At 36.6% G+C, this 72,089-nt stretch overlaps 1 protein-coding gene and 2 long non-coding RNA genes across 6 annotated transcripts; all 3 read right to left on the bottom strand.

The window, feature by feature from the left end:
- Positions 1–14,904: 14,904 nt before the first annotated feature.
- On the bottom strand, positions 14,905–21,630 carry LOC142528966 (ubiquitin-conjugating enzyme E2-17 kDa). Of its 3 annotated transcripts, none has more exons than XM_075634276.1 (5): positions 21,402–21,630; positions 21,065–21,174; positions 16,974–17,101; positions 16,315–16,419; positions 14,905–15,205 (listed from the first exon to the last, which is right to left on the bottom strand). In XM_075634276.1, exons 2-5 carry the CDS (start codon positions 21,132–21,134, stop codon positions 15,062–15,064), a joined length of 447 nt encoding a protein of 148 aa, XP_075490391.1. In that variant the 5' UTR covers positions 21,135–21,174; positions 21,402–21,630; the 3' UTR covers positions 14,905–15,061. The 3 variants fall into 3 exon arrangements, with proteins under 3 accessions (XP_075490391.1, XP_075490390.1, XP_075490392.1); XM_075634275.1 differs by having other exon boundaries at positions 21,065–21,187; positions 21,402–21,586; XM_075634277.1 differs by having other exon boundaries at positions 21,354–21,509.
- A 34,379-nt stretch (positions 21,631–56,009) lies between these two features.
- Positions 56,010–56,992, bottom strand: LOC142529766 (uncharacterized). The gene is made up of 3 exons (XR_012815957.1): positions 56,753–56,992; positions 56,390–56,602; positions 56,010–56,285 (listed from the first exon to the last, which is right to left on the bottom strand). It is a non-coding gene; the product is annotated as an uncharacterized LOC142529766 (long non-coding RNA).
- Positions 56,993–57,258: 266 nt separating this feature from the next.
- Positions 57,259–59,339, bottom strand: LOC142529516 (uncharacterized). 2 transcript variants are annotated; one of them, XR_012815911.1, is made up of 4 exons: positions 59,252–59,339; positions 58,440–59,169; positions 58,001–58,089; positions 57,259–57,874 (listed from the first exon to the last, which is right to left on the bottom strand). It is a non-coding gene; the product is annotated as an uncharacterized LOC142529516 (long non-coding RNA). The 2 variants fall into 2 exon arrangements; XR_012815912.1 differs by lacking the exons at positions 58,440–59,169; positions 59,252–59,339 and adding an exon at positions 58,198–58,331 and having other exon boundaries at positions 58,001–58,093.
- Between the last annotated feature and the right edge of the window lie 12,750 nt (positions 59,340–72,089).

The raw sequence follows: 72,089 nt of genomic DNA, 5'->3' as shown, positions 1-72,089 counted from the left end.
TAGTTGTTTAAAATTTGGGAGATGCTTTTTGAAAAAAATAAGGGGTTTTTGAGGTGATTTATACGCCGGGACGTAAAATTTATCGGTGCGGGTTTTTCAACTAAAATACGAGCTTTTTGGCCACCCGGCTAATAAATTCACAAACTTTTTAAAACAAAATTATTTTAATATTTTAATTAATATCTAATTAAGCACTAATGGGTCTAATTAATCTACCTAATGGGCCTAAGCTTAATTAGTAACTTAATTAAGTATTTAATATTCAAAACCCACCCAAACCCTTTTCATAACACACGCCCACTTCTTTAACACAATTAAAACTCTCCCCATCAGAAATACTACACGGCACACACAATAAATTGAAGGAAAAAGTTGAAAATTTGCAAGAGTTTCAAGCCGTCGTCTCCTCGACGCCGTTCTTCGCAATCGTCAACGTTTTTCCGTGCGTAAAATACGCAAAGGCACGCCATAATTCTCCTTTTACTCATCCATCATACCATAGTATTTATTTAATTGTGTTTTGCATGTAAAACAAGTTGCATCATGTATTATTTTCGGATTTGCATCATAAGTAATCTTTAAGGCTTGTGTTTTCACCCAAAAAACTTGTTTAATATGTGTTAAGGTACTGCCATGAGTTAGGGATTGAACCAGCATGTTTTTACATAAGTTAGAGTCCTAGAAACACAACCCACGGACCGCACAACAGGATAGAATAGAACTGGAACCGTAGGATTTGTACAGAACAAGGAACCGTGAGTTTGTTGTGTGCTTGTTGAGGTGCATGGCTCGTTTCTTTGCATGGGGGCTTGGGGTTGAACCAGGTCTCGAGGGGGGGGCTCGTGCTGGACGTGGGTAAGGGTCAGGAAGGGTCCTAGCATGGCTAGGACTCCTTGGTTGCAGCCTAGGAGGAGTCCTTTAAAGCAAGGACTCCTCGCGCGCTGGTGGAGTACAGCAGCGGCCAAGGGGCTCGCTGCTGGGGATGGGGGGCTCAGGGTAGGTTCAGAAGGATCCCAGGGTCATGGTCAAGGGTTGGGGCAGGGGCTGGAGTGGCTTGAGTCTCTGCTGGCTCAAGAAGAAACAGGAAAGCGGGAGAAGCAAGTTCACGCGAGGCTGTTATGCTGATTGTGGTGGCTCGCTGCGTGGGGTCCAGGGGTTGGGCTGGTCTGGGCTTGGTTTAGGCGTGGTCTAGGGAAGGTTAGGGACGTGTGGGCTCGGTGATGGCTCGGCTGGGAGAGTCCTAGTTGGGTTAGGAGTCCTAGACATACAAGGAAGCACACACACAACACAGCAGAATATTGGGTTGAGATTCAAGCAAGTTTTGGTCGGGCTAGGGCTTGTTTTACGGGCTGGGCTTGCACAGTAGGGTCCCTAGATGGGTTGGCTAGGTTTTGGTTCAAGGTGGCTCGGGCGTGGCTCGGGTAAATTAGGAGATGGCTCGGTGTGCCGTCGAAGGGTCAAAAACGAGATTTAAAAGACAAAAATTGAATCCATGGGTCCATGGGGGTGGCTCATGACTTGGAATGGTAGAATAAATCTTAAAAATGCTATGTAAAATTTGAGATCAAAATAATGAGTTTTGGATTTATTCGGGATTTAATCGCCACATGAAACGCTAATTAAATAACTAATTGAAACACCTAGTTTTATGCTTATAAAATTATGAAAAATTTGGGTTAAGCTTAAATAATTATTATGAGTCTAAGTTTTTAAATTTGGGAATTTTATATTAAGGTTTGGTTTAATTCGTGATTAAAATGCATTAATACGTTATATTTAAAGATTAATCTAAAAGTCATCGAATTAGGCTAAATAAAAATATGAAAAAATTCATATAAGCTAAATAATTATTTAGGACATGTTAGAGTCAATGAAATTAAAAAAATTTCAAAAACGGTAAATTTTATGTCCAGGGGTACAACGGTCATTTTACACCTAGAAATTAGTAAACGTCATGGCAGTGCCCTATTTGCTGTTGAATATGCTAATATGATTATTTCACATGTTTATGAATTTTTATACGTTGATATATGATTTTTAAAATGTTCATGGATGTTTATGATTTTTAATATGTTAAGTTATGATTTTTAAATGTCTATGATTTTTTTTATGATTTAAATTGGACATTTAAAAGATATGTTGCATGCTTGGTTTAAAAATAAAAATGATATTATATGCATATTTTTATAAGTGATGGAAATACGACATGTTGAAGGATGTGAAGGGATTGTGACTACTGAATATGTTGGAAATATCGTGAGGGTTATGGTCCCAGTGGGAGCCCGACGATCGTGTTTTCTTGGATACGGATACGAATACGAATATGATGAATATGATTGGAGATGTCGTGAGGGGAGAAGGCCCCAGAGGGAGCCCATTTATGGGAAAAGGCCCCAGAGGGAGCCCCGACGATTGTATTTTCAATGCCATGATATGTTAATACGTAGACCAGGGCTCAGTTGACCGGTGAGAGTGTTGCTGGTATCTCCCGCCGCCCAGTACTGTGGTTTCTTTATATGGATCCATCGCCCAATACTATCAAGAATACGAGTCACAATCACGATCTGAATTCAACAAACACGAACATGAACATGAATATGAATATGAATATGGACACGAATATGGATATGAATATGAATATGTTTATGTTTATATGAAAATATTTTTATGAAAATGTTTTTATGCATCATGAAAATGTTTACGAAAATGTTTAAGTTTATGCATCTTCATGAAAACGATATTTTAAGTACAAATATTTTTCACCGTTATATGTTGACTGTATTACGTATTACTCGTTATAAAGATTATGGTGTGTTGAGTCTTTAGACTTACTAGGTGTGTTGAGTCTTTAGACTTACTAGGTGTGATGGATGCAGGTGGTATTGAGGGAGGACTTGATGAGTGATTTGACTGGACTGAAGGCGCACACAACCCGAGGACCAGCGCTTCTACTTTTTCCGCATTATGACTTTTGACTCATGCTTTATGATTAAAGATTTTTAACTTTATTTATTTATGCATTTGAGAGATTTTTGAGAGGTTTAGTATGGGCTATTGTTGGTTAAAGTTTAATTTTAAAGGGTAAAATATTTTATATTTTCATGTGAGAAAGGTACATGGCCGAAAATTGAGTGTTAAAAAAAAAAAATTTCTAGTACTTTTAAAGCAATAAAAAGGGCAGGACGTTTCAGTTGGTATCAGAGCAAAGGTCCTATAAAGGGTTGTGCCACCATCAGCGCCAGAAAGATCAGTCGTCAATACTCAATTTGTAAGTTTACATGCTTTATATGATTTTATGATGTTACATGTATAAGTACATGGCTTATATGTTCACGTCACATGTTTAATAGCATTATAATGATAAATGTTTTATATGCTCTAGAATTTTTATACATGATATGATATGAAATAAAAATTATTTGATTTCAACGCATGTTGGCTTCGTGGTGGAATTGGACTATGTTGATTTTGGGTTTTAGTATTGACGTTCTACTTTTGGGGCCATAAGTCAATCTTGATTATTATGAATGCTTTTGGGACACGTAGATTTTCTAAGAAAATACTTATGATTCTTGGTTATTAGTTGAATTAATTTTTGGGAATTAGACGTAAGGAATAATGATTCGAAGACTGCAAGGATATTTGGGAGTATAGAAATATATAAATTGGGATCTTAAGTTTGATGAAAGGTAAGATTGGTTATAAGAATTGATTTTTATATAAATAAGGTTAAATTTATCGAAATTATGTCATGGGAAAACTGTAGAAGAAAATTAAGAATACCGAGAATTTATGGGTTAACTGTAGGATTTTTGAAACTAAGGACCAATTAAGATAATTTTTGAGGAAATTAAGAATTTATTTTGCAAATATTAAGGAATTTGGGGACTAGTGTAGCAATAAGCGATAATTAAATGGTTTAAATGATAAGAATTTTGAGGATATAGACTTTTAAGAATATTTGAAACTTTGGGATACCTTGGTTATAGTATTATAAGGAATGTTGATCATGGATTTTTAAGATTGAATCAATATTAGGCTTGAAAATCTAAGTGTTAGCGGATGCGTTTGGGATTTTAAGATTGAAATTTGATAAGTTGATGAATATTTTTGGTATAAAATAAGGAAAATAATATACGATAAGTATAATCATCCATCTTTTAATATTGGGAATCGTAAAGAAAAATTGAAATTCGAGGTTTTAATAAAATAGCACTAAGTTATTATGGGTTTCTTAAGTTGAGATTTGAAAATAATGATTTAGAAGGAAAATGTAATTGGGATCTAGGAGACGTAAGGACATTCTAGAATTTCAAGTTTTATCAGAGTAGCGCAGCGGAAAGCGTGGATTTTTGGGATACTAGAATCTAAGACTAAACTTTGGGTTATAAGGATAAGCGAATTTCGAGGACGAAATTCAATTTAAGGTGGGAAGATTGTAACGCCACGAAAATTCGAAGGTCCACGCAAACCACGTGCATGCAATTATTAAATTCTTTTGTATTTTAATTAAATATTTTAATTGCATTAATTATTTATGTGGTGCATATTGATATGTTTAAATTATATTTTTCTACATGATTCCATTAAAATGTATTTTTAAAGGTTATTCGAGTTGCGATCGAGGAACGGAGACCGAGGGCTGAAAAATAGAAAATGATTTTTATTAAATAGTTGTTTAAAATTTGGGAGATGCTTTTTGAAAAAAATAAGGGGTTTTTGAGGTGATTTATACGCCGGGACGTAAAATTTATCGGTGCGGGTTTTTCAACTAAAATACGAGCTTTTTGGCCACCCGGCTAATAAATTCACAAACTTTTTAAAACAAAATTATTTTAATATTTTAATTAATATCTAATTAAGCACTAATGGGTCTAATTAATCTACCTAATGGGCCTAAGCTTAATTAGTAACTTAATTAAGTATTTAATATTCAAAACCCACCCAAACCCTTTTCATAACACACGCCCACTTCTTTTACACAATTAAAACTCTCCCCATCAGAAATACTACACGGCACACACAATAAATTGAAGGAAAAAGTTGAAAATTTGCAAGAGTTTCAAGCCGTCGTCTCCTCGACGCCGTTCTTCGCAATCGTCAACGTTTTTCAGTGCGTAAAATACGCAAAGGCACGCCATAATTCTCCTTTTACTCATCCATCATACCATAGTATTTATTTAATTGTGTTTTGCATGTAAAACAAGTTGCATCATGTATTATTTTCGGATTTGCATCATAAGTAATCTTTAAGGCTTGTGTTTTCACCCAAAAAACTTGTTTAATATGTGTTAAGGTACTGCCATGAGTTAGGGATTGAACCAGCATGTTTTTACATAAGTTAGAGTCCTAGAAACACAACCCACGGACCGCACAACAGGATAGAATAGAACTGGAACCGTAGGATTTGTACAGAACAAGGAACCGTGAGTTTGTTGTGTGCTTGTTGAGGTGCATGGCTCGTTTCTTTGCATGGGGGCTTGGGGTTCGACCAGGTCTCGAGGGGGGGGCTCGTGCTGGACGTGGGTAAGGGTCAGGAAGGGTCCTAGCATGGCTAGGACTCCTTGGTTGCAGCCTAGGAGGAGTCCTTTAAAGCAAGGACTCCTCGCGCGCTGGTGGAGTACAGCAGCGGCCAAGGGGCTCGCTGCTGGGGATGGGGGGCTCAGGGTAGGTTCAGAAGGATCCCAGGGTCATGGTCAAGGGTTGGGGCAGGGGCTGGAGTGGCTTGAGTCTCTGCTGGCTCAAGAAGAAACAGGAAAGCGGGAGAAGCAAGTTCACGCGAGGCTGCTATGCTGATTGTGGTGGCTCGCTGCGTGGGGTCCATGGGTTGGGCTGGTCTGGGATTGGTTTAGGCGTGGTCTAGGGAAGGTTAGGGACGTGTGGGCTCGGTGGTGGCTCGGCTGGGAGAGTCCTAGTTGGGTTAGGAGTCCTAGACATACAAGGAAGCACACACACAACACAGCAGAATATTGGGTTGAGTTTCAAGCAAGTTTTGGTCGGGCTAGGGCTTGTTTTACGGGCTGGGCTTGCACAGTAGGGTCCCTAGATGGGTTGGCTAGGTTTTGGTTCAAGGTGGCTCGGGCGTGGCTCGGGTAAATTAGGAGATGGCTCGGTGTGCCGTCGAAGGGTCAAAAACGAGATTTTAAAGACAAAAATTGAATCCATGGGTCCATGGGGGTGGCTCATGACTTGGAAGGGTAGAATAAATCTTAAAAATGCTATGTTTAAAATTTGGGATCAAAATAATGAGTTTTGGATTTATTCGGGATTTAATCGCCACATGAAACGCTAATTAAATAACTAATTGAAACACCTAGTTTTATGCTTATAAAATTATGAAAAATTTGGGTTAAGCTTAAATAATTATTATGAGTCTAAGTTTTTAATTTGGGAATTTTATATTAAGGTTTGGTTTAATTCGGGATTAAAACGCATTAATACGTTATATTTAAAGATTAATCTAAAAGTCATCGAATTAGGCTAAATAAAAATATGAAAAAATTCATATAAGCTTAAATAATTATTTAGGACATGTTAGAGTCAATGAAATTAAGAAAATTTCAAAAACGGTAAATTTTATGTCCAGGGGTACAACGGTCATTTTACACCTAGAAATTAGTAAACGTCATGGCAGTGCCCTATTTGCTGTTGAATATGCTAATATGATTATTTCACATGTTTATGAATTTTTATACGTTGATATATGATTTTTAAAATGTTCATGGATGTTTATGATTTTTAATATGTTAAGTTATGATTTTTAAATGTCTATGATTTTTTTTATGATTTAAATTGGACATTTAAAAGATACGTTGCATGCTTGGTTTCAAAATAAAAATGATATTATATGCATATTTTTATAAGTGATGGAAATACGACATGTTGAAGGATGTGAAGGGATTGTGATTACTGAATATGTTGGAAATATCGTGAGGGTTATGGTCCCAGTGGGAGCCCGACTATCGTGTTTCCTTGGATACGGATACGAATACGAATATGATGAATATGATTGGAGATGTCGTGAGAGGAGAAGGCCCCGGAGGGAGCCCATTTATGGGAAAAGGCCCCAAAGGGAGCCCCGACGATCGTATTTCCAATGCCATGATGTGTTAATATGTAGGCCAGGGCCCAGTTGACCGGTGAGAGTGTTGCTGGTATTCCCCGCCGCCCAGTACTGTGGTTTCTTTAGATGGATCCATCGCCCAATACGATCAAGAATACGAGTCACAATCACGATCTGAATTCAACAAACACGAACATGAACATGAATATGAATATGAATATGGACACGAATATGGATATGAATATGAATATGTTTATGTTTATATGAAAATATTTTTATGAAAATGTTTTTATGCATCATGAAAATGTTTACGAAAATGTTTAAGTTTATGCATCTTCATGAAAACGATATTTTAAGTACAAATATTTTTCACGTTATATGTTGACTGTATTACGTATTACTCGTTATAAAGATTATGGTGTGTTGAGTCTTTAGACTCACTAGGTGTGATGGATGCAGGTGGTATTGAGGGAGGACTTGATGAGTGATTTGACTGGACTGAAGGCGCACACAACCCGAGGACCAGCGCTTCTACTTTTTCCGCATTATGACTTTTGACTCATGCTTTATGATTAAAGATTTTTAAGTTTATGCATTTGAGAGATTTTTGAGAGGTTTCGTATGGGCTATTCTTTTCAAATTATTGCTTTTTAAGTTTGATAAAATATGCGACGATTTCATTTGATCACTATTGCACTTGGTTTTTAAAATGCTAGTTGGTTAATGTTTAATTTTAAAGGGTAAAATATTTTATATTTTCATGTGAGAAAGGTACATGGCCGAAAATTGAGTGTTAAAAAAAAATTTCTAGTACTTTTAAAGCAATAAAAAGGGCAGGACGTTTCAGATATCAAAAGCACCGTACCGATTAGCACCGACGGAGATGGCAGAACTCAAGAAGCAGATTCAGGAACTTCTTGACAAGGAATTCATTCGCCCGAGTTTTTCACCATGGGGCGCGCCAGTCTTATTTGTGAAGAAGAAGGATGGTTCGATGAGGCTCTGCATTGATTACCGGGAATTGAACAGGGTTACAGTGAAAAACAAATACCCACTTCTGAGGATTGAGGATTTATTTGATCAGCTGCAGGGAGCATCAGTATTCTCAAATATTGATCTGCTTTCTGGTTATCACCAGTTGAGGGTGAAAGATGCCGATGTTCTCAAGACTGCTTTTAGGACTCGTTATGGCCACTTCGAGTTCCTTGTGATGCCGTTCGGTTTGACGAATGCGCCAGCGATCTTCATAGATCTCATGAATCGCGTATTTCAGCTGTACCTCGATCAGTTTGTGATAGTATTCATAGACTACATTCTCGTATACTCCAAGAATCAAGAGGATCACAGCAGGCATCTGACCGCAGTTTTGCAGACCTTGCAAAAGCACAAGTTATTCGCAAAGTTCAGTAAGTGCGAGTTCTGGTTAGAGAAGGTGGCATTCTTAGGCCATATCGTTTCTAGTAGCGGTATCGAGGTAGATCCAGCGAAAGTTGCAGCAGTCAGAGATTGGGTTGTACCGCAGAATGCATCAGAGATCCGTAGTTTCCTTGGACTAGCAGGATACTATCGGAAGTTTATTAAGGGATTCTCCTCCATCGCAGTTCAACTTACGTCATTGACAAAGAAGAATGCTAAATTTGTGTGGAGCGATGAGTGTCAGAAGAGCTTCGATACTTTGAAGCAAGCTCTTATCTCAGCACCAGTATTGGCCATGCCGTCAGGGCCCGGAGACTTTGTCTTGTACATCGATGCTTCGAAGCTCGGTCTAGGCGCAGTATTGATGCAGCATGGGAAGGTGATAGCATATGCTTCTCGTCAGTTGAAAATCCATGAGAAGAATTACCCTACCCACGATCTAGAGTTGGCAGCTGTAGTATTTTCCTTGAAGATTTGGAGGCATTATTTGTACGGAGAGAAGTGCCAGATCTTTACCGACTATAAGAGCCTCAAGTACTTCTTTACGCAGAAAGAGCTGAATATGCGTCAGAGGCGTTGGTTGGAGCTTGTGAAGGACTATGACTGTGACATTAGCTACCACCCGGGCAAAGCTAATGTAGTTGCGGATGCACTAAGCAGGAAGGTCGCAGTGATGGCTCATATGGCGATTCCGAGACCTCTTCAGTTTGAGATGCAGAGGTTTGATCTAGAGACATATCCTCGAGGTAGAGTTCCTCATCTATCTACTTTGACGATTCAGTCTTCTCTTCTAGACCGTATTCGCAGTGGACACTCAGCAGATGAGCAGTTGGCGAAGTGGAGACAGAGAGATGAGGCAAAGGGCAGTATCTTGTATACAGTTAGAGACGATATTGTGAGATATCGAGACAGAATGTGGGTTCCGAGCAGCGATTCTATTCGAGCAGATATTTTATCAGAGGCCCACATGTCGCCGTACTCTATTCATCCTGGGAGTAGGAAGATGTACAATGATCTACAGTTGTTGTATTGGTGGCCCGGGATGAAGAAGGATATCAGACGTTTTGTATCTGAGTGTCTGACGTGTCAGCTAGTGAAAACGGAGCATCAGAGACCAGCAGGTATGCTCAAGCCTCTTCCTATTCCCGAGTGGAAGTGGGAGAATGTTACCATGGACTTTGTTGTCGGTTTGCCGAAGTCAGTCAGAGGATCAAATGCTATCTGGGTGATTGTTGATCGTCTTACCAAATCAGCACACTTTCTGCCTATTAAGACGACTTTCGCCATGATTCAGTATGCAGAGTTGTATATCCGGGAGATAGTCCGACTTCATGGTATTCCCGTTTCTATAGTGTCTGACCGAGATCCTAGATTCACTTCCTCATTTTGAAGAGTTTGCATTCAGCTGTGGGTACGAAGTTTTTATTTAGCACAGCTTTCCACCCTCAGACAGATGGACAGTCAGAGAGAGTTATCCAGATTTTGGAGGATCTTCTCCGTGCATGTGTCATCGATTTCTCAGGGAGTTGGGAGTCGAAGTTGCCAGTGGTAGAGTTCACCTATAACAACAGTTTTCAGTCTTCTATAGGTATGGCTCCTTATGAAGCACTGTACGGTCGTAAGTGCAGATCGCCTATTCATTGGGATGAAGTAGGTGAGAGGTCAGAATTGGGTCCGGAGATTATTCAGCAGATTATCAATGTAGTAGTCAAGATCCGTGATAGGTTGAGGACTGCACAGAGTCGACAGAAGAGTTACGCGGATCAGAGGAGGAGAGATCTAGAGTTTGCCGTTGGCGACCATGTTTTCGTGAAGATAGCATCTATGAAGGGTGTCATGCGATTCGGGAAGAAAGGAAAGCTTAGTTCGAGATTCATCGGACCATTTGAGATTCTCGACAGGGTTGGGACGCTAGCTTATCGTGTTGCTCTTCCGCCGAATCTGGCCGGAGTACACAATGTGTTCCACGTCTCTATGCTGAGGAAGTATATGGCGAATCCTTCGCACGTCTTGAACTTCGAACCATTGCAGCTCACTCCGAACCTGTCTTATGAAGAAAGACCAGTGCAAATCTTAGACAGACAGGAGAAGAAGCTTCGGAACAAACTAGTGAAGCTAGTGAAGGTCAAATGGCTTAATCATTCGGAGGAGGAAGCTACATGGGAATCGGAGCCAGAGATGAAGAGTCGATATCCCGAGTTATTCGGTAAGTTTTAATTTCGAGGACGAAATTTCTTTTAAGGGGGGAGAGTTGTAGAACCCGTTAAATCAGACTACGTATAAGTCATGCATTACTATTATTTAAATTAAAATGATTTTTATGCATGAGAGTTTAAATTCATTCTTTTTAAATTTGTTATGATTATTTATTTTACTGCAGAGGTTTAGTTTTATCTTTTCAGTTAAATAAGCGAGGTCGGACTGGAGTTGGAGTATTGAGATAAAATTTAATAATAAGAAAATGTTCCTAGATTTAATTTAAGCCAAGGAATAGTTTATTTTAATGTAAAAGAATGTTTAAGGATTTATTAACTTAATTGGAGTTAAGTAGTAAATAAATTCTTTTATGTCCAATAATTAACTAAAAGCCTAAATTAAATGGTGTAACAAATTAGAATAAATTAATCTAGGCTTATTTTATTTAAGAAATTGTAACTTAGCATGTTAGTAAATTTATTGCAAGAATTAGCCATGCATGCAAGGGAATTACTATCCAAAATTTATTTAATTATTTCACTAAAATATATAATTAGTGTTTAAAACTTTAAGGAGATAAAATTCAATAATTAAGCAATATTTCCCATCCATTTTTATTCCAAGATTTCGGCCACCCCATGGTAGACTTAATTAAGTTGGCAACTCTCCATTTTGATACCCTTCCTTAATTCTTTTCTTGGTATGATATTTCCTTCATTTTAATCACTAATAATTAATGATTTAAGCAATATTCTCCCTTGCCTTTGATCACTAAAAATCGGCCACCTCACCTCCTAAATCAACCCTCAATCCCTTAATATCATATCATTTTTCTATCTAACAAACAACTAGGATAGAAGGATTTGATTTGCCATCTAAACTCTCCATTTAATTAGTAAACTTCCCCATTCTTTTCCCTAGCCATTTCCCCCTCCTCTCATTCGAAATTTCAGAGTAAAATCACTAGCAAAAATCGTGAGAAGCAAGGAAAAATAAGAGAGAAAACAAGTAAGAAAGAACTCCGCCTCCGCCGCGCCGCGTTCGTCGTAATTGTTTGTTTTTTTCGAAAACAAATTCCAGTCATGTATATACGTTTCTTTTCTCCTCAATCAATTCCTTATATATATTTTGAAACCATTATATGTCCTTGATTCATGAACAACCGTTAATGACAGCAACTTTTCAAAGAAAAATCGGTACAGAATTTTCGGCCCCTCCCTTCTGCCTTCACGGTTTTGGCTTGTTTTTGTGGTTTCAGGGTTTGGCTCGGTTCCAAGCGCTCAAGGCTGCATCCAGACATGATCTAGAACGTGTTAGGGTGTGGTTTGTTCATTGGCTTAAGGCCATACATCCCAGATAAGCGTTTGAAAGTAAGGAACCGCATGGCTGCGGTTTTTGACCCTCGGTTTTTAGTTGTTGATTGTCTAAGGTAAGTGATTTGATCATGATTGGCCCAAGGCCTGTAACCATGGTTCGAACCCTTCCTTAGCATGTCTAGGACATGACCAAGATGGCCTTTCATGGCTTGGTTCATGATCCCATCGAGAGTTTAAACAAACAAGACAAGTCCCTCGGTTTTCTCTTTTCTGATTTTGTGTGGGTGGGTTTTGAATTTTGGGTGGTTTTGTGGATCTTGGTTGGCTTCTAGCCCTTAGCCATGGTTCACACAATACCCGATGATGTCTAGATCAAGCCATGGTCGATCATATGGCCACTGGAATGATACATGACAGCAAGGTGAAGCAACACCCCACGCGTGCAGTATGCGTTCTCGGGTGAAGCGCGGGTTGCCCTGGCTGTTTGCTTGGATTGTGGTTGGCCTAGGGCCCTTAGCCATGGCTCAAGCCACACATAAGGTTGTTGGGAAGAGGCTCTGGTCGGTGGTTCAAGCCCCAATGGCCGATAGCCTCGTAAACGAAGCAAAGGAAGCACAGCAGATGCTGCTGCATTTTTTTGACAGCAGCTTGAGCTTCGGTTCAGGAGGCTTGTTTGAGTTCCTGGTTGGCTTTTAGCCTATGGCCTTGGACTGGACACTATCTCAATCAGTTAGGAAGGTCATGTTTTGGCCGTTCGTGATTTGGTTAAGTTTAGAGGTCGTACGAGAATTTACGGTGCAATATGCCAAAGTGACTCTCGAAAGAGCGTTTCACGATTTTGGCAACCATTCACATCTTTTCGTGTACTACAGCCTAGGGTCATGTTTTCCAGTATTTTTGGTATATTTTAATCATGGCTAAATGATGGTTCAATGTTGGTTCGGGTCGGTACGAAGTCATGGTTGAATATTAAGTTTGTTGGGCGTAATTGTCTCATTTTTAGTTCGATTATGAAGTGTTGGTCGAGTTAAGTTTATTTGCATGTTCTCACGTTAGAATTAGGTCGCAGCGAGCCTGAGAACGATCCAACCCATTCGGTAAAACAGGGTTATAATTATATTACGTGCATAAAATATAAAATGTTTATTTTTGAGATATATGCGATATGTCTTGTGGCCACCTCACGCTAATGGGATTGCTTCATCCGGTGACTTACGACCGGTTTATGTTTATGTATGGGTACGGACATCCAGTTCCAAGGGTTGTGGTGATCTCTACCGCCCAGTATACTGTTGTTTAGTCTGATCAGGCGGCTCACGTTATGTTTATGGGCCACTTGCATAGAACATTATCTCTACAGAAAATTACGATATGATATTTTATGAAAAGCTCTATCGAGCAACTCTTTTACGTACGATTTTCAGTTATGCACGTATTTATAATTATTCATGACATGATTTCCCCCTTACGCTTTACGAAACGATATTTTTACGTTACACGAAATTTTATGACGTATTTACTTGTTATTCACGATATATGCATGCTGAGTCTTTAGACTCACTAGACTTGATTGTTGTAGGTACTGATGAGGTCGGGACCGAGGGCGGGGACCAGTGAGCTAGCTTGGGTCGACAGTAGTAGGAACACGAGGACCTCATTTTTATCATTTACTATTTATGCTCAAACTCAGTTTTCACTTTGACGTATTATTTTTAAGTTGTGGTTTGAAAACAATATTTGCTTCCGCTGTTACATTAAACATTAAATTTTTTTATCAGTTTATTTTATGAATGAAGCATGTTATTCATTTTAAAAAGAAAAATTTTAAATAATTCCGTAAATTTTCAAATACGAAATACGGGCCTCTACACATTATATATTCAACAACTTTATTTATGCAGTTAGCATAAATATACATATAAATTAAATATCATAATTGGATAAAACCGTAAAATATTATTAAAATTAATATTGTTTTATCTAAAAGTTAATAAAATTCTAGCCACAAATTGACTCGATGGACATCTACTCAGCACACTCCCTGCAAATGCAAAAACAAAACAAACATATGACAAAAAGAAAACAAATAAAAAAATTCCCCCGTGATTTATGTATTTCATCGGTTCAATATTACTGCATATCTTACCGTCAAAGAATCGTAGCACTAAAGATTAGCTTATACGACTAGTTAAGATTGAACCTATGAAGCGGCTTGTAATGGCGGATGAGATGAAGACGCTGCGTTTAATCCGGGTAATTTGACCGGTTTTTTCTGGAACAATCATCCTGGAGAGGAGGTTCTTGACTCTGGCTTCAATGGGGGCATTGGGGTTATTGTAGATGCAATCCATACTCCGATATTCCTTCCACCACACCACCAAAATCGAATCCCAGGTGGACAACAAATAAGCGAACTCACATGAAATCGGAGTACTGACTTCATTTACACACGGTGGAAGAGTTTACCGAAGGACTATATTTTAGTTTTATCCTTTATAATTTTCAATGTCTAGCTGGAGATTACAGTCAACACATGTTTCAATATAATATTTTTTCATAATGTGAGATGACCGCTATTATTCTATGCAAGTGGATAAACTATGGATCTGCAAATTGGTTGTGAAGAAATTGTGAAATTTTAAAATCTTATAACATATGTGCATTCAAACTCTGATATAAATTTACTAGAAGCAATGTTGAGATAAATAATTATTCTACCAACTCAAACGTCGAACGATTATCTAACTCATAACTATTGATTAAAATTTCAACTATTCTATCAACTCGAAGGTTAACATTTCAATCCCTTTTTTAACATTGTTAATCTAGAAGACCATTCAAGATTTATTGCATCCATATCAAAATCGAAGGCATCGATTTTGACCGATTGTTAATTTAGAAGACCATTCAAGATTGAATTCAAAAATTTAGTACATTCACAGCCTCGATTCTGACATTAAAAATTAAGCAAAGTAGAACATCAAAGACAACATTTATTGTCATTTGTCGCCCCAAGCATAAACAAAAAACACATGATACGCAAAGTTACATGCCAGGCACCAATTCAGTATCATCCCATGGCATATTTCTGTGACCAGCTGCGAGCAGTGGCCTCATATTTTGCTCGGTCAGTTTTGTACATGTGAGCAATTTCCGGGACGAGAGGATCATCAGGATTCGGGTCCGTCAACAAGGAGCAAATAGACAGCAGGACCTGAAATTATATTTTTTCCAAATATATCACACTTACTGCAAGTACAGATGCAGTAGATCATGAAAATTGAGCGGGAGCGGGAGCAAAGTCAGCAAACCATAGTTAGAAATATAAAAAAATACAAAGCCGTATACCATCAAACCCTGCGTTTCCCCAATAAAACTTCAGTATAATGGCTCCAAAAAATGTGGACATATTACATAATGCATGCATCAAGTCTCACTTGTATCAGTGAAAGCATAGAATCCAGAGACACCGTGGCGGTACTAAAACCTAAACATTGCATAAACAGCCAACTTATGCAAGTATTCCGATGACATGAACGATAAGGAATCTAGAAAAAAAAGTCACCTCCAAGGCCAAACACTGTTGCAACTAAAATTCAAACACTACTAAAATTAAGCAGATGTCAACAAAATTTAACACTCTTAAAATTAAGCAGATGTTATTAAATGGGAAGTGATAACTCAACAAAGAATTTGTTCAACCTCCAGAGAGGGGAATACCCCCACTGTAGGGTCAAACTAAATATCAGTAAAACCATATAAATGCCATATTTGGAGCCAATCTCACCACCACCCTTGGAAAAAGTGAAGAAAAATGATTTATATGTCAATGAGAGAAAAGACCAGTAATGACACCTACAAAACGTTGAATAAGGAAAGTTCCATCATCTACTATTTCTTTCAAAATAAATTGACAAAATTGTGCCACGGAATCCCCCAGCTAATTTTGAGGCAAGAATTACTAAAAAATAAAACATATAAACTAACATGAAATGCAATTCAACAACAGCCCCAAGTATCACATTAAAAATTGATATCAGTGTGAATAATTCTTATTGATGCCATACACTCAACTTGGTTGCGTAGGCACTTGACTTTGTGCAAATAAAGGAAGAACACTTTGAAACTACAAACCATTTTACAAATATTTAAAATGTTCAGCTTATTTGATAATTAGGAATTGCAACACAGCAATCCACCCTCTCTACGTACCTCATAGCAACAAAGAAATATTAACCAGAGTTCCTCACTCAAAAAAGTTACATCCAATTAATAAACAAACAATAATAAGATATAGATAAGCTAAATAAAGTGATACAGTACCTTTGATATGGTCAATGCTGGACTCCACTGTTCTTTCAGAATATCAAGGCAGATGCTTCCATTGCTATTAATATTGGGGTGAAATACCTTTGTTCTAAATGCAACCTGCAGCACAAAAAATATTTTCCATAAGTTCGTGATGTATAAAAGCCTACAAAGGGATTTGATCCTGCTCAGACTCCAAGTAGCACCTCAATGTTTCAAAAGTAACAACACGTGCGCGTGACAATTTATTTAATATAGGAAAATAATTCAGAAAAATTAACTTAATACAGACACACAATAGAATCAAAATTTGAAATTTTAAGGATGTAAAATGCTAAAATACTCTGCGGTCATTGCTTTTAAAGTACCACAAAAATGATATACTTTAACATTCTCCACGATTCTACCGTAAGAGAGACACTGGAAAGGACAACATCCAAACGACAGAAAATATTTTTCCAGAGTAACCATTTCACTTTCCAGAAAATCAATAGCCAACTAAAATACAAGAAAAAGAATTATGAAATGGTGTGTAATAGGAGAGGCTTAGAGCTACACGCCACAAAAAATATTTAGAATTAAGAGCATTATATGTTGCCTCAGCTAATCCCAATCCAAAGCTTGATCACGTTACAGGTAAAAAGAATAAGACTCATAAACACATTAAACCATACCTTTGGTGGCTTGAAAGGATAATCAGGAGGGAAATGAATTGAAACTAGAAAGACACCCCCAGCATAAGGGCTGTCAGAAGGTCCCATAATTGTAGCTTGCCAGTGGAACATATCTTCCGCCACAGGACCTGTAATAAGTTACTTACAAGAGATTAATTGCAAGTCAATAGAAATGATAAGTACTATAACCCAACATGTCCGAAAATTCCTTGCACAAAATAACAATAACTTCACAAATATGCCCTGGGAATCTGCCTGAATTCAAAAGATGCTCCAGTGGCAGCATGGAGCTTAGTAAAAAAACAAACATTACAGGAACCGCGTAAATCAGCAGCCATTAGTGCAGCAACCATTGAAACTTAAGCAAATTTGAAATCAATTTCCATCAGGTTATCCAGTAACAATTAGTTTTTAATCCATAAAAGATTTCAATTTCCAATTTTTTATCATCATTTTTGAAAGATACATCTTACCGACCTAGGCAAGGTAGAAAAACTACTCGAGCCATAAAAAACTCACATCACCTGAAGCATGAACTGAAAAGATGCATGCCTAAACAGTTCTACAAGACGACCAAGTCAGAAACAACAGCGTGGGAGCACAGTTGTAAAAAGAGCTCGCCTCGCTCGCTTAAGCGCGAGGCAAGGCTAGGCGACCTGGTTGCGCTTCAGGACAATCCGAAGCGCAGCAGGTGGATGCAGCGCACGCTTCAGTGCGCTTCGCCTGTGAATTTCCGAGTGATCGCTATGCGCTTCAGCCCAATTCTTTTTAAAATTCTGTCCAAGTCCAGATTTAGCCCAAGTCCAGATTTAGCCCAAATCCAGCCCCCAAATATAAGCCCAACCCCATGTACATAATTAAAATCCCTATATTTTAGTGCGTCTCTGCCTCTGCCCAAGTCCACTGTTTTGCATCTGTGCAGTGCGTCTCTTCTCTGCCTCTGCCTTGTCGCCGCCATGCCGCCGCCGCCTCCGCTCTGCCGCGCCGCCGTGTCCCCTTCTCATTTGCTACCCAATTGGTAAACCACTAAACCCTAATTTTAGGAATTTTTGTTTAAAATTATAAATGGTGTTTTTTTATGTTTAATGATATAATAGGTGATATGTATTTATATTTCAGTATTTAAACATGTCAAACACAACAATCCATTAAATCGAAAGGACATTGCTTGGAATTAGCCAACACTTCCGGATGCTAAAAATCCAAATATTGTATGTTGTTTTTGTGGTAAAATAACAAATGGTGAGATTTATCGGCACAAGCTACATTTTGTTGAGGGCAATAGAAATGTGAAAGCTTGTCCGAAGTGTCCAGAGCATGTTAAAGAAGAAATTAAAGAGTTCACGCAAAAAAAGAGTGTTTTGAAGAATCAAATGGATGATATTCCTGATTTAGATGATATTGTTGATTGGAAGAAGATGAAGATGAAGATGATATTCTAACTAAAAAGAAAGGGAAACAACCAATGTCCGGCCCTACGGTGCAGAGTAAAAGGTGTAAACAAGCAGGGCCTATTGATCTTTATTTTGTTAAAGACGCAGAAAAAACTGTCCGACAGAGACGTTCGAAAAATAAAAGCCAATATGATGAAAATAATAAGAAATTAAGAGAAGATGTGGTTCAGAAATTTGCTACGTGAATGTATGATGCCGGAATTCTTTTTAATGCTATTAAATATGATTCTTTGCAACCATGTATTGGTGCTATTGGGACTTTTGGAGTGAGAATGAAACCTCCATCATATCATGAAGTAAGAGTTAAGTATTTGAAGGAGTTGAAAAATATAAACCTGCTTCTCAAATCCCACGAAGAAGTTCGTGTTAGACATGGTTGTACAATCATGGCAGATAGGTGGACAGATAAAAAAAAGTAGAACTCTTATAAATTTTTTGGTAAAGAGTTCTAAATGAAGCATATTTGTTGAATCGGTGGATGTTTCAAGTTATTCTCACACTGCTGATAAGATGTATGAGTTACTTTCTCAATTTGCAAATTGGATTGGAGAATAGAATGTGGTTCAGGTGGTAACAGATAATGGAAGTTGCAATGTTAGAGCAGGTAATATTTTAAATTATAAATTGAATTAAAAATCTGATTTTTTTAATTTTTAAAGTAAATTTACTTTATTTTTCAGGTCGTCTTTTGGAAAACAATTTTCCACACTTGATTTGACTCCATGTGCAGCTCATTGCTTAAATTTGATTCTTGAGGAAATATTCAAAATTTCTAACCTAAAAAAATTGCATGAACAAGCATTGATGGTGAATGGTTATATTTACAATAGACCACAATTGTTGAGCACTATGAGGGAGTTTACTGGACAGAGAGACGTGGTAATAACGGCAAAGACTCGTTTCGCACCGCTTTTTTGACTTTAAAGCAGTTTCAAGCTCAACAAGCAAATATGAGAAAGATGTTTACATCTGAAAAGTGGGCAAAAAGTCGATATTCTATAGAGGCGGCTGGAAAACGTGTTGCAGAAGTGATATTGATGCCTTCTTTTTGGAAAACTACAGTTTTTGCATTAAAAGTTGGTGGCCCATTGCTGAAAGTATTGAGGCCAGTAGACGGTGAAAAAAGGTCCCCAATGGTTTATATCTACGAGGCAATTGACAGAGTCAAGAAAACTATCGATGAATCATTTAATAATAATGAAGAGAAATATTGTGGTATTTTTGAAATCATCGACAAAAGATGCAACATTCAACTTCATCATCCTTTGCATGCGGCTGGATATTTCTTAAATCCTGAGTTTTTTTACTCAAATCGTGACATAGAAACTGATGAAGAAGTTTTGGAGGGTCTGTACAAATGCATAGCTAGATTGGTTCGAGGTGAAGATTTACAAGATAAGATCACAAATAAATTGGATAAATACAAAAAAGCAGGACTTTATGGTTTACCCATGGCTATCAGACAAAGAGCTTCAAAATCACCGGGTAATAATATTTAGTGCAAAAATAATTTATATCTTAAACATTACTTATAGTATAGAATCTATAGATACAAACTTTGAATGATAAAAAACTTAATCTTATATTTGTTTGTGTTTCAACTTTCAAGCCGATTGGTGGTCTTCTTATGGTGCATCAACACCTGAATTAAAAACATTTGCAATGAAGATTTTGTACCTCACATGCTCTTCTTCAGGTGGTTAACGTAATTGGAGTCTATTTTAACATGTAAGTTAAAATTTTTTATACATATTAGATTTCATATTATGGAGTATGAACCTAACTTTTTACTTTCTAATTTTTTGGCAGATACATTCTAAAAAAAGAAATAGGTTGTCTCAACAACAATTGAATGATTTGGTATATGTCAAATACAACAGAGCGTTGAGGCGAAGATATGTCGTGCGAGATAAGATTGATCCTATTTCTTTGTCAGAAATAGATGATAGTAACGAACGGTTGTTGGGAAAGTTGGATGACAGTGATAAAGAGAATGATGATATCGATTTTGTCTTTGAAGATGATGATTTGCGTTGGAGTGATGTAGCACAAGCGGTTGGGGTTGGTGAAAGTGCCTATGACTTTCAATCTCGAAATGCATCTAATTCAAAAGGAGCATTATCATCCACTTCAGAAAAAGAAAGCAATCTTCAACTCGAACCAGCCTTGTGGATGAAGAAGAGATCAGCATTGATGATGAAACTGGAGAAGAAGATAACAATGGATACAAATCAAGTGATGGGGCTGATGACGTAGATTAGGAAGATGACGATTATAATGACATTTGATATTTCATCAATCACATTTTGAAAAACCTTTTATTTTTTTTTATAATACTTTGTTTATTGCGCTTTTTTCCGTAAAACGTGCGCTTCGCTTTGCACTTGAAGTCCCAAAACACTTGAGCGCTTTTTTGCCCCTCGCGCTTTTGACAACTATGCGCGCTTTTGACAACTATGCGCGGAGGAACCATGTCAAAACATTTTATACAGACATAAGAAATTAAAAGTCACCAGCAAAAAAGCTACCAAAAAAACATCTAAAACATATTTCAATAATCCCCAATTCCACTGCTGCCAAACAGTAAGTATAAGGGTAGGAGAAAAAGCCAGAACCAGAAACTTAGGCGAAGTATACCCGCACTGCAGGACGTCGGAGGATCCTTTTGCAAATCCTTGAGCTCCTTCAGTATCCGTTTCGAAGCCATCAAAATCTTTTTCCTTTTACCTCCAAAACAAGACCCGAACCTATCAAATATCACTAAAAGTTTCAAGATCAAGACATCCTCGCATCAAAAAGTCATAATCAAAGAGATTAACAACAAAATCGAAGCACAATTCAAAACATCTAATCGCAAAACAGCAAACTAACTATTAAAAAGAAACCGAAGGAAAATCAAATCCGTAGAGAAGGAAAATTTACACACCCGTCGCAACGAAAATCGATACAACTTATGCAAAGCTAGAGAAAATACCTGATTGAAAAATTGATGAAGGTAGCAAAGCTAGGGTTGCGGACAGAAAATGGAACGGAGGATAACAGGAGAAATGACTAATTGAATGAATAACCATTCAATGTTATCGAGAATAAATATTAAATAGAGACGTGGGTTGGGAACGAATCCGTCTAGAAAATTCGTTGGCAGCGAAAAATAATGGGGAATTGGCGTGCAACCAACGCCATTTCACCTTTAATATGTTACCAATATCTTTAATAATATCCAATAATCGACAATCAAAACTGAAAAATCTTATATGAATTATTATTCTAAAATTCAAATACCTCTTTTTCTTACCTCCGTTTCTGAGAATGATATATCGGTCGGAAACTTTACGTAGATTATTGTCTTTAGACTATATGTTTTTAAAAACAAGCTCGATAGGTATAACAATGTCACGTATCAGATTCAATTTTATTCCAAGCAACAGATGGTATCAGAGCCATGGAATAATTTAGTATATGATTTAGCACTTTATTTAATGAATATTTTTGGAATGAAAGAAACTGTTCAAAACAATTTAAATAAAGAATATGATTTACCATAAAATTTAGATTTATTGAATAAATGGACCATTCATAATATAGAATCTAAAATGATTTACAAATTAGAAACTTTTGAAAGAATTTGTTTCAAACAGATAGTTAAAACTACAAAATCTTCGGTACCTCTTCATAATGAAGAAATGGTTATAAGATTATTAAATAATAAAGATATTTTACCATATAGGAAAAATTATAGATTAATTCATATAGGTTTAATTCAAATTGCCTTTAGACTTTTAACTTTAGAAGGTTACCATAAAGTTTTATAGCTGCTTTAAGATAGGTAGAAATTTAAATTGGAAACAATCTCTTACGGGAATAATTCAATCTAGTCTGGCATATGGTCCAATATATTTTGATGTTTATCCTAATTTATCTTTATCCATATCTGATATAAATATATTCCATTCTTTAACATTAAATGTTAAGAAAATATCACTCCCAAGAATTTTGGTTTATGACAAAGACAGGTCAGAACTACGGTTCGTATATGAAATATGCAGCAGTTCAACCGCTCTATTCATCCACTTATATATCTTTCTGACCGGCTAAAGCTCCTTACTTGAGACCGTTAGTCTTAAATGACTCTCAGAACCGGATCATTAAAAGAAAAATATTTATTGCTCAAAGACATTCTCTGACCGGCTCTATACATTCAAATTATTACATCATCTTAGAGTCAACGTATATACATCTGTTCCAAGATTGATCCGCATTAATGAGTCTATCCCAAAGAAAGGAGACCAAGTATAGACGTCATTTTCTGATGTTAAAGAGAGTTACTATAAAAGGAACTTCTCAAGAAAAGCACTTCAGAACGGTGCTGAGCAAAAGGAAGATTAAATGCGTTCATTAAAGAACATTTAATGCTCATACAGACTACAGCGACTCATCTGTTAAGAGAATCAGGTTAATGTTGTTATGTCCTTCCTGACCGTTAAGAAAATTGTGTATTTTAACGGAAGTGTGTGCTAAGCAGAAAGAAGTTCTTTTCAGCTCACAATTAAAACATAACAGCTTGCTTGCATACTTGAAAAGATCTCTGAGCACTCCTAAAAGTTTACATACTTCTTCGCTCAAATCAGCACGCTTTCAACAGAAAATCATTTGATCATTTTAGGATCATTTTCGTGCTACTCACACCAAACCGTTTATTCTCATCAGTAACATGTTGGTTATTAGATCAAGTCTTGTTATCTGGTGAACTGAATGTTCTTAATATCCAGAAGTGTAAAGTGATCACTAAGAGTTCCAATACAGGCAGTGTAATAAGTCCTGATTGGAGTGGACTGTTGCAAATACGTTGTAAAGCCAAAGTCTTTTAGTGGAATCCTTCCTGGCAAAGGAAAAAGGGGTGACGTAGGAGTATTCAATCTCCGAACATCCATAAAAATCTTGTATTATTTACTTATTACAAACTCTTACCTTTTTAACCGCAATTTCTTAAGTCTGCTAAAAGTGTTTGAACCGTCATTGGAAATTGTGAACCGTTTTCCCCACTCATCAGTGGTTCAACTTTCCAACCGTTTGAGAAAGAATTTTCAACCGCCTAAAAACGTTTGAAGAAAAACTTATTTTAAATAAGAAAATTTGAAAGAGTTCATTCACCCCCCCTCCCCCCTCTAAACTCTTTCCCGATCCCAACAAGTGGTATTAGAGCGGGGATTTTTCAAACACTGACATCTTTAAGGCTTCTTTCAATAAAATTCCAATGTTCTCTAAAGAAGATTATGACGATTGGAAAATTCGCATGCAGGCACATTTAGCAGCCCAAGATGACGATATGTGGTATGTCATAACTGACGGGCCAATGAGAATTCTGAAGGTGAATACAGCTGCAACAATAACTGAAGGTGCTCCTCAGATGGTTGAAAAGCACATATCTGAATGGACAGCTGAGGATAAAAAGAAGGAAAATTTGGATAACGTTGCGAAAAATATTCTCTATAAAACTCTGGACAAAAATATGTTCGCCAAGATCAAGACCTGCACTACTGCGAAGGAAATATGGAAAAAACTTAATCAACTATGCGAATGCAATGATCAGACTAAGGAAAACAAGTTGACTGTGGCTATCCAGAAGTTTGACAACGCAAAGATGAAGCCAGGAGAAACTCTTGCAGAATTTTACGAACGGTTTAGCAGTATCTCTTCGCCGACCTTAAAGCGTATGAGTTCGAGCTAGGAATACGAACTGAAGAGGATCCATCCACATCGCAACAAATAAAGGCACTACCAGCTACCATAGTGACTCTTCCGGTCGAAGAGTCCTCAAGTAAGAAATCGACCGAGCAATTAAGCAATGAAGCCATGTCTTTATTCGTTAAAAAATTCAGTAAATTTATGCGTAAGAAGAGAGGACACTTTACGCATAAATTTACTGAATGCTGCGAATAGTAAAAGAGATGACACTTTATTGCAGAATGCAACAGGCCAAGAAAAGATGAAAAGAAATCAGGTGACCGAAGACGAGTTAAAGACAACAAAAGATTCATCAAAAAGAAGAGTCAGCGAGTCCTAGTTGCAGAAGAAGACAAAGGCAAATGGGCTGAATCAGAATCTGAAAAATCTATTTCTGAAGAATCTTCAAGTGAAAGCGAAGATGAGAAAGTAGAGTGTCTCATGGCCAAAGAAGATCAAGAATCCACTGATGAAATGGTATTTGACTTTAAATCTGATGAATTCACACGAGTAGATCTTGTCAACGCACTTCACGACATGGTAGATGAGTTTAAGAGGCTATCACAACAGTTCAATGAAGCCAAAACAGAAAAACAAAACTTGAAAAACAAGTTAACTCTCTCTAGCTATTCGCAGCAAAAAGAGGTTAACAGTTTGAAAGTAAAGTTAAGTCTTCTAATGGCTGAGAATGATGATCTGCGAAGATTGTTCCATGATACTTTGAAAGAAAACAAACGGATGATAAATACAGTTAACACTTGGAACAAGTCATCTGTTTCTCTGAATAGGTTGCAGGAAATGCAGAAGCCAGCCAGAGACAGAACCGGGCTAGGTTATAGCATTAATGAATGCAGCACCTCAGAAGCACAAACTCAACCGCTACTAGAAAAAGACAATTTAAAACCAATTAAATTTGTCAGATCTAGTACGGTATATGAACATGATGAACCTGAAGATCAAGGCACTCAGAATGTAAATCTTGAAAATTACAGAAGGCGACGTGGTTTAGGATATGTCGAAATTGAGAATGCTAAAACCAACCGATCATGGCTCAGACGCAGGACTAATACAACCGTTCACAATGGTTCAGGTTGGACCAGCAGAAAGTCAGAATCAACCGGAAATCATTCAACAACTAGACCGAACCATTACCACAATAGCCGACCTGTTCAAAAGAGATACCGGTTGAGTGAGAATGGCAGATGGTCTAAACAACGTACTGGAAAGAAAAAGACACTGCATACACCACCTAATTATGCACATAACAGCTCTTTCCTTAGGACACATCATGAAAAATCCTTCAGGATAATTCAAGTGTGGATTCCTAAGGGTCTAATAAGCTCAGGACCCAAATAGGAAAGGGTACCAATCTCTCTTTTCAATAATGTTAGGTGTCAAAGAAAAGGAACTTGGAGGAATCAATCTGGTTCTTGGATAGTAGTTGTTCTAGACACATGACTGGAAGCAAAGATCTCCTGTCAGAATTAATCAACTACAAAGGTCCAACAATCACCTTCAGTGACAATTCCAAAGGTAAAGCTGTTGGTAAGGGTAAGATTATCCACGGCAAAATTATTATCAGAGATGTACTTCTTGTAGAGAATCTATGTTATAACCTGATAAGCATAAGCCAACTATGTGATAGTGGTTACACCGTAGAATTTCAAAAACTCATTTGTACTGTAAAAACCGCGGCATGTAATATCATAATAACTTGTCACAGAGAGCTAAATACATACAAAGTTAAATGGAATGATGACTGTCTTAGCGCACCTACCTGTTTTGTCGCCTTAAACTGGTAATAAAAATTGGCTTTGGCATAAACGACTCAACCATCTTAATTTCAAATCTATTGCCACTATCAGCAAACTTAAATTAGTATATGGATTGCCTAACATTGATTTTGTCAAAGATAGAATTTGCAATGCTTGTCAGTTAGGTAATCAAGTCTGGTCAACATTCAAGAGCAAATGAAGAAACTCATCAGCTAGATGCCTGGAACTTCTTCATATGGACTTGTTCGGACAAATACCCATAACAAGCTTAGGGGGAAAGAAATACACTCTCGTAGTAATCGATGATTTCTCAAGATTTACATGGGTAACATTTCTAAATTTCAAAGACCAAACTGATGATCAACTAATCAAGCTGTTCAAAAGACTTCAAAACGAGAAAAGTGAAGCAGTTGACAGAATCAGGAGTGACAGAGGAACTGAATTTCTAAACCGATTCCTGTCATCCTATCTTGAAGATCATGGCATAAAACATGAATTATAAGTAGCAAGATCACCGCAATAAAACGGAGTAGCTGAAAGAAGAAACCAAACATTGAAGGAAGCAGCTAGAACCATGCCAGCCGAATCTAGTATCTCACAAAGGTTTTGGGCTGAAGCCATCAACACAGCCTGTTATACTCAAAACCGGTCATGATCAATAAGAATCATGAGAAAACTCCATATGAAATTTGGACCGGCAAGCAGCCAGAAGTTGGATACTTTCGCATCTTTGGTTGTAATTGTTTCATTCACATTAATGGCAAAACACATCTCACCGCTTTTGATGTTGAAGCTGATAATGACACTTTTTTATTATATTCAGCAGTGAGTAAATCATACATAGTTTATAATCAAAGAACTCTCAATATTGAAGAATCTATACACATCGTATTTGATGAATCATCTATATGTCATGACAACAATAGTAATAGTATACATGATTTAATAAATAATCTTGATGCAACTAACATTGAAGCAAGCAGTGATGATGAGGTAGATCTGAGAAAAATAGGGAGAATCACATCAAAAGAAAAATCAACCGCTCAAGAACAAACTCAACAGGTGAACTAACCGGAGGACATCAAACAAACGCAGTTGGAAGTAGGACTGGAGCAAGAAGAAAAAATTATTCGACCTACCGAGCTAAATCCATATGGACCATGTCTCAAGTGGAAAAAGGACCATCCACTTGAGCTGGTCATCGGTAACCCTACTGCTCTTCTTAAAACTAGAAATCAAATGATAAATGAAGTTATGCATGCTGCATTTGTTTCTCAGATAGAACCTAAGAAAATTGATGATGCATTACTTGACTCAAATTGGATAGAGGCCATGCAAGAAGAACTTAATCAGTTTGAAAGAAGTAAAGTTTGGCATCTAGTCCCTCGGCCTAATAACACTCATCTGATTGGAACTAGATGAGTATTCAGAAACAAAATGGATGAAAATGGTTTGATTATAAAACAAGGCTAGATTTGTAGCTCAGAGCTATAGACAAGAAGAAGGTATAGACTTTGATGAATCCTTTGCCCATGTAGCCAGGTTAGAAGCTATAAGAATATTTCTGGCATTTGCAGCATTTAAGAATTTCAAAGTATATCAAATGGATGTTAAATCTGCATTTTTGAATGGATTATTAAATGAGGTAGTTCATGTAGAACAACCACCTGGTTTTATTAATCACACTTTTTCTGATTATGTTTATAAACTGGACAAAGCTCTGTATGGAATGAAGCAGGCACCAAGATCATGGTATGACACATTAACCAAATTCTTGCTTGAACATGGTTTCTCAATTGGAACGGTTGATAAAACATTGTTTACATTCTCAAAAAACTGATCATTCATTGTTTGTACAAATATATGTGGATGATATTATTTTTGGATCAACTAACCCTAAGCTATGTGAGAGATTCTCTAAGATGATGCAGGAGCAATTTGAGATGAGAATGATGGGCGAATTAAATTACTTTTTAGGACTGCAAGTCAAGAAGTCCGAAAATGGAATATTTATCAATCAAGCCAAATAAACTCGAGATATGCTAAAGAAATTTGGCATGGAAAATTGATCTCAAGCTTCCACCCCAATGAGCTCATCAATTAAACTAGATAAAGATGAAGGGGGAATCTCTGTGGACACAAAAATGTACAGAGGGTTAATAGGCTCTTTGCTATACTTAACTTCCAACCGACCGGACATTATGTTTGCGGTTTGTTTATGCGCACGGTTTCAAGATAAACCTATGCAATCTCATTTTATTGCCTCTAAACATTTAAATATCTTAAAGGAACTACAAATGTGGGTCTTTGGTATCCCAAAGATTCAAGTCTTAATCTTGTAGGGTATTCAGACGCAGATTATGCTGGGTGCAAGATCGACATAAAAAGTACGAGCGGTTCATGTCAGTTTTTAGGCAAACGGTTGATTTCGTAGCTCAGTAAGAAACAAACGTCAATAGCTACATCAACCGCTGAAGCAGAATATCTTGCGGCTGGAAGTTGTTGTGCTCAGATGCATTGGATACAACAACAATTAAAAGATTATGGCATCCAAGCTACTGAATCACCTATTTTTTGCGATAACACCAGCGCAATAGCAATCACATACAACCCAGTATTGCACTCACAGACAAAACATATTGATATCAAACATCACTTCATCCGAGAACACGTCATGAAGAATGAAATACGGCTTGAATATGTTCATACGGATCAACAAACTGCCGATATTTTCACAAAACCATTACTAGAGGGTAAGTTCTCTCATTTTCGCAATATGCTTGGATTAATTGATTTATCTTGACATATTTAGTTCTTGTGTGTGTTTAGTTTGTATTGCAGGAAATAAATGGAAGTATAAAGAGACAAGTCGGTAATACAAAATAAAATTTTTATTGAACAAATAGACGACATCGTACATCCCTAACTTCATCTTCTACCGCCCTCAACCAGTTGCGCAACCAAGCGGTTAGCTTACCGGTAGAGGTACGTGAAAAGTCATCTGAGGAAGCTGTCAAGGCCCGTATTTCGTATTCGTAATTTTGCGGAATTATTAAAAATTTTCTAAATAAATAATTATCTTGTCCCATTTAATTAAAGTAAACATGTAAATAGTTTTAATTTTAAAATAACAGCGGAAGCAAATATTGTTTTCAACCAACAATTTAAAAATAATTAAACGTAAACATCAAATTAAAAATAATCCAACATATTAAAACTGAGTTTGAATAATAAAAGGTGCATAAATTAAATCATGAGGTCCTCGGGATTACTACTGCTGTCCCAAGATCGCTCACTGGTCTCCGTCCGCGGTCCCGACCTCATCAATACCTACAACAATCAAGTCTAGTGAGTCTAAAGACTCAACATGTATATATCGTGAATAACAAGTAAATATATCATAAAATCGCATGCAACATAAAGATAATGTATCGTAAAGCGTACGGTGAAAAGCGTATCATGAATAATTATAACTACGTGTATATCTGAAAATTCATACGTAAAAGCTTAGCTCAATAGAGCTATGTCATAACATATCATAATTTTTCTGGTAGAGATAATGTTTCTAAGCAAGTGGCCCATAACATAGCGTAAGCGCCTGATCAGACTAAATCACAGTATACCGGGCGGAAGAGACCAATCACAACCCTTGGACTGGATGTCCGTACCCATACATAATCATAAACCGGTCGTAAGTCACCGGGCGGAGAGGTCCTCGGTTGTTCCTACCGACTTCCAAACCCATAAGCATAAGGTGGCCACAAGACATATCGCATATATCTCAAAAATAAACATTTTATATTTTTATGCACGTAATATAATTATAACCTTATTTTTTTATTTACCGGATGAGTTGGATCGTTCCCAGGCTTGTTGCGACTTACTACTAATATGTGACACATGCAATAAATCTTAACTTGACAAAATTTTAACAATAGAACCAAAAACGAGACGATTCGGACCAACAACTTGATTTTTAACCATGGCTTCGTACCAACCCAAACCAACATTAAACCGACGTTTAACCATGATTAAAAAGACCCCAAACATACTGAAAAATATGCATACTAACTGTAAAACACGAAAATGAGCGAAAGGAATCCAAAAACATAAAACGCTCTTTCGAGAGTCATTTTGGCACCTTTCACCGTAAATTCTCGTACGACCTCTAAACTCGACCGAATCACGAACGGCCAAAAACATGACTTTACTAACTCATTGAGGTACTGTCCAGTCCAAGGCCATGGGCTAAAAGCCAACCAAGGACTCAAACCACCTCCTGAAACCGAACTCATAGTTGCTGTCACCAACAGAATTTACAGCAGCTGCTATTGCGCGTGTGAGGGGAAAAATTCGAAATTTCATGACCATTGGCTTGAACCACCAACCAGAGACTCTTAACAACACTCTAAGGCATGGCTTGGACCATGGCTAAGGGCTAAAAGCCAACCACAACCCACGCCATTACCTAAGACAACCGAAGGTATCAACCGAGTGCACCAAATCTGTGCAATGAAATAAATTGAGTTGTTTTACTGTCGTGGGTCGTTCCAGTGGCCATTTCATCAACCATGGCTCGATCTAGACATGATGAAGTGTTGTATGAACCATGGCTACAGGCTAGGAGCCAACCATAATCCACACAACATCCAAAAACCGAAAGGGCATATACACAGAATTTGAAGAAACCGAAATGCATTTGTGTTGTTGTTGTGAAATTCTGAAGGATCCGTGTACCAGGCTTGGAAAGGATACCTTGGTCACGTTCTAGACATGTTAAGGGATGATTCTAACCATGGCTACAGTCCCTAAGAGAGCCAAGATTCGAACTCCCACTTTAAACACCCAATGACAGAAACTTTGACACAAAACTGTAACTCATGGAAATGTTGCTGTAAATTCTTTGTTATGCTTGTATGGACTTGAACCATTGACCCAAAAACATCCTAACACATTATAATTTATTCCTAAATGCAGCCTTGTGTGCCTGGAAAACGAGACAACCTCCTGAAGCATCAAACAATTCAAAACCGTGAGTCACAAAGAGTAAGCCGAAAAATCTGTGCAGAAACTTTTGTGTTGTTGCTGTCAAAATTTCGTTTTTACCTCATGAATCCTGAACATATAATGCTTAAAAATATTCATAGGACTTGATTGAAGAGCAAAGAAACAATATATACATGCCTGGAATTTGTTTTGAAGAAAAACAAATCAAAACGACAATACGACGCGACGGGATCGGAGTTGGCTTCCTTCTTGTTCAGCTGCTGTTATTCTCGATTATTTGCTGATGCTTTCTTCTGTAATTTCGAAGGTGGGGTTGTGGGGGATGTAGGCAAGGAAGGTGAATGATTTAATAGGTGTTAAAGGTGACAATATATGCCTTAAAATGAGAGTTACAAGTGAAGCTTTGAATGGAATTTGAAATGAATTTTGATTCCCTTTTTCTGCCGATTCTTTTCTCTTCTTCTTGCTGTTGTTTACGTTTTAGTTGTTAGCATGAAGGGATTGAGGAGCTTCAAAGAGAATTATGATTCATGTATTACCCCTAATTATGGAGTTTAAAAGTGGGAAATGAATGCACTATAAAAAAAAACATTTAGTGGTAAATTTGAATGAGTTTGAATTGCTTCTCCTTCACTCCTTATTGCCGTTGGTTTTTTCTCATTTCTTTGCTGCATGGTCTCATTCATTTTCTAGTAAATTAGTTGGGGAGAAATGAGGTGCTTTATTGCATTTAAATTTCCTACTAATTAGAGAATTAGAATAGGACATGAATACACCATGAAGTGTAATTAGAGATAGTTTGAATGGAGAGTTATCAACCTTTGAAATATTTTAAATGTTGGTCATTATTATTAATTTGCATTGTATATTTTTATTTAAACCTTGCATTTTAATTGTTTAAGATTTTAAACCTTCATTATATTTATTTTAATGCATTAACAAATGAATTTAGTTTAGCATCTTGCTTAGAACTTTTGCATGTCATACATGACCTCAATTTAAATGTTTAAATGCTATGTTTAATTTCTTGAATATATTTACGCTATATTAGTTCATCCCCAATTGTTTACCCATTTTACTTAAACTTTAATTAAATATTGAACCTAATACAATTTATTTACTAATTTGACTCCCATTAATTTAATAAATCCTAAAACATTCTTTTTCTTCAAATTAAATTATTTCTTGACTTAAATTAAATTTAGGAATAATTGTCTTATTATTAATCTTATCTCAAATCTCCAAACTCCGGTCCGGCCTCGCGTATTTATCTTGAAAAGATAATACTAAACATCTACCTTTAAAATAAATAATCATGATTTAAAACTTCATATTTAATTTAAATAATAGAAATTATGCATGGCTTATACGTAATCTGATTTTCGGGTCGTTACAATCTTCTCCCCTTAAATTGAATTTCGTCCCCGAAATTCGCTAATCCTCGATAATCCAAAAGTTTAAATTCTTAATTCTATTATCCCAACAACCATGCTACCGCTGCGCTACTCTGATAAAAATTAAGTCATAGGCTGTCCTTACGTTTCTTCAATCCTAATTAGATTGCCTACCAAAAATCTCATTTGCGAATCGCAACTTAAAACGACTTATGGTAACTTAGCTTTACTTTACTATGACCTCGAATTCTGACTTTTCTCATCGTTCCCAATATTAGAATTGGTGGTTCAAACTTATCATGTCTTACCTTCCTTATACTATACCCGTAATGTTCAACGACCTATTACATTAGCATTTACGCAGTTCAACTTAAAGACTCTTAGCACCAAAGGTTACTGATCAACTTCTATCCTCGATGATACACTTAAAAGTTAAATCTTATCCCAGCTCCATAACAAAATTAGTTTAAGATCCTTGAATCGAATCTTTATCTTACAGCCCAAACTTATATAACTTAACTATTTACGAGTATACCCCAAATATAAAATTGTTGCAAATCTTAAACCTCAAATAACGTTAATCCATAAAACCCAATTATACAACATCGACCTTCTACCAATATTTTAAAGCCCTTCAAGTCTCAATTTTATGCTTAAACCATTTTCTTTCCAAATACAATATAGTTGAGGCCTAAGACTCTGGACTTTCCTCATTGAAACAAATGTCGCATTCTTAAGTATCATCAATGCTTAATTAAATCTAATGTATAAAACTTAATAAGTTATCTCATGTTAGCGATAAACTTACTCTAATAATTCAACTTCGCTCATATCACCCATAGAGTTCTAAAATTCCCATATCAAGATTTCGGATTTCTTACTCAATTAAAATCTTAATGTTAGTTCATTGGTACTCTATGTTGAACGCCTCTAATTTTTTTTTTTATTTCACCCAAAACTTATGTATGAACACCTATCTTATAAATCTTGAAATTCAAGCTTATGCAACCCAAATAATATTAGATAGTATAACTCCAGCCCACATATCCGCTTAGTCCCAAATTTCTTAATGACTTTCAAAATTCCTCAAGATAAGGTGTCTAATTCAATTCTTACATGCGTATATCGAATAACCTAACCATCCATCATACTCAACTTTCTAGAAAAATCAAATTCCCCCAAAGGTATAATTCTAACTGTTAAGATCCTGGTTAAAACTTACGACACATCAAACTTAAATTCCCAAAAAAAATTTCTAACTCAATGTTTATCCTTATAACTTAACTAACCGATCAAGTTTTACCTTAAATCGGCATCACTTTAAATCCTTAATTTGCCACAACATGATTTCACTAACGCTTAAATTTTCATGCCTAAGATTGATTCATCCTACAATGTCCTTGGTTACCATTCATTATAACATTATAATCCAAATATCTAAATATTTTATATTTCCTTCGAGCCTAAATAACCGAAAATTCCTACCATTTAAACCGTTCAATTCTCACTTACTACTAGATAAGTTCTCAAATTTCTTAAAATTGTAAAAATAATTCTTACTTTCCTCGAATATCGTCCAATTTTTTTTTTTCTAAATCTCGAAATTTTCACAATTACCCATGAGTACTCAGTATTTCCAATTTCATTTTATAGATTTCCCGTATCATAAGATTCAATAGTCTTAAGTTTATTAAACCCAAAATTAATTCTCATAACACGTCTTACATTTCTATAAATACTTAAAATTCCAAGTGTTCCTCAAAATTTCGCATTTAATACTTAAAATTTTGAAAATTGCAACCTGACCCTTACAGTTCTCCCAATTTACATTTTGGCCCCACAACTCTTCGAAATCTGCATCATTGTCCCCATAAAATTTTCCACATTTACCTCATTAAACTTTTAGATTCTCGAACTCAAAATTTAATTCCCAAAATTTGGTAAATTCGAAAATAGTCCCTTAGAATTTTTTTTTTCCCACTTAGGTTCTCAAATTATTAGTTATTACAATTAGGTCCCTAAAATTCTCAATTCATGCAATTCCATCCTTAAATCTAACTAGGTAGAGCATGTATCCTAAATAAATTCTCATAATTAATCTTACATTTCCATAGATACTTAAAATCCTCAAATTGTACATTTATAATCCTAAAGATTGTCGTAGTATTCGAATCGCTATTGCTTATATGAAATCCTCAAAAATTTACTCGACTAGCAACCAAGAACCATTAATAATTTCTTAGAATTTCTACAAGTCCCAAAAGCATTCATAATTTTCAAGATTAACTTATGACCCATAAGGAGGACATCAACACTATTGACCTAAAAATTAATATAGTCAAATCATTTTCAACATCTCCTAAAGCCCAATACTCGAATTCTTAGACATGTCCAATTCCAAACGTACCCAACATGCATAATTCCATAATTTATATTTTTAATTTAAATAAACACTGAACAATTAAAATCTGAAAGCAAAAACATTTCATGAAAACATGCTGTTAAAATAATTCATGCTTTAAATAAAATGCGTAAATGTAAAACTTACAGACCGAAGACGTGACTTCATGAGCTTCTCGAGAGCAGTAGTAGTGCAACCCTTTACAAGATCATAGGCTCTGATACCAATTGTCAAGGCCCGTATTTCGTATTCGTAATTTTGCGGAATTATTAAAAATTTTCTAAATAAATAATTATTTTGTCCCATTTAATTAAAGTAAACATGTAAATAGTTTTAATTTTAAAATAACAGCGGAAGCAAATATTGTTTTCAACCAACAATTTAAAAATAATTAAACGTAAACATCAACTTAAAAATATTCCAACATATTAAAACTGAGTTTGAATAATAAAAGGTGCATAAATTAAATCATGAGGTCCTCGTGATTACTACTGCTGTCCCAAGATCGCTCACTGGTCTCTCCGTCCGCGGTCCCGACCTCATCAATACCTACAACAATCAAGTCTAGTGAGTCTAAAGACTCAACATGTATATATCGTGAATAACAAGTAAATATATCATAAAATCGCATGCAACGTAAAGATAATGTATCGTAAAGCGTACGGTGAAAAGCGTATCATGAATAATTATAACTACGTGTATATCTGAAAATTCATACGTAAAAGCTTAGCTCAATAGAGCTATGTCATAATATAGTCATAATTTTTCTGGTAGAGATAATGTTTCTAAGCAAGTGGCCCATAACATAGCGTAAGCGCCTGATCATACTAAACCACAGTATACCGGGCGGAAGAGATCAATCACAGCCCTTGGACTGGATGTCCGTACCCATACATAATCATAAACCGGTCGTAAGTCACCGCGCGGAGAGGTCCTTGGTTGTTCCTACCGACTTCCAAACCCATAAGCATAAGGTGGCCACAAGACATATCGCATATATCTCAAAAATAAACATTTTATATTTTTATGCACGTAATATAATTATAACCTTATTTTTTTTTACCGGATGAGTTGGATCGTTCCCAGGCTTGCTGCGACTTACTACTAATATGTGACACATGCAATAAATCTTAACTTGACAAAATTTTAACAATAGAACCAAAAACGAGACGATTCGGACCAACAACTTGATTTTTAACCATGGCTTCGTACCAACCCGAACCAACATTAAACCGACGTTTAACCATGATTAAAAATACCCCAAACATACTGAAAAATATGCATACTAACTGTAAAACACGAAAATGAGTGAAAGGAATCCAAAAACATAAACGCTCTTTCGAGAGTCATTTTGGCACCTTTCACCGTAAATTCTCGTACGACCTCTAAACTCGACCGAATCACGAACGGCCAAAAAAATGACTTTCCTAACTCATTGAGGTACTGTCCAGTCCTAAGGCCATGGGTTAAAAGCAAACCAAGGACTCAAACCACCTCCTGAAACCGAACTCATAGTTGCTGTCACCAACAGAATTTACAGCAGCTGCTATTGCGCGTGTGAGGGGAAAAATTCGAAATTTCATGACCATTGGCTTGAACCACCAACCAGAGACTCTTACCAACACTCTAAGGCATGGCTTGGACCATGGCTAAGGGCTAAAAGCCAACCACAACCCACGCCATTACCTAAGACAACCGAAGGTATCAACCGAGTGCACCAAATCTGTGCAATGAAATGAATTGAGTTGTTTTACTGTCGTGGGTCGTTCCAGTGGCCATTTCATCAACCATGGCTCGATCTAGACATGATGAAGTGTTGTATGAACCATGGCTACAGGCTAGGAGCCAACCATAATCCACACAACATCCAAAAACCGAAAGGGCATATACACAGAATTTGAAGAAACCGAAATGCATTTGTGTTGTTGTTGTGAAATTCTGAAGGATCCGTGTACCAGGCTTGGAAAGGACACCTTGGTCACGTTCTAGACATGTTAAGGGATGATTCTAACCATGGCTATAGTCCCTAAGACAGCCAAGATTCGAACTCCCACTTTAAACACCCAATGACAGAAACTTTGACACAAAACTGTAACTCATGGAAATGTTGCTGTAAATTATTTGTTATGCTTGTATGGACTTGAACCATTGAACCAAAAACATCCTAACACATTCTAATTTATTCCTAAATGCAGCCTTGTGTGCCTGGAAAACGATACAACCTCCTGAAGCACCAAACAATTCAAAACCGTGAGTCACAAAGAGTAAGCCGAAAAATCTGTGCAGAAACTTTTGTGTTGTTGCTGTCAAAATTTCGTTTTTACCTCATGAATCCTGAACATATAATGCTTAAAAATATTCATAGGACTTGATTGAAGAGCAAAGAAACAATATATACATGCCTGGAATTTGTTTTGGAGAAAAACAAAAATCAAAACGACAATACGACGCGACGGGATCGGAGTTGGCTTCCTTCTTGTTCAGCTGCTGTTATTCTCGATTATTTGCTGATGCTTTCTTCTGTAATTTCGAAGGTGGGGTTGTGGGGGATGTAGGCAAGGAAGGTGAATGATTTAATAGGTGTTAAAGGTGACAATATATGCCTTAAAATGAGAGTTACAAGTGAAGCTTTGAATGGAATTTGAAATGAATTTTGATTCCCTTTTTCTGCCGATTCTTTTCTCTTCTTCTTGCTGTTGTTTACGTTTTAGTTGTTAGCATGAAGGGATTGAGGAGCTTCAAAGAGAATTATGATTCATGTATTACCCCTAATTATGGAGTTTAAAAGTGGGAAATGAATGCACTATAAAAAAAACATTTAGTGGTAAATTTGAATGGGTTTGAATTGCTTCTCCTTCACTACTTATTGCCGTTGGTTTTTTCTCATTTCTTTGCTGCATGGTCTCATTCATTTTCTAGTAAATTAGTTGGGGAGAAATGAGGTGCTTTATTGCATTTAAATTTCCTACTAATTAGAGAATTAGAATAGGACATGAATACACCATGAAGTGTAATTAGAGATAGTTTGAATGGAGAGTTATCAACCTTAGAAATATTTTAAATTTTGGTCATTATTATTAATTTGCATTGTATATTTTTATTTAAACCTTGCATTTTAATTGTTTAAGATTTTAAACCTTCATTATATTTATTTTAATGCATTAACAAATTAATTTAGTTTAGCATCTTGCTTAGAACTTTTGCATGTCATACATGATCTCAATTTAAATGTTTAAATGCTATGTTTAATTTCTTGAATATATTTACCCTATATTAGTTCATCCCCAATTGTTACCCATTTTACTTAAACTTTAATTAAATATTGAACCTAATACAATTTATTTACTAATTTGACTCCCATTAATTTAATAAATCCTAAAACATTCTTTTTCTTCAAATTAAATTATTTCTTGAATTAAATTAAATTTAGGAATAATTGTCTTATTATTAATCTTATCTCAAATCTCCAAACTCCGGTCCGGCCTCGTGTATTTATCTTGAAAAGATAATACTAAACATCTACCTTTAAAATAAATAATCATGATTTAAAACTTCATATTTAATTTAAATAATAGAAATTATACATGGCTTATACGTAATCTGATTTTCGGGTCGTTACAGAAGCAATATTCCTCAGAGTCCTCTGCTCTTTTAAGAGCATGAGGAGGTAAACGCCATCATCAGAAAAGGCGTATGATGCATCAGCGACATAAAGGAGTCGCTGATATTTCTTTAGGGGAGACATCTCCTTAGCAGTAACGCCTCGTCCTCCATCAATGGAGGACCGAAGCTCTTCGACCTTTGACCAGACTGCCAGCGTCTTCTCAAAAACGCTATCTTCATTAACAGCCTTGCGGGAAGCTATCATTGACTCTTCAAATTCTTTCACTAGATCCGGCTCATTTGAACTGCCTGCTTTTGCCATGTTGATATTTGCTGTGTGTAAAACTAACATCTCTACCTGTTTTTATAGATAAAGTGATTGAAATGTCTCTCTCTCTCTCATGTTGATAGACACTAGAATTTAAAGAGGCCTGTCTAAGCCATCGACGGTTCATTATCCAGGATTAGTCTTCAATTCACATGTTTAGGGGGAAAAATGGTTAAGTCATTAATTAAATAGACTTCTCAACCGTTTCCTCCTAACTACATTACGCATACGGTTCATTTTACTTGGGCGAGATACTTCCACGTCATTACGTAAAAATTACTCAAACTTTTCGACTGCTTCTGAATGACGTGAAAGTTTTTACTTTTGAAATTTCAAAATTAATTATTTTACCGCCGCCCAAAATTTTTCAAATATTACAAAATTCTCACCAATACCAGTCCTCCACGTGGATTGACTGGTGAATATCTTAACCGCACATACATACTCTACATTTTCAACCTCGCTGAGCTTACCTTGCTATTACAACTCCAACGCATTCTCATCTAACCTGCAGGTACTAAGTTCAAACACTCACGATAAATCAAGAAAATGGCTACCTCAATTGCTCAGAATACAGTCGCTGTTAACTTCGCGTCCATATTTACCATGCCCAACAAAGTAATGAAAGCCATGTTTCGCACAATTGAACAATCTAGGCTTCGCTCTTTTTTGGGCTGCCGCTTCAACTACTCAGAGACACTGCTGAAGGAATTTTTCGAATCTGCGCACATGAAGAATGGCGAAATTATTTGTGTCGTCCAAAACAAAAACTTCTGTGTACACAGAAGATGTTTGCTGAATTGTTCAGCCTACCAACGGAAGGAGTGACTGATTTCTCTACATTGCCTGATGGTAATATTGGTATCTGGCGTAATGCCTTCTCAGACACCGACTCTCCAATCTCCCATCCAACTTGTCAAAAACGAGACATAAATATTGAATTCAGACTGCTGGCAGATATTGTTGCCAAAGGATTGCTTGCCAAAGCTGGTTCTTATGATAAAATCACTTTGGAGAAATTTGTGGTTATGGCCACTATCTCATCCAAATTGCAAGTTAACTGGTCAGACGTTCTCTTTAGAATATTGGTGGCCATGATCAATAAAGAAAATCAATCGCAAGGCTTTGCGGTTCAAATCTGCCATATGCTACTTGATGCCGGGGTTCAACCGGTTGATATGATTGAAGTTGGCAAAACTAAGCTCTTCACCTGGGTATCGGTTGAAAAATTTATCCAAAAGAATTTACCGGCCGAGGAGATAGTCTCCATCAAAACTGAAACCGGAGAAGAGTTTGTCAAACAAAAGAAATCATTGACAACCGCTTCAACCGCCAAGGAAACAAAGAGGAAGCTGGTTCTGAAAACAAGCTCCGATGATGAATCCAAAGATGATGTTCAAGTTGCAAGTCTTTAAGAAGAAGAGAACTGCACAACCAGTAAAGATCAAACTGGTCAAGCATCTTTCTGTCCCTCTCATCCATGCTCCAATCCCTACAATCTCTGCCACTAAGTTGAAAGGGATTAAAATTACAGAGGCAGAAATTGAGTCCTCTTATTATGAAGTTCCCATCATTCTATCCTCAGATAAAGGCAAACAGATGATGATTGAAAAACCACCTCGAAACAACGCAGTTCATACGGCCATCGTACTCGCAAGCGAACGTGTGAATGAGGCTGTTCAGAAAAAAATCAAGATGTTTGATAAATTGGTTCAGTATCGGACGGCTGTAACTTTTGATTCACTACTTGAAACCGAAAAAATAAAAGCAGCCGCTAAGCTGGAACGGTCCATTTTGGAAGGGCAGAAACAACTGATATTCAAACTGCTGTTCAACGGCGAGACTTTCTGGAACTTCAAATGAAAGAAAGCACTCTCCGAATCATCACACGGTTGAAGAGAAATAATTTTGATCCTTTTTGTCCTACTGCCAAGGATGATTCGGCAGTTATCTATCAACTTGAGATGGACGCATTGTCGCTGGCTATGAGAGTCGCTCAAATGCGACATGATCTCAATCTTCCAGCTGCTATTGAACAGGGCAAGTTTGATTCTCTGATGGATATTAATGAAAATTTGAGTTCAGAACAGTTCCACACCATCCATACTAAAAAGGACTCCTCATTTATCTCTCCCGATACAAGCACTAAACCTCATTCACCAGTATTTACTGTGCCGACTCAATCGGGTGATGCAGAAACACAGAGTCATCAGATTGCCACCGATATTCCATCCGAGTCTCCATCAATCTCTGCAATAAATAAGTCTACCCAACCGCCTACACGTGATCCCCCAGCTGATCAAAAGGTTTATGTTGTTGAGGCAGAAAACTTTTTATCCGAATTTGATAAAATTGTCACCTTTCGGGATGATCCAATGATATCTTCACCAATTTCTCCCACCAAGGATGATCCAAAATCTCCCTCAGAACAACTATTGTCATCGCCCAAGGAAGCACATATAACTCAGATGAATGATCCATTGGTGCATGTAAATTCTCCTCCATCAAGTTCTTCGCCAACAAAGCATGAGACACCAACTAAAACCGGCTCTAAAAGCCTTGTCTCCACTGAGAATATTGATCAGATCATTGAGAACATTACAAATGAACTCCTTGAGCCAGAACCATAAAAAGATGCTGGTAAAATTTCTTCTACTCAACTGGTCTCTTTCCAAAACAGGCTACTATATGAATAAAGAGACCCTGAACAACAAGAAGATCCAGAGGAAGGTTGCCAGCAGCAGATTCTGACAAAATCAATCACCATGGATCAATCTATTTTGGCTCTCAATAGAAAACAATTCGATCTCCGGGAAGACTTTCGATCAATCAAGGAAGACTTTCGATCAGTCAAGACTGCTTTCCGAAATGATCTTTCCACCATGGAAACAAGTCTTTCTCTTTCGCAAGCTAAACATAATTCTGTCAATCTTAACCTATGCCTTGGTTTATCGGAGCAAATGATAAGCCTCCAAAAAAAATTGGAACAACGCCTCGATGCCCAAGGTGCTCAGCTTGCCGAGATCATGGAATTTCTTGTTCATGGTGATGTCAAAAAGGGGAAAGAGAGCGTCAAAAGGCAATTCAAGAAGAATAAATATCTGTTATGAAGAAATTGCATGAATTAAGAGAACAAGAAGATAAGGCGAAAAGCAATGGAACAAAGTAAAAGGTCCAAAGAAACTTTTGTTGCAAATTTTCTTACCACAACTATTCACTCTATTCTCTGAAATTTCATTATCTTAATGAAATACAATATTTTTCGCCTCTCTATATCTTCGTCAATATTAAAATGTTTCTTAGCCCTATAGCCAGGTTTTTTCATCACCAAAAAGGGGGAAATTGTTAAGAAAATATCATTCCCAAGAATTTTGGTTTATGACAAAGATAGGTCAGAACTACGGTTCGTATATGAAATATGCAGCAGTTCAACCGCTCTATTCATCCACTTATATATCTTTCTGACCGGCTAAAGCTCCTTACTTGAGACCGTTAGTCTTAAATGACTCTTAGAACCGGATCATTAAAAGAAAAATATTTATTGCTCAAAGACATTCTCTGACCGGCTCTATACATTCAAATTATTACATCATATTAGAGTCAACGTATATACATCTGTTCCAAGATTGATCCGCATTAATGAGTCTATCCCAAAGAAAGGATGCCAAGTATAGACGTCATTTTCTGATGTTAAAGACAGTTACAATAAAAGGAACTTCTTAAGAAAAGCACTTCAGAACAGTGCTGAGCAAAAGGAAGATTAAATGCATTCATTAAAGAACATTTAATGCTCATAAAGACGACAGCAACTCATCTGTTTAGAGAATCAGGTTAACGTTGCTATGTCCTTCCCGACCGTTAAGAAAATCGTGTATTTTAACGGAAAAATGTGCTAAGCAGAAGGATGTTCTTTTCAGCTCACAATTGAATCATAAAAGCTTGCTTGCATACTTGAAATGATCTCCTAGCACTCCTAAAACTTTACATACTTCTTCGCTCAAATCAGCATGCTTTCAACAGAAAATCATTTGATCATTTTAGAATCATTTCGCGCTACTCACACAAAACCATTTATTCTCATCAGTAACCTGTTGGTTATTAGATCAAGTCTTGTTATCTGGTGAACTGGGTGTTCTTAATATCCAGAAGTGTAAAGTGATCACTAAGAGTTCCAATACAGGCAGTGTGATAAGTCCTGATTGGAGTGGGCTGTTGCAAATACGTTGTAAAGCCAAAGTCTTTTAGTAGAATCCTTCCTGGAAAAGAAAGAAAGGGTGACGTAAGAGTATTCAATCTGGAATTTTCCGTGGAGGTATATCTGCTTATCAAACCATTAGTACTCAAATACTACAAATCTGTTCTAATCTTTCTCTGATCATCTTACTGCTGATCATGAATCAGATCTGATTCATACTCAATAATACATATTACCAATTCAAATCAGATAATTAGATAACATGTATTTTAAAACAGTAAAGCATAATGTCATGCTAGCACACACAATGTAAGTCAACATTAAAATAAATCTCATGCTAGCAATCATATGCAAGGAAAGAAAACTCACTCTACCCCGCTCATTCTCTTCTATCTCAGTCTAAAGGATCTATCGCTCTGATACCACCTGTTGTGGGGACCCGAACGCTAATCATCTTCTTAATCATCTTTGGGATTTAATTATCAATTAAGATAAACAGGGTCTAAAATTTTTTCTTTAAAATGCGGAAGGTAATGGAATCAATCTATTATACATCTCAGTATAAAAGTACAATAATGTACAACAATTATTCAAACTAGTCTAAGGTTCAACTACTAAATTTCAAGTATTAAACCAAGTCGACAATAAGTCCGGAATCACCACTCTAACTCATCTTCTCTCATCATCTTCTTGACCCCGATCCTGTCCCACCTGTTGTCATGCACACATACAAAACAAGACAACAGCCGGATACTCCGGTGAGAATAAATCCCAGTATAAAACATGTATACATGCATATACACAATATAAATCATAAAGCATATTATCATGCATAAAATTCATAATAATAGGTTTCATAGTCTAGGAAACCAAATCAAAATAAGCATGCAGTAACAATGGATTCCATAATCTCTGGAATCAAAATAAAATAAGCATGCAACTCAATTCCAGTCATATCTTGACTTGACTCGACTCTAACTCTAGGGATCCCGGTGTGAATAAGACGTCACTGTCTGTCACCTACCCTCCCAATCGGGGTAACTGTACGTCTTATTCCTAGACTTTGGTCCTGTCTGTATCGAATGTCTACAATCGGATTGAATCTGATCCGAAGCGTCGATACTACCGAACATCTAGTTTGGCAAGTCTGCCAATGACTCTCCTAGGTCAAATGCTTGAATATAAATCTATAAACAAGGCATCGTCATATCAAGAGATTTGAATATAATTCTATAAACAAATCAATTATATCAAAAGGTAAACAACAACCCTAGTATGTGATTTTGTTGGGCAACTCAAATTGAATCTCATTTGAGTTGTGTCTCCCCCAAAACAAAACATGAATTATACCTTTGTCTTCCTGGTCTGACGAAGACGAAGTCTTGTATTCCAATCTGTCCATAACCAGTCTGGCAATGACAATCATATAAATACAATATCAGTATATAATTCGATTCAAAACCTGTTCTGATCAATACTCAAATCGGTATATAATCTGATCCATATCTGAACAAGGTACAATCTAATTCATATCAATGATATCATGATACAATCGAAATCATTACTGAATCTGATCAATGTCAATCTACTGATGTTTCGACGGCATAACAATATAGTCACGATAACCCCGTCTATCTCAACATCACAGATATAATATCAGAATTCATAACCAGTATCAGTATAACTCATAATCTGAATAATAACACAACTCTGATATAAAATCTCAACTAAATCAACTCTGAAATTCATAACAATTTCATAAATAGTCTATTTTTTGATCTGACTTCAGTTATACCATGTCTACTGTAGCAGAAACATTATATCTGATTCATATTCAATTCTGACAATACCATAAATTCAAATCATGTCTAAACGTAACGAAACTTACGTCCAGTTGTAGCCTGTGTCAATAGGAACACAGTACTGAAGTCGAATTCAAAAACAGACGGACGGATTTCTCACAAAAGGCGTAAGAATATTTCAATTCTTTTTTTGCACTTCCTCGGCTCTTTCCTCCCTTCCTTCTCATGAATTTGCATGCAGGTATATATATATATATATATAGATCACATTGCATGTAAGGCATATGGCTAAATGTGCTTACTGCACGTTTCACCGCGGGTGCGGTATTTCTCACACCGCGGGTGCGCTAGGCATATTGATCATCATCCAAAATTTCAGAAACAGCGACCGCGGGTGCGCTCTGTCTTGCACCGCGGGTGCGCTGACCTCACTGTAGCAGAACCGCGGGTGCGGTCTGTCTATCACCGCGGGTGCGGTGTCACTTCCGTAATTAATCTCCAACTCTCTGTCCATCAACCGCGGGTGCGGTCTTGTTCGTAGCGCGAGTGCGGTCTAGACTTTATGCAACACTTCATAATCTCATTTAGTTCTTCTCATTACAAGTCATGCATACTCATATCTTCCGAATATCACATCAATGAAGACTAATAAATCTCGAGCCTTACATTTCTCCCCCTCTAAGAAATGATTTCGTCCTCGAAATCACAAGTAATTAATTCAGACATATTAGAAGGAATGTATATAGAGTTTAAATCAAAACTCATCTCAATAACTCCATTATGAAATCTTAGTCTCATGACAAGTTCTGTCACTTACTGTATTTTCAATAATAGAATAGTCTTCATTCTGAAATATCTTTCTTGTACGGATCTGTGATTCTAAATTGGAATAATAATTCAAGAGCATAATATCATAATACCCTTCGAAATAACTCTGACCGAATCAATCTCACAATACTGGCTATACAACATCCGTATATATCAATTAACGGTTCGTACCAAATCAATATCATCAGCTGTTAGCAAATCTGTTTATCCCAGTCAATGATATATTGAATCTTCGGCCCCAAATACCAATCGTCATCATCCGACGTTGGCATATTAAGTCTGTCTGGTCTGGGCTATCTTCATTCTCTTCTGAATTAGCTACATTTTCTTTGTCATATTTCTGACCGTATCAAATCTTATCTCAGGTGTCTCCGAGATATTATTCTTATACCAAAGAAATCTGCAGTACTCACTGTACAATATATCGTCTGTAACTATTTCATTACTTTTCTGATGGCTATTATCATATTATAATTCACACAGTGACAATATGTCATATCAACTGGTGCTAGCATCCAGCACTGCCACTCCCTAGATATCTTTCAATATCCAGATAGTACACTCTGGCTATCTGTCAGTCTGTGGATAATATATGAATGAGTTCATGGTGTATTCTGCCACAATTACAAACTCATTCAAAATCACAATCTGATATAGTCTAGTTCTACATTCTGATCAATCTGACCATTTCTTTGACATCGATCTTTGTCATCTAGTCATGTTTGTACGTCATCTTGTACAAACTAATAGATATAGATTGAACAATATGTCAATCACCATCATATCATATCTTAATCTGGAAAGTATTGCAGTGGTCTTATTACGAAATTCATCGAAATATCCTCCCCATGTCTAGTCAAGAATATACAAATTCTGTAATAAATCTTCTGATCTCTATCTTTCTATCTTCATTTATTGGCGGTTCAGACATTTCAGTACAATTCTGCCAACATTTCAGCATAAATTCTGCCATAACTGATTTAATCTGTCTATATCAAAACTATCTGTTCGAATTATCATATACTTTCTGTTACCGGAATGGCTACTGAATCTATTTCTGTGCGCTTCTGACCCTATCTGTCATTTCCAATTCGAACTATTTGGTATAAACAATCAGTTAATGATATAAATTAAGGAAAGTACCTACCTGGTATTAGGTTCTGACTATTGATATCAAATTCTGTTGTACAATTCTGAAACATTTGGCATCACAAGATAATCATTCTCATACCGTAACAAAATCACATATCTGCTACTCTGATCGATGTTCTGTTCTGATTATCGAAATTAAGTTCTGAACATTTTGATTATATCCCTGAACTGCCGAAATTCTTGAATTCAGTTCTGATTCGGTTTGAATAATCTATATCAAACATTGACTCAGAATAACAGTACTATCAAATCAGATTCATAATATCAATAATCTATACGGATCTAGTGAGTTCAGTAAACTCATAAAATTGCAATTTCTGGCAATACTGTCAATTCTGACTAATCAATCATATCTTCATGTCGCTCAGATCAACTGCTATATATCATCTGCAAATATAATATGCCCCCAAACAATATAAGCTGTCTCAAATACTGTTTTAGAACAATAACAATACTCAAGCAGATACAAAACAACAATCGTATACGATAATCTGCTAACTCAGACCAACATAAATTTCTGACAATTCTGACATTTCTGAAATTTCTGATATCGGTATCGTTCTCAATCACTGATCAAAATCTCAACTGTGTCAAAATCAATCGGTATACTAACTTCAGATATCGCACGTTCTGCATACAATCTGTTTCAAGCAGGATTCATATCTGAATAATTTATGTATACAATAATCATAGTTCTCAGAGTATTCAATACAATCTTCAGATATTCGATTCAATCAATCAGATGCTACAAATATATCAAAATGTCATAGATACAACAAGCATAAAATCATCAGAATATCTCTGAACATACTGAAACATGCCAAAGAGAAACATTAAATCAGATGTAACTCCTGGTCGGTACTCTTCTACTGATCTTTCACAGTGTCATTCTGTACATCAATATCATTCTGTACTGAATTCTAAAACACAACCAGTACCAGGTATCAATTCAATTCTGAAATCTATCTTTCTGATATAAAGCAAATCTGAAATCTTATCTGGGCAAACATCAGCCAACTCGTACATCATTGGCAAATCTGCCAATGCTAGACTCGATTTCAGTATGTCTACTGAATACATAAGGATGCCATCTGCCCCTTTCTATAACAATCGAGTCCCTAGACAACACAAATATCAAAGGAATTCTGAATCTAGAATCCTTACCGTGAAATCTCTACTCATCAGCCATATCTGGTCTGAATCTTATACTCTCCTGACAAGAATCTATAACAGTTCTGTACTTGTTCAGCATATTAATATCAATAATGCGGTCAACTCAGACATACAAGCACATCATAATCTAACTCGACCTCATTCTCGTCTTACTGTAGTATACAATATTTCATAGAAATCTCTGATATCAATCTTTCTTTCCCAACAAGTAAGGGAATCAATACTACAGTACAATCAGCCTCAACAGATACAGCGTATCTCAATGCAACTCAGTCAAAGATAATCGTAGGGAATGCATTAGTATATATCAATACCTATGCAATATAATCATAAAAGAACAGTACCTGTCACTCTATCATCTGGTGTGTCCGGTGTCTGTTCTTTGGTCTTCTGTTCCCTAAAATCTTCGGGAACTTCTCTGAGGACAAACTCTAGCAAAGTGTCCCGGCTGTCTACAAGTATGACAACTACCAGTCACTCCCTGGCATTGCTCTGTGGGATGTCTCCCTCCGCAAGTTCTGCAATATACTCCAGTATGACTCGGGCTGGAACTACAGGAGCTAGACGAACCACCCAGTCCGCTCCCCAACTTCTTGAATGGCTTCTTTCGAGCTTTCCGCAAATCTTGCTTTCCACTCGTACTGCCGCGATCAAATCGGAGAGGGGATTGCTGTGTCTGGGGTTGCATTGCACACACCCTTTTTAATTGTCTAATCAGACTCGCCTCCGCTCTCTTCGCTTTACTCAAGGCATCAGCAAAATGATAAGGTCGCTGCATATTCATCAATGCAACTATCTCCGAGTTCAATCCTCTGATGAACTGATCCGCTACAGCTTCATCATTCCCAATTACATGAGGAACAAAACGCAGTAGAGTAGAGAATTTAGCAACATATCCTTCAATATTCAGTTGACCTTGTCTCAAATTCTCAAACTCTACTCTTTTATCTTCCCGGTACGAAACTGAGAAAAATCTTCGATAAAATTCAGTTCTGAATATTTCCCACGAAATCACTGTACCTTTCTGTTCTAGCATTCTTTTACTTGTAATCCACCAACTTCTGGCAGTCTCTCGTAACTGGTGGAATTTAGTTTAATTCTCTGTTCATCTGAATAATCAAGTAAATCAAACAGTATTTCTATGTCATCAAACCAGTTCTCACACTCTTCAGACGTCTCGACACCACTCAGAATCGACGGCTGAAATAACTGAAATTCTTCCAACTGTATTTCCATCTGAGTTTCTGATACATCTATCTGTTCAGTCGAAGCACTATCCCTTTCTGGAATTCTCCGTGGAGGTATATCTGCTTATCAAACCATTAGTACTCAAATACTACAAATCTGTTCTAATCTTTCTCTGATCATCTTACTGCTGATCATGAATCAGATCTGATTCATACTCAATAATACATATTACCAATTCAAATCAGATAATTAGATAACATGTATTTTAAAGCAGTAAAGCATAATGTCATGCTAGCACACACAATGTAAGTCAACATTAAAATATATCTCATGCTAGCAATCACATGCAAGGAAAGAAAACTCACTCTACCCCGCTCATTCTCTTCTATCTCAGTCTAAAGGATCTATCGCTCTGATACCACCTGTTGTGGGGACCCGGACGCTAATAATCTTCTTAATCATCTTTGAGATTTAATTATCAATTAAGATAAACATGGTCTAAAATTTTTTCTTTAAAATGCGGAAGGTAATGGAATCAATCTATTATATATCTCAGTATAAAAGTACAATAATGTACAACAATTATTCAAACTAGTCTAAGGTTCAACTACTAAATTTCAAGTATTAAACCAAGTCGACAATAAGTCCGGAATCACCACTCTAACTCATCTTCTCTCATCATCTTCTTGACCCCGATCCTGTCCCACCTGTTGTCATGCACACATACAAAACAAGACAACAGCCGATACTCCGGTGAGAATAAATCCCAGTATAAAACATGTATACATGCATATACACAATATAAATCATAAAGCATATTATCATGCATAAAATTCATAACAATAGGTTTCATAGTCTAGGAAACCAAATCAAAATAAGCATGCAGTAACAATGGATTCCATAATCTCTGGAATCAAAATAAAATAAGCATGCAACTCAATTCCATTCATATCTTGACTCGACTCGACTCTAACTCTAGGGATCCCGGTGTGAATAAGACGTCACTGTCTGTCACCTACCCTCCCAATCGGGGTAACTGTACGTCTTATTCCTAGACTTCGGTCCTGTCTGTATCGAATGTCTACAATCGGATTGAATCTGATCCGAAGCGTCGATACTACCGAACATCTAGTTTGGCAAGTCTGCCAATGACTCTCCTAGGTCAAATGCTTGAATATAAATCTATAAACAAGGCATCGTCATATCAAGAGATTTGAATATAATTCTATAAACAAATCAATTATATCAAAAGGTAAACAACAACCCTAGTATGTGATTTTGTTGGGCAACTCAAATTGAATCTCATTTGAGTTGTGTCTCCCCCAAAACAAAACATGAATTATACCTTTGTCCTCCCGGTCTGACGAAGACGAAGTCTTGTATTCCAATCTGTCCATAACCAGTCTGGCAATGACAATCGTATAAATACAATATCAGTATATAATTCGATTCAAAACCTGTCAAGATCAATACTCAAATCGGTATATAATCTGATCCATATCTGAACAAGGTACAATCTAATTCATATCAATGATATCATGATACAATCGAAATCATTACTGAATCTGATCAATGTCAATCTACTGATGTTTCGACGGCAGAACAATACAGTCATGATAACCCCGTCTATCTCAACATCACAGATATAATACCAGAATTCATAACCAGTATCAGTATAACTCATAATCTGAATAATAACACAACTCTGATACAAAATCTCAACTAAATCAACTCTGAAATTCATAACAATTTCATAAATAGTCCATTCTTTGATCTGACTTCAGTTATACCATGTCTACTGTAGCTGAAACATTATATCTGATTCATATTCAATTCTGACAATATCATAAATTCAAATCATGTCTAAACGTAACGAAACTTACGTCCAGTTGTAGCCTGCGTCAATAGGAACACAGTACTGAAGTCGAATTCAAAAACAGACGGACGGATTTCTCACAAAAGGCGTAAGAATATTTCAATTCTTTTTTTGCACTTCCTCGGCTCTTTCCTCCCTTCCTTCTCATGAATTTGCATGCAGGTATATATATATATATATATATATATATATATATAGATCACATTGCATGTAAGGCATATGGCTAAATGTGCTTACTGCACGTTTCACCGCGGGTGCGGTATTTCTCACACCGCGGGTGCGCTAGGCATATTGATCATCATCCAAAATTTCAGAAACAGCGACCGCGGGTGCGCTCTGTCTTGCACCGCGGGTGCGCTGACCTCACTGTAGCAGAACCGCGGGTGCGGTCTGTCTAGCACCGCGGGTGCGGTGTCACTTCCGTAATTAATCTCCAACTCTCTGTCCATCAACCGCGGGTGCGGTCTTGTTCGTAGCGCGGGTGCGGTCTAGACTTTATGCAACACTTCATAATCTCATTTAGTGCTTCTCATTACACGTCATGCATACTCATATCTTCCAAATATCACATCAATGAAGACTAATAAATCTCGAGCCTTACAAAAACTAAATGAAACTATTCCTAAAGAAACTAATTTTAATAGATCTAATATTACAACACGCAGATCTATAAAATAGGAAGAAATTGAATTTCCAGAAAACTGGATAATTGAACAAGTTGTTCCTATAAATCCTATAATAAATAGAGATTTACAACAAGTAATACAAAACTATGAATGATCTGTTAAAATACAGTTTAATAATGAACAAAGAAGATTATTGTAATCTCCTATTTATGCTAGATCAAGATCTAGTCATTCTTTTATTTCACCTTTGGATTATATAGTGGATATTCCACAAACATCTAGAGCATCTACTTTTCAAATAAGAGAAGAAGTAGAATCTTCCATAAAAGATACCATAGAAGATTTAATTATTAATCAAAATAATATTGTTCATCAGAGTAATTTTCAAAAAGTTAGAGAAACTGATACAGTTTCAGAAATGAATTTTACTATTTAATGGATAGTAAACCGAAAATAGATTTACTAAAGGATCTCTTGCTAGAGTGATGATCAATAGAGAATTTTATCAACCCAAATGGGAATCTTTCAGAGAATAGTATTTTAAAAGCTTTTCTGAACAAGAATTTGAGTATATTGTTTCATAATTTTATAAATTATGTGAAAATCAAAATTGTTAGGATCAAGAAAGATTTTAGAAGGGGGGGTTAATAAAATCTTTGAAAATATTTGTTTTTTAAGATTCAGTTTTCAACTGTTTTGAGGCGGTTGAAAATTTTTCTCAAACTGTTAGAAATGTGAACCACTGTTGAGTGCGAAAAATAGTTCACAATTTCCAATGATAGCAAATAAAAACACAAGGTTTTTTTATGGATGTTCGGAGATTGAAAACTCCTACGTCACCCCTTCTTCCTCTTTAGGAAGTATTCCACTAAAGGACTTTGGCTTTACAAAACTCTTTGCAACAGCTTACTCCAATCAGGACTTGTCACACTGCCTGTTCTGGAATTCTTAGTGATCACTTTACAATTCTGGATTTTAAGAACACTCTGTTCACCAGACACCACAACTTAATATAAATAACCGAAAGGTGACTGATACAAGTAAATTTATTTGGGTAGCACGAAGATGATCCTAAAATGATCAGATATATGTTTGTTCAGTGCGTGCTTATGAGCGATGAAGTAAGTAAGCTTTTGAGTGCGCTCTGAAACTTTCGAAGTATGCAAGCTTATGATAATTTTACCTTCGTGGATTCGATAATGTATTTCACGCTACTCTTGCAAACATCCTTCTCTGTTAATATAGGCGATAGTTCCAACGATCAAAAAGATCGAGTAACGTTAACTTTGTAATAGAGAAAGGTCGTGTCTCCATCAGCTGCAATCGCATTTAATGTTCTTCAAATATGCATTAAATGTTCTCTTTGATGGCATTTCCTTGAGTCCCGTTCTGAAGAGTTTGCCACAAAGTTTCCTTTTATGGTGACTGTTTTATCCTCAGACCTTTCAAAGATAAATGATCTTTCCTTTCTAGGATAGAGATATAAATACAGATCATTCTCGGGACTGATGTAGGAACACGTTGATTATGAAACCGATGCAATCTCTTGAATGTCCTGAACCGGTCAGAGAATGTCTTTCATTAAGTAGGCAATAAGTAACCTTCTTTAATGATGTCTTTCAATCAATCGGTTAAGAGTTCCATCTTCTTTTATTCTGAGCCGTTTGAATTACTGACGGCCTGGAAGTCAGGCGGTCAAGTTTCTCTAGTATATCCTTTGATTGAGCGGTTAGAATTCTTTTGGCTTAAGCCGGTTGAGAGCTTGGCATTTGAGCTAAAATTTGTAACAAAAGATAAGCAGCTATTTATTGAAATAGTGAAGTGCTATTTTGATTTTGTCAATCACCAAAAATTCTGGGTAATAATTTCTTTAACAATTTCCCCCCTTTTTTGTGATGACAAAACTCAGCTGTAATGATATAAATTTTTTTACATATATTAATGGCAGGCTTGTATTAAGAAAAAATAAAAAATTGTATTTCATTGAGTAGATGAAATTACAATTTCAATCACTAAGCTAAACAGTTTAAACAGAAAAACAGATATTAAAAACTGCTTTACTTTTGACCTGCTTGATAAGCTTCTCCCCTTTCTCTTAGTTCTTTCATAACTGAAATTTCAGCTTATTGGATGAATCTTTGTCTTTCTCTTTCCCCCTTTTTGACATCACCATGAACCAGAAAATCCATAATTTCTGTGAGTTGAGCTCCTTGGGCATTCATATGTTGGTCAACATGATCTTGCAGACGATTTATTTGGCCTGAGAGCTCAAGACACATGTTTAGATGTGCGTAATTATGCTTGTCTTGACGTAGGGAGATTCTGGCATTCATGGTGGAGAAGTCTTTACAAAGATCCGATTTCATCATTTGAAAAGCATCTTTGAGATCAAAATGTTTGCGGTTTAGAGCAAGAATTGAATTGTCTAAGTTGACATGTTTTGATAGAATCTCTTTTTGGTAATATTCTTCTGAATGTTCTTCCTCTTCAGAGGCATCCTGATCAGAACATAATTTGGCTTTGAAAGAGGCCAGTTGAGAAAATGATGCTTTTCCAACAAATTTTGATGGCTGAGGCTCGTCGAGTTTCGCGGTTATGTCTTCAATTATTTTCACTACAAAAAATTGATCTATAGTGACGGGAAATTTCGTCATTAAATGTCCAAAACCCGTCATAAATTAATTTTAATGACGAGAAATTTCCCGTCATGTACCTTAATTACTGCCCTCCCAGGTAAAAATAATTAATGACGATAATGAGATCCCGTCATTATTTTTATAACATATTTAATGATGAGATTATACCATCATTAAAATGAATATAAATGACGAAAAATTTCGTCATTATACTACCATTTTCCTCTCGGTAAATAATATTTTATTGACAACACATCTCCTCATTATATCATTATTTCCCCCTCATTATAAGTTATTTTATTGATTAAATTTACTATAATTATTAGTTATTAGTCCCGCACTAAAAATCGATTTAACTATGAAATTACCTCTCATTAAAAAATATTTTTAATTGTGATGAAATTTATAATAATTATTTGATATGAATTTGTCATTATATTAAAGATAGCATTAGTGATAAAATTTGAAATATGAAACAAGTAATTTTTTTGAACAAACTATTTTATATAAACAACTGCATCCATATCTATTCATATATTCAAAATTTACTGAATTGCAATTTGTTCCAAAACATGAGTTCCATTTTGATGAATATTTGAAGTATTTCCTAATATCTACTCCTTCGAGTACAAAAATATTTGAGGACCATAAATGGTGATCACTTAGTAGTTGCTTCAAAATATCATATACTAATTTCCTAATCAATGCTTGAATTCTTCTTTGAAGCACGACATCAGATTAGGCAGCATGTCATCTGTAAAACATAAATAGAAAAAATGAATTAAAATAAAGTCGAAGTTTGTAAACAAAACATCCCGAAAAAAATGATATATTATGTCAAACACATGTGAAGTGAATTTTTAAATAATTAAAAAATAAAGTCTATATATATATCAACACAAAATCGCAAATTCCACAAAAAACCTCATATCAAATGTATTAATCTCATACAAAAAGCGAGGTCTAGAAAATTATGCAGATAGACCAAACACATGAAGCCTCGATTATTGATGTTAAACATGGGTTCAAATTTTTATTAAGAAATTTTTTAGAAGACTTAAACACAATTTTCAGTGGCTTAAATGATCCTTTGATTCCAACTCTTCCCCATAGCAATCCTCAACTAAAAACCCACATAAAAGACAAAGCAATGTTGTCTCATAAAAAGTTGGATTCACTAAAATGGATCAAAATGACTACAAGAAAACAAGAAGATACACAAAGGGGCATTATATCATGGGGAGAAACTTAAAAATCCATAACCCTTGATCTTACAAATCCACTTGTCCCTAACAATCTGCTTCTTTTGTTAGCTCACCTTGATTTTGGGTAATTTACTAGAAATGTATGCCAAGTTAAAGGGGCATTATATCATGGGGAGATGCCTAATACACACAACTAGCAAAATCCCAAAAGGAATAAATGCAGAATAATGTATAAACCTGAACGTACAATATCTGCAGTAAAAATTCAAGGTAGCACAACACACCTTCACCAGACATTGTAGGTGCATCTTAAGTTTCTTGGTTTTCATTCTCGATTTTGGCTAATCTACTTTCAATTCCATCCATGCGCCTCTTAAGGTTATTATTTTCTTCTTCTTTCTCATGGAGCTTAGCCTCAAGATCTTTTATATAAGAAGCTTGTGAACAATTAAAATGTTTTCTTTTCATGCCACCTCCAAAACCAAAGACATGAGTATGACACTGTGGTCCAAAATACTTTTCAACAATCTCAATATGTGAGAGTGATGCATTACATTTAATAGTCTTCACAATCTCATCCTACAAAGATCCGTCACTCATGTCAGTTAAATAAATGATAAACAACAAATTTAGGTTAGTGATATTTACATATTTTTCTTGCGTTTCTGGCTCAACAAGCTTTCTATTTTTATGTCGAGTCTCATATAAAATTTTTGCAATATCAGGTGGTTTATTATCATTGCCTCCCCGAAAGATATATAAAAGGAAAATGATATATATATACACACACACGTTAATTAAGCAAAAAAATCATAAAAAATAAACATAAGAATTAATATAGATGTTTATGACCATTTCATATATCAGTTGTCTGTGCGGCATTCTTCCAGTTCGATGAGGCATTACTCCATTTACCCGATTATTAGAATTCTGGTTACTGGTTTTCTACATAAATCACAAACCAAAATTACAATCATCAGTTCCATGAGTGTAATTTAACTGAAAAATGAAGATATTTCTTATTACAATTTGAACCAGTATTATTATACCTGAAACTCATCCGTTAAGAACTTATTAGTTACAAGCCAGTCCCATTCTTTAGCATTAAACCCTTGCGGCACATTTTTTAAAACTTCAGCTTTAGTTTTGCAAGGTCGCACATAATCAACGTTCAAGGATGACCTCTATGCTGTCCACAAAGTACCCATATGCTCCAAAGTATGCTCACAATATAATTCTATACTAGGACTAAAAAAGAATTCCTGCAACATAATCATAATAAAGCATTAGCAAATGAAATATTATCTCTATTTTGATGGGTTGATTTACCAAAAGTTAAAATATATTAGAATATGTTATTATCTCTATGCTAACAGTAAATTTACCTGAAATTAATAATGTAATTCACTTACCTTCACCGAATCCCACATGTGTTGTTTGTCTAATTCAGTCAAGTCTTTCCATGTTTTCACTTGTATAGGGCATATATGCTTGTCGCGCACAATTTTCCCCAAGTGTCTCTACCAATATCTGTGATTTTTTCCCACTGCACGATTGTTGTAGAATTCGATCTCCATCTTTTCTCCACTTTTTAAAGCTGCAATTTTCTTATTCTTATTTTTTCCTCTTACTTTTCTCGCCTTCTGAGTTGCAGAATCTATTTAATGAATTGAAGTAATAAATAATTGTATCAAGATTTTAATTTGAAATCAATAGAAAATGCATAATACTGCTACATTTCAAATATATTATACTTACCATCAACATATGTTTCTGTAACAGCATAACTCGATTCACCACTTTCACTATCTTCAGTCATAGGAGTAAATTTAGCAACAAGATAATGACCAACAACCTCAATTGGTATTTGAAAATCCTAAAGAAATCGTATAATTACAATAATAAATTACAGTTCATGGAACATTTAATATTATTTTAGCCAAAGAACTTGCCTTGTTGATCATACATTCACTGATAGATTGCAAGCCAGTCTTGATATCAAAGTTCTTCGAAATAGTTATGAACCATTGAACTGTACTAGCTTGTTCACTTCCATTTACCACATCCCCCCGTACTATGACTTTCTCATTTGTCTTATAATCACCCAATATTGTAGTATCTCTCACTTTCGGAACTCTTTGGATTGGGATATAATATGTACAAATTTAAAGAAAATAAATCAATGATAAAGAGAAATAAGAAAAAACTCAAAATAAATAACTCTTTATTAATGCTACCAGATGTTTGATTGTCTTCAGGCAGTTTGAAGAGCAATGGTTGGGCAGTTTGATCCACATCAACATAAATGTCTATGTTCTCCACGTATTCATGTTCGTTCAACATAGCAAATAAATCTTTATCATTTCTCAAAGTCTTACCATCCCCATCCGTGACTTTGAAACCAACAGAATATATTTCAATGAACTTTTTACATATGTTCAAGATTTCTAAGAAAGAACTATCATCTGTAAAATCTCTTTCTTTCCATTCTTCTTCCCCAAAATGCACAATAAGAGTATGGGCTGAAATTCCACCTTTTGGAAGGAAAAAAAAACTTTTTACAATTATATCAATACATTTTCACTTAAAAACAGAGAGAGCGACCTAAAAAACTGCAAGATTTATAAATTACAATGTCTACATAAAGTTTATAGGTTTACCAATTCTTCATTGATTGCCGATGTATTGAGCTTTTTGCTCTTCAACATGTAGCCTTTGAGTTCCCCCTTTGCTCTCGTGGGCAGATGCACTTCCTGGAAAACAACAAATCAGATAATTGAAGTATGAAATAATTATATCAACCATTAAAATTCTATAAAAAAAATAAATCTACGCTATCAGTTTAGAAAATAATTACCAGTAGAATCTCCAACATGCCTTGTTTTATGTCCATATCCACGCTCCTTGGCCAACTTATCAGGTGCTAAAAATTTTACAGGCTTTCGCATGTTTCCTACACTACTTTTTGCAAGCATTGATTTCATCTGTTAATATAAGCAATGTAACAGATTAGTACACACAGTAAAAACATGAAAATGGACCAGAATGAATAAAAAACTAACACATAAAACAACGGACATTTTACCAAAAGAGAATAACATAAAAAAACAACTAAGAAACATGATAAGTTGGAAATACTTCTTCAAATTGGAATTCGCTTTCTCTTTCTTTTGTTTGTTGGTAAGTCAGCTACTAGCAGCTCCAAATCTATTCTTCTCCAAATGTTTTGACCATCTACATCAAAGGAAGTTTGGCCACCACAATCAAAATTGAAAGATTCAGTATGTTGATAAGCTTCACCGAAATCATCTGCATTACTGATCTCGTCCTCTATTGGTTGTGGCATCTCATATAGATCCCGAGGTTGTGTCTTAACAACAACATTCCAACCTTTATTGATGTTGTCTATGGCATAAAACATTTGTGAAGCTTGATTGGCCAGAATAAAGGGTTCGTTTGTTTTCAAAATACGATGGAAATTAATGCTAGTGAATCCATATTCATCTACTTTGGCTCCTTTCTCATTATCATGCACATCGAACCATCTACATCGAAATAAAACCACTCGTTTTCCGTCAAGATACTGCAGTTCAAGAATCTCTGTCAACATTCCATAATATTCAACATAATTATTCTCACTACCTATATTACCGATTACACACACCCCAGAATTTTGTGTTCTACATCCTTTGTCACGAGCTTCAATCCGAAACCTATATCCATTGGCAACATAACCACTGAAGCATGTAACATACATTGAAGGAACACGACACAATGATAGCAGGTCATCATATTTAGTGTGTTGGTCTTGTATTTTCATTTTGTCAACCTACAAATAAATGACAATGTAAATAACTCGAACAAATAATCTTGCTTAACATAAAATAATTTATAACAATAGAATCATTTACTTATTGTTTAAACCAACCAATAAAATTGCTATTCCATTCGTCATCCGATAGTTGTGGTGTATTATTTTTCTCATTTTTAGAGTACTCTCTGCATTACAACATTAATGAGAAATGCATATATATAAAAAGAAAAGAGAAATGGTTGTGTAGAGGTATTTGAGCTTACTCGAGCAAAGGTTGCACTTCATCGCAATTCTTTAAAATATAGATATGAACTTTCTCCCATGCATCATCATCGAGAATACGACTTATACCAGCTCCAAATGCTCGTCCACATTGCAAAAATATGGATATTTCACCTTTATATTTATGAAAGACACGGTCATAGTTTCGCTCAAGTCTACTGAATTTTGTCTCAATGTCTTTCAAGTATCTTGAGCAAAGAGTCATACACTCCTTTGCTATATAGCCCTCTGCTATTGAGCCTTCCAGACGAGCCATGTTTCGAATAAGTTTTTTTAGCTTAAACAACATACGCTCAATAGGGTACATCCATCGATATTGTACATGTCCATCAATTATAGCCTCCTTAACCAAATGAATAGGCAAATGCACCATCACATCAAAAAACGAAGGGAGAAAAACTTGTTCCAACTTGCAAAGAGTAATCGGAATTTGGGATTCAATCTTTTGTAACTCACATACCTTCAATGTTTTAGCACCCAAACTAGTAAAAAAACAAAGACAACTCAATAAGTGGTTCACACACTGCTTTAGGGAGGAGGTCACGTATCCCAAGAGGAAGTAGATGTTGTAAAAGGACATGAAAATCATGACTTTTCAAACCTGAGATTTTATGTTCTTTCATGTTAACACTTTGAGAAATATTAGATGAAAACCCATCTGAAACTCTTAATTGCTTAAAAATAAGCAAAACAAGTGCTTCTCCTCTGTAGATAAAGTGTAGGATGCAATGGGCAACTCAAGTTTATCCCCCTTACGAATTGGATGCAAATCTGGTCTAATTTTCAGAGCTTCCAAATCATGATGAGCTTGGACATTGTCCTTAGTCTTCCCCTTGTATTCATAATTGTCTTGACTATATTCTCACATATGTTCTTTTCAATGTGCATCACATCTAGATTGTGTCTTAACAAAAGAGAACTCCAATATGGAAGTTCAAAGAAAATACTTTTCTTATTCCAATTATCACCTCTGCTTTCATGTGATATTTTCACCTTTCTTTTAACATCTTTAGTTAAGATTATTCCTTCAAGGTCATTCACTTGAGTAAGCACATCAGCACCTGAAAGTGAAAGTGGCGGTGGTCTTACCTCTTTAGTTCCATCAAACAAACTTTTATTTTTTCTCCATTTGTGGTTGCTATGAAGATACATCGATGACCCATATAACATTGCTTTTTACCATTAGCTAACCTCATAGAACAAGTGTCTTTGTTACAAAAAGGACATGCCATCTTACCTTTGGTACTCCAACCAGACAGGTTCCCATATGCTGGAAAATCATTTATTGTCCACAATAAAGATGCATGCAATTTAAAATTTTGGCGAGTTGAAGCATCAAATGTTTCAATGCCTAGTTCCCACAACTCCTTCAACTCTTCTATCAAAGGTTTAAGATAGACATCAATAGCATCTCCTGGACCTTTAGGACCTGGTATGAGACTTGAAAGAATAAAATTAGATTCTTTCATGCACATCCATGGAGGGAAATTGTATGGAATGAGTATTACTGGCCTAATGCTGTATGATTTTTTTGAATGAGTAAACGGTTGGAAACCATCACTAGCAAGACCAAGTCGTATATTTCGAGGTTCAATGGAAAAATCTTTATGTAGATCATCGAACGACTTCCATGCCATAGAATCAGCTGGATGTCTCATCAGTCCATCATCTACTCTTTTTCCATGATGCCATCTCATAAAAGAAGCAATCTTTTTAGACATGAATAACCTTTGAAGCCTTGGCTTTAAAGGAAAGTAACGCAAGGTCTTCACTGCTAATTTCTTACCATTTTTTCGAACTTTGGTTTCCTCGGTATTTCTATTTTGTTTCTATCTAGAAGCACCACATATTTTGCACATGTTAGACTTATCTTCTTCCTTCCAATACAGCATACAATAATTTATACACACATCTATTTTTTGATAAGAGAGACCAAGATCTTTAATAATTTTTTTGGAATCATGATAGGATTCTGGAAAATTTGAACCGATTGGGAGTATTTGTTTCAACAGTTGTAGCAACATATCAAATGATTCATTACTCCATCGACCAATACTCTTAATGTGTAATAGCTTGACAAGCACATATAATTTTGAGGTGTCACAACCTGGATAAGTTGGTTGCTCAGAGTCCTTTAACAATCTGTAAAATTTCTTTGCTTCATCATTCGGTTCCTCTCCAAGTGTATTCTCACTTGATGAACCAATTTCCGATCCACGTCTATAAAAAACATCAATGTTAGGATACAAATCCCTTAAAATTTCATCACAATCACTTTCTTCCAATTCTTCATCATCAGATGAAAACTCACCAAGCCTTTCACCATGGTGATACCAAGTTGTATAATTTGTCATTATTCCATTCACATTTAGATGCATTTCAACCACTTCACGGGATCCATAATCAGTGTTATTACTTTTGACACATGGACATCGAATACTATTCTCTTCACTTGTCTTCTTAAAAGCATAATTCAAAAATTGTTTAACTCCAACTTTGTATTTTTCATTGAATTGATCATTGAAAAAACTCATCCATTCCTTACTAGGTGCCATTTTCCTTTTACGAGTACGAATTCTTGCTCAAAATAATCTGCAACAGATTATAGGCAATACAACAAAAAGATATGTTTTGTGATGCTAAAAAATTAAAGTTTCAGCTCACTATTATCATAATACATCTTCCAATTATGCTATCATATTTTGCTATCAATGGGGCTTCGAGTTGAGTAACTTCCAATTATGCTATCATATATCATTTGAACTAAAATAAATATTATCTAATCTAATTAAATGCACTGACGGCCACTGGAAGGATGGACCACTAAGCCCCATAAGAATAAATATTAGTTGAATCACTTCCACTTGAAGACCACGTGTTTGTGGGAGTGGGAGTGGGGGTGGGGCATAACCTTAATCCTAAACAAATGCAACCATTTTTTCTCAAGTAGAGAATCCAATATTGATTGAAAATGTTAAAAATAGAAATTAGATTCTAAATTAATTATCTCTTGAATGTTCAATGTTACATTAAAAATAAAAATAAAATTAGCGACTTTCGTTAAGAATCCCATTTTGACTCTTTTCTACGTTATTAAAAAATCACATTGTGACTCTCTCTCAAAATCAAGAATATTTTAATATTTTGAAATGTATCATTGAATCCATTCTTTCTGAATAAATAGAGATCGATATTGATTATCTTAAAAATTATTATTCTAAATTGTTTAGAATGAGCGCAAACAAGATTTTCTTTGTTTAAAATGAGCGCAAACAACAGATTTTCTGTAATGCCCGATATTTTTATTTTGTTTATGTGAGATTAATAGACGGACCACTCCAAGATCAGATTGGATAAAGCATGTGATTTAAGTAGTATTCGGACAGAACGCCTGACTCCCGAGAGGTAGAAAATGACCGCTCGAGCGCCAGTGTACAACAAGCAAGTGCTCGGACAGAGTGTTCCGCGCCGAGGCGATAGTTATTGACCGCCCGAGCGCCGACTGAAATACAAGAAGAATGAGACACTTGTCTTGGCCATGCAATATAATATGAAGTTAAAGTCATTTTCTTCATAATCTTAACTGAAAAACTGTGGGTACCCAACCTAATCCATCTTCTTAATCATTATTAGGATCATTTAATTAATCTGGGTCTAAATTTTTTTTTTAAAATACAAATGCGGAAACGTAAAGTAGTCAATCTGATATACATGTCAACATAAAGTACAAATCATGTACACCATATGTTTGTCCCAACTAGAGTTCAGCCACTACATCATGTACTGAAAATAACTCTACTCTAAGTCCGGATCTCCACGCTAATCTTGAATCTCTCATTCTCTTCGTGACCCTGATCCTGTCCCACCTGTTGCCATGCACACATACAAACTAGACAACAGCCGGATAACTCCAGTGAGAAATAATCCCAGTATAAACAATGTAAACATGCAATCATATAAAAGCACATATCAAAGCATGAAACATATATCAATATCATGTATCAAATCAGAAGACATATATCGATAAAAAGCTGTAAATAAAACTCTAGACTCGTCATCTCAGACTCGACTCATCTCTAATCTAGGGATCCCGGTTCCTGGATATGGGTACATATATCGAATTTCAGCGATAGGAATGAATCAACTCCTAAGCGACATCGATATAAACCAAACATCCAGTGTCTTGGCGAATCAGCCAAAAACTTGGCACATCAGCCAATGACTAGGCACATCAGCCCATGACTCGACACCTGCTCTGCTATAAATCAATAGACTAAGCATATCAATCTCAAGAATTGCAAATATCACTGCAATATAATTCAGTATGTGATTTTGGGAAACTCAAGTTAAATCAAACTCGAGTTGTGCAATTCCCGAATCAACATTGATTTATACCTTTCTTTCTGTCACTCTGATTCTGTCGAAGTCTTGGATTCAATGCCTGTCAATACTTAATCAGGCAATGACAATATCGAAGGTATCGTATCAATATACAACTCAGATAAATACTGGATATAATCAGAACTGAATCAAATTCTGTTTCAACAGCGTAACAGTACAATCTCAATATACCCAGCAATACAAGTCAACAGATATCGATTCCCACAACTCATAATCGATACAATACAAATCTGATATCAATTCTCAATCAAATCAACTCTAAAAATCATAACAATGTCATACAGTATTTGTTCTTCAATCCGATTTCGATTATTCGATGTCTAACATATCAGAAACATCATATATGAATTATATCTGATTCCTCCAATATCATAATTTCAAGTCATATAAAAACTTAATAAAAATTACGTCTAGTTGTAGCCTGCGTCGATAGGAACACAGTACTGAATTCGGATTCTAATTCGGACGGACGGATTTCGTGAAATCTCCAATCTAAGATCAAAGAACTTGGAAATTCCCCTGGCAGTTTCCTTTGTTTCCTTCTCGTTATCAGCTGAAGGAATGTTACTTATTATATATATACAATGCATGTAAGGGACGTGTGGCTCATCCTTTGTTAAACACGTCTCGCGCATATGCGCGACCTGTCTCGGCGCATATGCGCGAGACAATATGTCTCGGCGTGTCGTTCACACGACAGCTCGCGCATATGCGTGCCCTCATTCGGCGCATATGCGCGAGGTCCTTTACCATTCTTCACAGCTCTCCGGTACCCTCGTGCACATGCGCGGATTCATGTCGCGCATATGCGCGAGGTGCTCTGCCTGCCTCGCGCATATGCGCCCTGTCCGGTCGCGCATATGCGCGAGGTGCTCTGCCTGCCTCGCGCATATGCGCCCTGTCCGGTCGCGCATATGCGCGAGGTGTTCTGTCCTCGCACATAATTTGATCTTCTTTTCGCCTATCCCGGTCTGATCTGTTCTGTCCATAATCACATTAATTTATCAACAAATCATATCATATTATTGTAATCAAATCTCGGGCATTACATTTCTCCCCCCTAGGATCTGATTTCGTCCCCGAAATCACAGACAATCACATCAGATATCAAATCAGATACAATAAGGAATGGAGAATAGAAACTAAATAAGAATACTCACATCAGTGAAATAAATCTGGGAACCTCTGTCTCATATCTGACTCAGTCTCCCAGGTAGCTTCTTCAATGCCATGACGACTCCACTGAATCTTCACAAGCGGAATAGTCTTCGTTCTGAGCTGTTTTTCCTTGCGATCGAGAATCTGAATTGGCTTTTCAAAATAGCTCAGTGTCTCGTTCAGTTTGGCCTCGTCTGGCTGAATAATATGTGAAGCATCAGAAAGATATTTCCTCAGTAATGATACATGAAAGACATCATGTATCCCAGATAAAGAAGGCGGTAGGGCTAGTCGATAGGCACGATCTCCTCTCTTTTCGAGAATCTCATACGGCCCAATATATCGTGGAGACAGTTTCCCTTTCTTGCCAAATCTGACAACTCTTCGGAAAGGTGAAATCTTCAAGAACAGTCGGTCTCCTGCCTCAAATACCAATGGTCTACGTCGAACATTGGCATATTTGGCCTGTCTATCTTGAGCTGCCTTCATCCTCAAATACCAATGGTCTACGTCGAACATTGGCATATTTGGCCTGTCTATCTTGAGCTGCCTTCATTCTTTTCTGTATCAGCTTCACTTTCTCAGTCATATCTATGATCATATCAGGTCCAATCTCAGGAACTTCAGAGATATCATCCTAATAAAGAGGGGATCTGCACTTCTTTCCATACAACGCTTCAAATGGTGCCATCTCAATACTCGTCTGATAGCTGTTGTTGTACGAAAATTCACAAAGTGGCAATGCATCCTGCCAACTAGTGCTGAAATCAAGCACTACAGCTCTAAGCATATCTTCCAATGTTTGGATAGTTCGCTCTGACTGTCCGTCGGTCTGTGGATGATATGCGGTACTCAGATGTAAATTCATACCTAGAGCCTGCTGCAAACTCTGCTAGAAGTGCAAAGTAAACCGAGGATCACGGTCTGAAACAATCGACTTCGGCACTCCGTGCAATCTGACCACCTCTCTGACATAAATCTCTGCCATCTGGTCATGTCGGTACGTCATCTTGTACGGAATAAAACATGCTGATTTGGTCAACCTGTCAATCACGACCCAAATCGCATCACAACCTCGGGAGGATCTCGGTAGCTTCGTCACAAATCCATGGAAATGTGATCCCATTTCCATTCAGGAATAGCTAGACTCTGTAACAGTCCTCCTGGTTTCTTTCTTTCTGCTTTCACCTGCTGGCAATTCAGACATTTGGATACAAATTCAGCAATATCCACTTTCATCTGTTTCCACCAAAACTGTCTTTTCAAATCATTATACATCTTTCTGCCACCAGGATGAATACTCAATCGACTGCTATGCGCTTCGGACAATATCTGTCGTTTCAACTCCGAAACATTCGGCTCAACAATACGATTATTCACATACAATATGCTATCTCGTACCTGATACTCTGATCGATGCCCTGCTCTGACGAACGATATCAAATTCTGCACATTCTGATCACTTTTCTGAGCCGCTTTAATTCTCAAAATCAGCTCGGGTTCAACTTGTACAGCACATAATCTCAGCGGTCTACAATCTGTCTCAAGTACCAATCCAGACATACAGCAATCTTCAATCAAATTCGAAACACCAATCGTCGATAAGGATAAAGAACATACCTTTCGACTCAGTGCATCTGCTGCTGCATTGGACTTCCCGGATAGTACTTGATTTCACAATCAAAATCTTTAAGCAAATCAAGCCATATTCGTTGTCTCATATTCAATTTTGACTGTGAAAATAGATATTTCAGACTTTTATGATCAGAATAAATCTCGAACTTCTCACCGTATAAGTAATGTCGCCATATTTTTAATGCAAATACAATGGCAGCCAATTCAAGATCATGAATGGGATAACGAGTCTCATGTGGCTTCAGTTGTCTCGAAGCATAAGCAATAACATGTCCTTGCCGCATCAGAACACGACCTAATCCTCGGTGAGATTCATCACAATAAACCACAAAATCACCAGTACCTGATGGAATAGTCAGTATCGGTGCATTGGTCAGTCTTTTCTTCAATTCAAGAAAACTGGACTCACAGTCTTCTGACCATACAAACGGAGCATTCTTCTGAGTCAACTGAGTAATCGGTTTAGCAATACTCGAGAAATCTTTAATAAATCGACGATAATAACCGGCTAAACCCATAAAACTGCGTATCTCTGGCACAGATGTCGGTCTCGGCCAACTGATCACTGCCTCAACCTTACTAGGAACAACAGAAATACCGTGTCCGGATATAATATGACCCAAAAATACAACCTGTCTCAGCCAGAATTCACATTTCGACAGTTTTGCATACAATTTCTCAGCCCTCAGAATTCTCAACACAGTTCTCAAATGCTCGGCATGTTCAATCATATTTTTTGAATAAATCAATATATCATCATTGAATATAATAACAAAATCATCAAGATATCTCTGGAATATACGGTTCATCAGACCCATAAATACAGCTGGTGTAATAGCCAAGTCTGGTGTACGGTACTGTTTAAGATTTCGTATGATTATTGACTATTTGGTTGAGTTTAAGTATAGTTTTGATGTTAAGAGTTGTGATTTATGGTTTATAGCATTGTTGATATTAGATGTTGTGTAGCTGTGTTGTAGCGTCGTTGTGGTTTAATTCATGGTAATTAGTATGTTGAGTCTATTGGTATGAGACCAATTGGATTGGTTAGATAAGTTATAAAGGTTCAACTTTCTTGTTGAGAGTGTTGCCGAATTATAAGGGGAAAGCGACGTTGTGATTTGATTTTATTGCATAGAGTATTTTGTTGGCTTCAGGTGGCATTGCACCCGCGGTCAGTTGGCCACCGCACCCGCAGTGTTTGGGCAGAGACCAGACCGTACCCGCGGTCAGATATGTATCGCACCCGCGGTCGATGCTTCTCGATTTGTGATGTTTCTCCAATGAGCTCAGCGCACCCGCGGTATGATCTTAGCGCACCCGCGGTTGTCACTTTCGGATTTTGGTGATTGTCCAGTACACGCAGCGCACCCGCGGTGGAAGAGTGAGCGCACCCGCGGTGCATGAACAGTAGAAGCGTGTTTTGGAGATTTAAGTGATATAATACATGAGTTGGTTCACTTTTTCCCCATTTCTTTCCATTCTTCTCGGTTTGCATCTCTTGGGAGCCTAGGGTTTCTTCATTTCTTTCTTCCTTTCTTTGATTCAAGCTTGTGGTTGGATTGTTGGAGTGAGAGCAAGGTCATTGTTGGTTCTAGGAGCTAAGGTAAGCTTGTGGCTTTGGTTATTCTTGGTTTTTGGTGTTGGGAAATCATGGGTTTGTTGATGGTGTTGGTTTTATGGATTTAATGTTATGGGTTTGTGATTATTGAGATGTTGATGGTGCAATTTATGGTTTATTGTTGTAGGATTTGTACCAAGAGATTAGATTCAAGGTTTCAAGTGGTTGTAAGTGGAATTCATTTCCTTGTGCTCACATGATAATATATGTATTGTGTTTCAATGGTTTTAACAAGTTATTCCCTTCTATTTGATTCATGCTATATATTATTACACTTTGTTGTATATTAGAGGCATTTTTATGTCTCTATTATGTCAAAGAGAATACCAAAGAGAAAGAGTATGCAAAGTGTTTGATGAAATGCCAAAGAGAGAGTTCAAAATGATTTATTGGATTGATAGATACATAGTCAGAGATTGCATGCAATTAGTTGATCAACGATCATAGGCTTATATCCCAACAGAGTATCGATTTATATCGATAGGATATAGGTACAGAGACAGAGATACTATTTAGATATCAATCCATCAGAGAAAAGAGAAATACCATCGTTATTGTTATTCATGCCATGATATTCATATTTCAGAGTTGATGGTATTTAATGTTTTCAAAGTCATGATTTTCAGAGTATGCTATGTATTCATTGTTATGTAAGAGTTCCACTTGCTGAGTTTTATACTCATTTCAGTTATTTCATGTGATGCAGATAAGAGTGACGAGCCGTGACGTTGATTGAGGCCGGAGTCATATGCATAAGAGAAGCAAGGAAGAAGGCTATTTTGCTAGCGTTTGGACATGATCACAAAAATGATATTTTGTATTTTGTTGCATCATTTGATTGATCATGTATATAAATTTGATTATATATTGAAATGTATTTTAAATCCTTCTTTCCTTTAAGAAAATTTAAATTCCGCTGCTATTTTATTAAAACCAGTCAGAGGTGTCACATTTAGTGGTATCAGAGCACCGTTCTTCGGACCAATGCATATGACTTCGTCTACTTTCAACAGTCCGGGTATGTCTTCTTCTTCATCTATTCATTGTTATGGTTGATATGTATTGTATGAGCACATTGTAGGAGTTCTACCTCCTTAGAGAAAGGCTGCAGAGGGTGAGGATAGTTCTTCATCGAGAGTTGTCGACGAGTTCGGCAGGTTATTGAAAGAGCAAGCCAAGGTCCATAGTGAGCAGATCCAACAGTTGCTCCGTTTGCAAGGAACAGGTCAAGGTAGAGGCCAAGGGAGAGGCCAAGTGGCTCAAGCAGTTGGTACCGATGGGATATTTACTGCTTTCAAGAGGATAGATCCGCCTGAGTTTGCAGGAAGCACTGATCCATTGGTGGCTGTAGAGTGGATCAAAGCACTTGAGGCGATATTTGATCATCTCAAATATGAAGACAGAGACAGAGTTGGATGTGCAGTGTTCATGCTAGTCAAAGCTGCACGCATTTGGTGGAATGCTACCAAGGTAAGTGTGGATGTTCCGGCATTGAAGTGGCAAGAGTTCACTGATCTTTTCTATGACAAGTACTTCCCAGATGCACTTCGAGCTAGGAAGGTGACTGAGTTTTTAGAGCTTCGTCAAGGGGGTATGAATGTTGACGAGTACATCTTGAAGTTCGAGGAGGGCTGTCTGTTTGCCCCATACATTGCCTCCAATGACAAAGATAAGGGTGCTCATTTCATTAGAGGTCTCCGAGAAGAGATCAGAAGGGACATCAATATGTCCAAAGCGGTGACGTTTAAAGAGATTGTTGCCAAGGCATTGTTGGCAGAGCAAGATGAGAAAGACATTGCCAGAGAGAGACAGGCGAGGCAGCAGGCCATTGCTCAAAGGGGTCAGGGTTCGAGCCAAAGAGGTAAGGGCAATTTCAAAGGGAAAGGCAAGTTAGAGCCGAGCCCTAAAGCACCGGTAGTTCCATTTGATCCGGAGAAGCCGTTGTGTCCCAAGTGCAGCAGGCATAATAGGGGTGAGTGCAGATTTGGTACTCACACTTGCTACCGATGTGGCACTGCAGGCCACATTGCCAAGGATTGTCCAAGAGGATCGGGTAAAGAGAAGGTGCAGGGACGCATTTTCACCATGACGAAGGAAGGTATAAACCATGATTCTTCTGTGATCTCTAGCACTATTTTAATTTCAGGCAGAGTAGCTACGACATTGATTGATACAGGTGCTACTCATTCTTTTATGTCTGAGCTATTTTTGAGATCTTTGAGTTTAGTTCCTTCTATTCTTCCCCTCCAATTTAATGTTGTTTTGCCTTCGGGAGATGTGTTGTGCCCGACATCTATTGTGTATGCGTGCTCTGTTCAAATTAATGAACGAGTGGTTTATGCCGATTTGATTGTTATTCTGATGGTTGCGTTTAATATTATACTTGGCATGGATTGGCTGTCAACCTATCGTGCAGTGATTGATTGCGTTGCTAAGATAGTGAAATTTGCAGATGATGGGAATAAGGAAGGTATGCTCGCCAGTGCAGGTACTTCGCTGGTCCTTCTTTTTATTTCATGCCTTGAGGCTAAAAAGTGGTTGTTTAGAGGTTGTGATGGGTTTTTGGTTTCGATTGTGAATATGGATAGAATGATTAAGTTGAATGTTGATGATATTGATGTGGTGAGAGAGTTCCCTAATGTATTTGAGGATGATGTTCCGGGTTTACCGCCGGACAGAGATGTGGAGTTTGTGATTGATCTAGTTCTGGGTACGGTTCCTATTTCTAAGGCTCCGTATAGAATGGCCCCAACAGAGATGAAAGAGTTGAAGACGCAGTTGCATGATCTTTTGGATAAAGGTTTTATTCAGCCGAGTTCTTCGCCTTGGGGAGCTCCGGTTCTTTTTGTCAATAAGAAAGATGGGTCTTTGCGGCTTTGCATTGATTACAGAGAGATCAATAAAGTGACTATCAAGAATAAATATCCGTTTCCATGGATAGACGATCTTTTTGACCAACTGCAGGGGGCTACAGTGTTTTCGAAGATTGATCTGCGATCTGGCTATTATCAGTTGAAAGTTAGGGAGTCTGATATCCCTAAGACGGCGTTTCAGACCAGGTATGGTCATTATGAATTTTTTGTTATGTCGTTCGGTCTGACTAATGCTCCTTCAGTCTTTATAGATCTTATGAACCGATTGTTCAAGCCGTATTTGGATAGCTTTGCCATTGTTTTCATCGATGACATATTGATTTATTCCAAGACCAGAGAGCTTCATGCAGAGCATCTCAGAGTTGTTCTTCATTTGTTGAGAGAGAAGAGGTTGTATGCTAAGTTGAAGAAATGTGATTTCTGGTTGGAGCAGATTTCTTTCTTAGGCCATGTTGTTTCGAAGGATGGTATAGCTGTTGATCTAGTGAAAATAGAGGTGATTCAGAAGTGTCCTATCCCTACCACTGTATCAGAAGTACGCAGTTTTCTTGGTTTGGCGGGTTATTATCGTCGTTATATTTAAGATTTTTCAAAGATTGCCCTGCCGTTAACCAATCTGACAAGGAAGACTGTGAAGTTTGAGTGGTCCAATGAATGCCAAATGGATTCCAGGAGTTGAAAGATAAGTTGACGACAGCTCCGGTACTTGCATTGCCGAGTGGTTCAGAGGATTTTGTTGTTTATACCAATGCGTCAAAGAAGGGTCTCGGCGCAGTGCTGATGCAACGAGGAAAAGTTATAGCCTATGCTTCTCGCCAGTTGATGGACTACAAGAAGAATTATCCTACGCATGATCTGGAACTGGCAGCTGTGGTTTTCGCCTTGAAAATCTTGAGACATTACTTATATGGCGAAAAGTGCGAAATTTTCACGGACCACAAGAGTTTGAAGTATTTGTTTTCTCA

Source organism: Primulina tabacum, chromosome 16 (assembly GCF_025594145.1).
Source record: "Primulina tabacum isolate GXHZ01 chromosome 16, ASM2559414v2, whole genome shotgun sequence".
NCBI lineage: Eukaryota > Viridiplantae > Streptophyta > Magnoliopsida > Lamiales > Gesneriaceae > Primulina > Primulina tabacum.
This window is presented reverse-complemented; position numbering and strand designations above follow the sequence as displayed.

What these genes read in the sequence shown, in the direction of transcription:
- LOC142528966 (XM_075634275.1), bottom strand. Translation starts at nt 21,498, where the DNA reads ATGGTTATTCATTCAATTAGTCATTTCTCCTGTTATCCTCCGTTCCAT. An exon ending in TCCGACGTCCTGCAGTGCGG is followed by an intron (nt 17,102 to 21,064) that starts GTATACTTCGCC and finishes AACTTATTACAG; the next exon opens with GTCCTGTGGCGGAAGATATG. An exon ending in ATCCTTTCAAGCCACCAAAG is followed by an intron (nt 16,420 to 16,973) that starts GTATGGTTTAAT and finishes TTTGTGCTGCAG; the next exon opens with GTTGCATTTAGAACAAAGGT.